Here is a 72089-nt window from a genome sequence, read left to right on the forward strand (position 1 = left end):
CCTTCCTTACTACTAGATTTCTCTCCATACGAAGTCATAAGAAACTAAGAAAAGCATGGTTGTCATTTAGCAGCTAAAACGAACATACAGGCTTGTAAATCTAATCACCAAAGATTATTTTATAGTACAAATGCTAATTGAAATAAGCCAAAGTAATCCCCATCTCACTGGTGCTTGTTTTATGATAAACATCAATGAATATACCCATTATGCAGTGACCAACTTTAATCTGCAAATGTGTAAAGTATGAAGGTTTTTATTCTTCCTCCCACAAGAGCTGGAGTAAATGGTTTAATAATATTATTCCATAGTACTCAAAACTTGGAAACGTGGAGAATATAGCAAATATCTGATTAACGTCTTATTTGCTGTCAGTTGTGAATGCTACAATGTAGGTTCTCGACCACTTAAGTTCTAGGATAGTTTAGTAGTACAGAGGTACATGTTTTTTGCTCCAAAATGAGTAAACACAGAATTGCATAACCAAAATAAAAGTTATAGGTCTTCTGTATTATATCCTAAGTTCTTTCGATTTACCTCAAATGCTGTAGATGTGAAGTTCTGTGAAATTCTGCCTAAAACCAGGAAGCCCAATAGGAACTTAATACCTACTTTAATTTTTTTAAGCCTCCATTTTGCCTCAAGAAATAATTTTATAAATCAGGTACAACCAAAGGTTTTTGGTTAAGGGTCACTGTCAAGTTAAAACAATTTTATGCCACCAGAATTTTCTGATTTTTAAAAAAATAGTATCTGAGCAATTAAGTATTGACTTTGTCAGAACTTTTCTAACTTTGTGATGCCACTTTCTACTTTGGTAGTGAAATCTTTAATCTTCAGATTAAATCGCCTTGTATTTGAGAATTTTCTTAATTTTGTTTCACTTACAAGGAGTTCTTTTTTTTAAAGGGGGGGGACTAAAAATCAGTCCATTGACTGCCAGATCTGTTCTTGATCTTAATGTTCCTATTCATGTATATATTCCTTACCTCCGATTTTTACAGACCAGTTTATAGCCGGGAAATGAACATACTCATTTATATTCAAAATGTTTTGGCAATTAGTCTGGGAACAACCAAATGCCAAACAATGTAACTGTAGAAGCTCAGATTCTGTGATATACAGAGACTCAGAAACAGATGTGATGTGACCTTTTCTTCCCAATTAAAAGATCGGTGTGTGCAACTTTTGCAAATCCTTTGTGCGTCTCTTAGAATGTACAAATGTTTTATTTAGTCCAGTACCTAATTTAGATGTTTGAAGGATTATATGCTGGAAAAAGAACATTAGTGTAGATGTTATTGTCTAATTTTAAAATGAAGAATGCTTGAGTTCAACAATTAAGAAAGGAAAGGCCTAACAGCATGTTTTGGGCATCTTAAAATACTGCAGAAAGAGAGCTTTACTTAATATCTAATGATATGCAGAGACTACTTCAGGATAGGAAAAATCATCTTTTAAGCAATTGGAATTCCCAGCAGCAACTGTATTGTAACCAATATGGTACCATTCTCCAGAGGGGTTTTTTGATTATAATAAAACTGGACATTTTAATTACTGAATCGGGACTGTGTTTTACAACTTAAAGAGATCATGGGGTTTTCTTTTTTTCAAACAAAGAGTGACAAGAAAAATCCTGGACCTTCCTCAGTTTTCATCCTGGGACAGGGGAAGAACTAGACCCAATAAATAAATGTAAAGGGTCAAAATGAAATTGTAGACAAAAATAGAATTGCTTTATGATTACATTCTATGAGTTATCCTAACTGGTATATATACACACATATATACACAATTCACATATTACCATCTTATTATTTTTGGACCTGTACATATGTGCTAAAATATGTAAATATGCCTGGGAACAATAAACATCCAAATTGTAGTTATCTCTGGAGAAAGGAGAAGAGAAACAGAGTCAGAAAGAGGAATACAGGGCTTAGATTGAATAAATGACGTATTATTTTCCATACTTTTTGAAATGCCCCCCAAATTTTATTATAAAAACAATCACATTATTAGTCTATATAAATAGTATGCACACCACTTAACATTTTCATGACAGGCTTTGATAATTTGGACACACTACCCACCACCCCCTGGGATTTCACTCAGGTCTCTATTTTCAATTTCCTCTAAGCCTTCAGGCCTATTTGTCTTGTTGGTCTCATTGACTGTCAAGAGGTACTAGCCTCTGAGCTCTGCTTGTTCTCATTATACAAAAAAAAAAAAAGTGAACAAATGGCTTTTTCCTGCCTACAGGTATGTGAGTAGACCTCTAAAATAAATGAATAAACTTCCATCCTAGAAGCAGCATATAGCCAAGGGTAAAGTTCAGGGTCAAGCTGAATTTCTCACTTAGAGTAAACATGTCTAAGATGAAACAAAGGGAGGATGACTGGGAAACTTATGCTCTCACTTCCCCACAAATAGGGGAAAGTCCAAAGTGATTTCAGTCTTCACAGAGTTCCATGGGTCACATCCAAATCTTACTGATTCTAACGAGTTAGTGACTCATAATATGACAGCTGCTCACAGCAAGATCAGCTATAATAGGCCAAATGACCCAAGGCATCTGGTTCTTGGTTAAACAAAGACCAACAATTAACACAATTTTGTGATCAGATTTCAGTATTTTGAACTGTAAACATTTTCATAACAACTGAACATAAGCTGAAAAAATCTAACAGTTTCTATCTCTTTGGGATACTCTAAAGGTAGAATTATTACATTATTTGTTCTAGCTAATTTAATAGTGAAATACCCAAATAATGTTATGTGGCATAGAACATAATTAATCATCCCATTCTTTAGCCTTCCAATAGAGGATGAATATTGAATTCAATTAAGATGTTTAGTTTTACCCATGAGAAACCTGTAACAAGTGTTCAAATGAAGAAGCCCAGACATGCCAAAAGTTCTTAAGGTATCAAAAGTGTTTTTAATTTCAAATTTTTAAATTAACCCATGCCTCTTATTACTTCAAGTATTGACACTTCAACGGATGTATAATTTATAGATGCTCCAAGTAGAAATGAAAATAAAATGGTAACAGTTAACAATGCAATTCCATCTCTAATTCTAATTAGGAAGCTTGGAACTTAAGAAATTTAAAAATAAATCTTACTGCATCTTGTCATTCAAGGAAACTATTGCCTATGCACAGATGAATCTTGACTGTATTTTAAGAGCTGTCCTTACATAGAAAAGTTATTTCAATAAACTTTAGTCTGAAGTAGAATGACCCACTTCATTAGTATGCAACATTCTCAAAATGGTGCCATGTCTATGATCCATTAACACAAAGAAAGGTTAAGGCATTAAAATGAGAAGCAGTAAGTAGAATTTTGGTACAGGGTACACTCTTGAGCAAGGCTACCATTTATCCTTTTCCTATGACTGTAGTCAAACCCTTTCCTACAGTACATATTTAAAAACAAAAAAGAGCCGTAAGCATTTAGAAATAGTGAGTTTGGCCTGATTTTCAGTTAGACCTAAAGATAGTTCCCTAGAGTAAATTACATAGACCCTAATAAATATGAAGTTCTGCCCAGTACTTAAGACATATGAGCTTTTCATCAGATGCCCCATGAAATGAAGGCACATGAATTTCTTTATGGAAAGGTCACATTTCTCTTTGCTTGACTCTTACCCAGAAAATCATTAAGAAAATCATTTGACTTAACCTATTAAATGCTATATTGGCCATAGTTTTTCAGATTAATTTTTTAAATAAAGGAAAATTCATGGTTGTTTATTCTGCAATGAGCGAATGACAGTGTTTCACATCTACCTCTCTTGGAACTAATATTTATTATTCCTGAAAACTATGTCACATGTTTTCGGTATTAGGATGTGGGGCCTTTGTGAGGAGATTAAGTCATGAAGGCGGAGCCCTTGTGAATGAGATTAGTGCCCTTATAACCTCGGACCAGAAAACTCTCTTGCCCCTTTCACTGTGTGAGGTTACAGTAGAAAGATGGCCACCAGGAAGGACGTGGGGCCCTCACCAGACACTGATTCTGTCAGCACCATGATCTTGCACAGCCTAGCCTCCAGGACTGTGAGAAGTAAATTTCTGTTGTTTGTAAGTCACCTAACCTCTGATATTTTGTTATAGTAGCCCAAATAGACTAAGACAGATGCCTATTCCAACCATTTAAATGTCGACCTCTACATTTTCTGTTACCCACCTTATTTTATCACCACCTGACAGAGAACTGTTATTTGTTTTTTGTCTGTCTCCCATCACAGGGTCTGTTTCCTATTCCCTGCTTTATCTTTAGCACTTGCATAGGACCTGACAGTAGATACTCAAAAATCTCTATGTTCAAGAAATATTTGTTAAGAAATGAATGCGTACACGACTAGGCACTGTGACAGATTTGGAGAATACCTTAGGGAATTCATAATCTAATAGGAAAAACAGACATGTTAAAACTGTAACATAGCATGATAAATGTGATATCAGAATAATACAGGGTATAACAATGACCTAAATAAAAGGTAGTATATTCAGGATGGTTTCACAGAGGAAGAGTTACTTCAGCTGAGTCTTGAAGGATGAATAGGAGTTTATCAGGTGGTTAAATGGAATGAGAGAAGCCCAGAAAGAGGAAACAGCATTTGCAAAGAAAGGAGACAAAATACCTCATGGCCTTAAATAGTTCAACACAACTGGCACAAAGACAGTGTAAGGGAGGAAGCCCTGAACCACAAGATAATCGGCAGCACTGTTTTCAGAGTGACTAAAATCACACCAGCGCCTGATGCCCTCTTATTTCTCTAAAGGGAATTTACTCCATTCTCCAACAGCCTACTTCAGTGCAGCTGTCTAAGTGCAAGAGCAATGAGATATTAGCTTATAGGTTGGTTACCTGTAAAGATAAAACCAAGGAAAATCTCAACAGTATAAAACAGTAACCCTGGAATGAGAGAATACCATCTTATTATTTGCTTGAGGAGGCAGCAGCCTTTGGCAGTTATCAGTGCCTCGGCTTCCTTATTGACAAAGTTGAGGCAAAAAGGGGAGCTGGCATCCACAAGTCTTTGTCCAGGCTTGGGAAGCCTGTGCTAGAGCTGAATTTGAAGCCGGGTGTCTGGGTCAGCTTTCTTTTCAGAAGATGTGAGTACCCCTCTATAGCGAACTGACCTTTTTTTTTGTTGTTGTTATTCCTAAGGCTGATTCTGTAGATATGAGAGAAAAGCGTGCTCCTGTTAACCATGACAAGACAAAATACAGAGGTGGAGGTAGAAGGTTTTTTGTCTGTGCCAGAAACTAGCAACACATTAAGACAAAACCAAGGGAAGGAATCAAACCACATTCCTATAAAGGAGCAGGTAAAGAAAATAGAGAACATAGCATCAAAGGTTTGGACATGCTTTTTTTAGTTAAACAATATTACAAGCCACATAATTCACCTTTACCTGTAAAAACTGTTGAAACTATGATCTGAAAACTTAGAAAAGATTTGAAAAGTTTGTTTCTTTATTGGGGACTTATATGGGTTAATTTAATAGGCTTAAAATCAAGATGAGATTTGAGTAAGGGATGAGGAACTAAAGTCTGGGGGGTGGGGGACGGAATTAGGAATATCATGAATTGCCCAGATTTTACGTTTGTTAGGGAGACCCAAACCCAGCTCTGGCCTCCTGAGTTTTTCCACTTTCTCAGCCACATAAGCAGGTATAGGTTTTATCACTAACCAGAAAAATACTTGTAAATTCACCAGTCAATAGCTTTCCTTGTGAGGATAAAAAAATATATATTCCGAGAGTACTTTTCTGCCTTCCTTAAAAATCCAAGTTGCCCTCTTACTTTCCATCTTTAGGTCAAATCTTCATTCATTCAGAACAACTGGGGATTAAACTTTGCTTAAGTAGCACATTCCCTAAAACTTAATTTTTTGGTTCTTAGGCTAGGAGACCCAAAATGTGATGATATTCGAAGGAAGGAAACAGTAAGAAACAGCTGTTGACCAAATGAGCAAGAGCAGTGACGATATGAAAACAATAATGATGATATTACCTTGTATTTCAAAAGCATGTTTCTCCAAAAAGTTTCACCATATTGATGGATATGTATATTTTATATTTTATCCTTGGTGATTGAAAAAAATAGGTTCACTCATATTAATGTATATTTCCACAGTCATCCACAAATATTTTGGCTGTTTCTATTTGCTGCGTCTCTAACTGCAACTAATTTCCTCATTGCAAAATATCTGGAAATTACATTGACTTTTCACTTTCTTTATTGCATAGGCTCCTATTTTCTGTATCTTCTTCAACTTGGGCAGTTTTGCTGTTTGTAGCTTCATGTTTCACTTGTCTGAATTCATGTTAGCATGTTCATTTTGCTCTTTTAACCATTACAACTTGCCTACAAATTCTCTCCTATAGTTTCATTCATCACCATCAAACTTCATCTTCTTGCTATCATAACCTATGTAAATCTCTTTCCTATGTGATTATTTTAATAAAAAGCATTCCATTTTTTTTTTTGCTATGTAATTATTTTTTAAAACTTCTTGATAGTGGGCACACATCAACGAGGTAGTCCTGATTTTTCTCTTCATTCTATATAATGTAACTTATAACCTGTCCTTTCTCTTACCTTCCTGAACTTTACAGTGTCATTTCACCAGTTTCACCAAAAGTCTGAGCTGCCTTCCCCACCCAGGTAGCTCTATATATTCTCTTTGGATATCTCCTTAAATTCTCTTTCCTTACCCAGCAGAAACCTTTCTCTACCAACTCATTTTATTGTAAAGTGGTTTTATCTGATGAGTGTTAGTTTGAATCAATGATCTTAGAAGTGAAAAGGGGACCTCCCACCAACAGAATTTTTGATCTACCCCTTTTCCCTGTAGGAACACACATACTATTCTCACTTAACAGACAGTGCAACCAAAGCCCAGAGAAGTGACTTGTGTAAGGTCACACCTCTGTTAAGTTAGGAAGCAGTAGCTGGCCTCCACCTTCCTAAAAGAGTTGTAGTGGGAAATTGGAGAAGGAAGCTGGCACCGGAGAAAGTCTCTGAGTAAGAGAACTAAGTGATTAGTACTTGTGTGGAGAAGTTATTGGTGCTTGGACTCAAATCTACAATACATAAAGAATATTAATAAAGACCATTGAAAAGCTACGTAGTAATGAGAATTATAGAAGAACAAACTGTGCTCACATACTAATGTTCCAGTCACTTAATGCTGCATAATAAACCATCCCCAATCTTAGGGGCTTAAAACAAGAATATTGTGCTCACAAATCTGCAATCTGGGCAGAGTTCTGTCGGGACAGCTGGTTGACTGCTTAAAGTCTGAGAGCTAGAATCATCTGAAGGCTCATTCAACTCAGACACTTGGAGGACAGAACATCTGGGGCTGCTGGGGCTCCTTGGACATCACTCTCTGTCTCTACATGGACTCTTCGGCATGGCAGCTGCAGATTAGCCAAACTTGTCACATATCAGCTCATTGCTCCCATGGACGTGGCTCAAGAAAGAGAGTAAGATAGAAACTGTACCACCTTCTATGACTTAGCTCTGGAACTCAAACGCACCACTTCTGCCACATTCCCTTGGTGGAGGCAGTTACAAAGGTCTTCCTGTATTGTAAGAGCACTGAGATGAGGTCTACATCAGAGCAGCTATCTTTGGAAAAGATATCTGCCACAACTAACAACCACTGGATTACCAAAACGCTGAAACACAGAGTTGAAATAGACCTTGAAAAGACCATTTGTCATTAACGAAACTCATTCTGTAGGACACAGCTCACAGGTTTCTTCCTTTTGGAATCCCTCTTTGAAGTCCACCAGCTACAATAGCCCTCTGTAAATATGCCTACTCTCTCACTCAGTATATTCTACTGTAATTATTTTTAAAACATGATTGCAGTCAGGCAGGTACCATCGACCTGTCAATTAGCCAGGCATTTTCTTCTAATCAATCAATACGGCATAGGAAACACCACAAAGAAAAGGCTTCAGACTGATAGGAAAAACACATTTCTAGGGGAGCCAGAAGTGACACTTTGCACAGAAAGCAGAGCAGGAAGAAAAGCATCAGCGATTAAGAAGAGAAAAACTGACATCATACACACAGAAATATATAGTATATATTTTTGCCCTATATTAAAGATTGAAGGCACAAGCAGTAAATGTCATAATAACCTAGAAAGACAAGCGGCTGAGATGGAAGCATTGCTGAAAGCAGTGGTTCTCCAACCTCACCTCTTTCAGACTCACCTGAAGAGTCTGTTGAACCACTCCCAGAGTTTTTGATTCAGCAGGTCTTGGTGGGCCTGAAAATCTGCATTTCTCACGAATTCTCAGCCGACTCTGTTGCTGGTGGTCCGATCCTAGGCTTTAAGAACCACCAGCCTAAAGGTTTTTAGATCTGGAAGTAGTGGCCACAGCTGAAGCCCTGGCAAAGATAAAGGGACCAGAAGGCTGGAGAAGATGACCCAAGAGACGAAGTGGCCTGATTTTAACAGGGTCCATTTTTCTGTGGGCCCCCCCTACTGGCCAGGGGATACTCAAGAGTTTATGCTCGGGTGGCCAGGAGGCAGACACCGCCGCGTCCTCTCAGGCATGGTAACGAGGCGCCCCCTCCCGACGGTCCCCGGGCAGTGTTCGCCGGAACCGCACACAAGAGTAGCGGGTCGAGGTGGGCGGGGCTAAACCGGACCCACTGGGAAAACAAGCCGCAGTGACGCGAGTCCCCGCCCCTTAGAGCGGGGGTGGGGCGCCGGATCGTAATTGGTCAGCGTTGCCCGTGCGCAGTGACGTTATGCTTAGGCGGAACGCTTCTAAGAGGAGCGCGGGAGCTGAGAAGTGGAGGGTCGGTTAAGTCCCCGAGAGGCCTAGAAGATTTGTTACGCTCTCAGGTTCTCGTTGGGAGAGCGGGAGCTGCTTCCCCACGAGCTTCCTGTCCTAACCGTCTGCTACCTCGCAGTGCCTCCCTGCCTCCCACGTGCCCAGGTGAGCATCCGAGTGGGGCCTCTGTGTGTGTGTGTGTGTGTGTGTGTGCGCGCGCGTGCGGTATTAGCGCGTGTGTGTGTGTGTGTGTGTGTGTGTTAGGGAGGGAACAGCTACTCTGCTCGTGGCACAAGAGAGGAGAGAAGCGAGAGGAATATGTTCTCAGTTTTCTTGAGGCTCCGGGAATCTTCCTTCTTACGCCTTAGGGATCACTGACTGGTCTGATGTTGCTGAGTCTTGCGATTCTACGAAATTAGGCATCGATTAGTTTTCCAAACAATTTTAAGTGCCTGCTATGAGTTAAGCACTGTGCTATGCTCAGGGACTACACAGGTAATTATGTTACAGGTACTTAGAAGTGGCAGGCACAGAGCAGATGAGTGATTCATATTTGAACTGAAGTGAACAAAGGCCCCGAGGAGAGGACTTCAATCCGGAAGACAAATAATTATTACATGGTGGTGTGATAGGTGCTCAATTTAAGGTGTACGTGGAAACGTAAGGGGTGAGCTCTTTGATTAATTGATACCTGATCTCAGGGTTCAAGGAAGAGGCAAAGAATTGAAAAATCAAGCCTCAAATATAAGGGGCTAGGGGAGGGTGAAGTAGGTAAAGGGGATCGGATATATGGTAACTGAAAGAAACTGGACTTTGGGTGGTAATCACACAATAGAATATATAAATGTCAAATTATAATGTACAACTGAAAATTATATAATTGTATTAACCAATGTTAACCCAATAAACTTAATTTTAAAAAAAGAATCAAGCCTGTGAATTCTCTAGCCACTGCCAGTGAGCCTCTACAACCCAGTTGCAGATGCAGACACTTGGTTCCCTATTCTTGCCAAGAAATGGAAAACACATTGAAGGATATGGATTCTTTTATTCTCAATAGGCTCCTAATTTCAGAGAAGATGACAGAGGAACTGGATCTCATGGGACACGACTCCGATGGGGGTAGTGAGGAAGTGGTCCTAACTCCTGCAGAGCTCATTGAAAGGCTGGAGCAGGTAAGCATCTCAAATAGAATCCAATCTTAGTCTTTTTATTTAGTCGAACTGTGCAAATGTCAGGAATCAGGAAATGAAGAAATGAGATTCAAGGCTTATTTCATGAGAAGAGGGAGTGGATCTTACCATCTACACAGAAATAGGAAGTAGCAGGGACAGCCTCTGTTAGAAACCTCATCTTAAACACAAAGCCCTCAAATGGGGCCAGGCAGGGACAGCTTTGAGTACATTTAATAGAACAGTTCACAGAGCAAGGATTTGCTACTTGATATTTTCAGGGACTACGGAGGTGTTGTGTGGAAACGTGGAAGTTTTATACCTTAGTCTCTTAAACATCTCTGTTTCCCTGTAGAATACTTGGGTTAGCAAGAAAGGGCTGAAACATCTTTTTTAGGAGAAAACGTCTTATTCCTTTTTCTCCCATGTACTTCTGTCAGCTGTTCTCTATGTTTTCAATCCTTATCTAAAATTATTTCTAGGCTATCTCTCTTTTTAGTCATAATAGCTATGATTTGAGCATTTCCTATGTGCCAGTAACTATTTTATTTATAATTACTATCTCGTGAAGCTCTGATAGATAGGAATTCAGACTATCTGTATTTAAATCCCTTCATGCCGCTAGTCTATTATGTGACCTTAGGCAGGTTATATAGCTTGTCTCAAATATTTCCTTGACTGCAAAATGGAGTTAATAATAGTGGCTACCTCACAAAGTTTTTGAGTAGATTAAATGAGATAATATCTATAAAGCACTTAGCATATTGTCTGACTCCTGATAAACACTGAATGTTAGCTGTGAGTAGTAATAATCCTTACAACAACACAGCGAGGTAGATATTATTGTTATCTCTATTTTACAGTTGAGGAAACTGGAGCTTAAAGATGTAAAGTAATTTGCCTATGGTCGCACAATGACAGCAGAGCCAGGATATAAACCAGGTCTCTGACTCCAAAACACATGCTCTTAATCCAGTACACCTGCTGCCTTATTCTTCTCCTTTTAACTGCCCCATTCCAGAACTTTCTCACAGTAATTACGTTAGTGTTCTTCATTCTTTCCTACCATACATGCCATCTTGAGTAACAAAATCAAGGGAACATAATTTTAAAATTATACTTATATGATAATCCTTACTATATAACAGTGATTCTTAATTTGTTTTTATATCACAGACTTTTTTGAAAATCTGGTGAAAACTCTGGCCCTTCTTCAGCAAATAATAATACCACCCATGCAGAATTTTTCATATAATTTACCCTGAAACCTGCCTACCTAGTAGTCTGGGGGCCCCAGTTTAAGAGCCCCTGCTTTTATTAGAAAGGGATTCATTAAATGGAAGTTTAAAAAACCACAAAGCATAAAGGACCAAACTGATACATTCAACTACATTAAAATTAAGAACTCTTTTTACACCTTCATGAGAGTGAAAAGACATGCCACAAAACTGGGAGAAAATATTCGCAAACTATGTAACTGACAAAAGTTATGTAGTATCCATAATACACAAATAAACTTCACAAACAGACCAGTAGAAAAATGAAGTCTTAATAGGCTTCTCCCAGAAGTGGAAACCAGGATGGCCAAGAATCATATCAAACAGATGTTCAACCTTTTTAGTAATCAGGAAAATGAAAATTTAAATCCAAATGAGATATCACTTCGTACCCATCAGATTGGCGGAAACGAAAAAGGTGAACATTATAAAGTATTGGCAAGAATGTAGAACAGTTTGGACACCTGTATACTGTAGTGGCCGTGTAAATTGGTACAGTCATTTTGGAAAATAATTTGTTATTATCTGGTCAAGTTAAAGGCACACATATCTTGTGGCTCAATCATTCTACTTCCTGGTACATACCCTAGAGAAAATGTGCACATGTACTCCAGAAGACATGCACAGAATATTCACAGCATTGCTTGCGGTAGTTAAAAACTGCAAATACCCAGATATCCTTCCACAATAGACTATGTAAAAAATTATGGCATATACATACAATAGGAAAAACAAACAGCAATAAAATGAGTAGAAGATAACTCCTGAAACAGCATGGATAACTAACTCTCAAGAACGTAACACAGAACAACAAAAATTAAGTTGTTGGAAAATCATTTATGTAAAGTTCAAACACTTGTAAAACTATTATTTAAGGCAGAGCTTGCCAGCTTGGGTGATATGGCACACACTGGTGTGCTGCATATGCCTCCGTGATTCATTTTACCCTCCACCATCTGGGGCAACCAGAGCATCCAGGCTGATTGCCTCTTGTGGGTGACATCAGGAAGGCAGTCTAAGGATAGTAGGGTCTGACAGCACAGCCTCAGCTTGGCAGTGGGTGACCATGAGTTACATCTCGGGCCTAATGCTCTCTTGCAATGCAGCCAAGGAGTTGGTCTGCCACCTGGACAGCTACTGCAGCAGGACACAGACTCAGGCTGCATGGCATTGATTACCTAAGGAGGACCTGCCAAGGTCCACTGTGTTCCATTTCAAAGATGGAACACAGCTCCAAAAGCACATATAGGATAGTCTTCAATGCTTATGAAAAATGATTTAAAAGTTATTACCTACAGTGCAAAGTTTCTCATTTTAATGATTATATTAGTTTGCTAAGGCTACATATCAGACTGAGTGGCTTAAAGAACAAATTTATTTTCTCAACTCTGGAGGCTAGAAGTCTGAAATCAAGGTACTGACACAGTTTGGTTTCTTCCTAGGCTTTTTTTGGGCTTGTAGATGAACGTCTTCTCCCTATGTCTTCACATGGTCTTCCCTCTGTGTGTCTGCATTCAGATTTCCTCTTAAAATGACACCAGTCATATTGGATTAGGGCCCACCTAATGATCTCATTTTAACTTAATCTCCTTTTTAAAAACCCTGTCTCCAAATACAGTCACATTCTGAGGTACTAGGAATTCGAACTTCAACTTATGAATTGGGGATAGGAGGGGAGGGCACAGTTTAGCCCATAATGTGATCAACAGATTATCATTAAAAATTTTGATCAGGACCCAGATGTAGCCATTTCAAACATGGAACCTGATTATCTAAAAAAGACCATGGATTTAAATACAAGCAAGTTTCTCACTAAAAATTTTGAAAAGATTTTATTTGAAAGTTTTATATTAATATAAATTTTCCCCTAATGTTTTATATTGTATCATAGTTTCATAATATAAATGAGATTTCCCTCCGCCAAAATCTACTCTATTTTATCCCAATGTACTAAATAAACACTATCATTTTCTTTGAATGCCCTGTCATTAAAAGATTAGGAAGCACTGTATAGAGACACAAACAAATGTACTGAAACTGTACAGAAAATTAAACACTAAATTCAAGCTAATGATTACATCTGAGGAGAGAAGAACACAGGGACTTTTAAACTAATGATGATATTTGTTAATGAAGTTAAATATACACAGGCATTAATATCACTGTTCTTCATGTTAATATGTATTTTATAAATATTTTTGTACCTATTAATATTTAATAAAATAAGTTAAAAAGAAAAACTTTATAAGTTCTCTATGAGAATTTCATCTTTTCTCACTTATGCTACTTGAAAATACAGGTTGTCTTTCTGGTTAACTTCTGTAACACTAGTACAGAAGCTTGAGCACTTGAAAAAATTCAAGTAGAAGTACACAGTATTTAATAATGTGGCTTGTTGATGGTGATAATTGGAGAAGCAGAGACTCAAGGACATCAAAAAGAATAAATTGAGCCTGACTGGCATGTAATTCTGAGCTATGTTAAAACTAAATTTCCTATAACTGAAAGATAAGTGTAGTTTTCCTCAGTCACGTGTAGATATTTCAATTTTCTAAATCTTGATAGTTTCTGAAATGTACCAAGCATTTGGGCCTGAGTCATATATTAGGAATTTAACCTCTTATTTCAAAACTGTTTAATAGATAAATATCCACTTCTATTGTGATCTTTTATATTCTAGGGCAGTTAGCAAATAATTTAATATGTTTTTTCATCAATGCAATGAGGATAACTATATCCATTTTCCCTCAAATGTTACAATGATGAATGAAAATATTTGTAAAGTACTCTGAGCTTCAGGAATGAAGAGATGTATAGATTGATGTAGTGTTACTTCGACTCTCAAAATTGAAAGATGCTGGTATCCCCTGGTGGGAAATAGCAGGTGAACAAGTAGAAATGTGTTAATGCTACTTGGTAAAAAGTACTGTTTCAATACTAGATGGTGTTACTCTCAGCAACAGGTATCATAACTGACATATTTTTGAAGTGAACAGTGATTTTTTTATAATGTTCGTCAAATATGTTTGTAAACACAGCTTTACTACTAAAAGAAATAGAAAAGCCACTATTAAATATAACTTGTATTTCCAACTGGTAGACAGTTTTCTTTGACTGAAACAGCTGTAATTTTCATGGGGTATGTACGGACTTATACGGTTATTTTCCTCCATTGTGAGTGATATATATATATACATATTTTTAGGCCTGGATGAATGAAAAGTTTGCCCCTGACCTGCTGGAAAGCAAGCCTGAAATTGTAGAGTGTGTGATGGAACAGCTAGATCACATGGTAAGGGTTGCTTATCCCAAGGTTACCAAGGAAGAGAACATTATAGGGGTTTATCAGTATAGTGAGAGGTCTGATAGCAAACATGTTTCATTTGGCCCAGTCTAGTTTCGTTTTGTTTCTTTTTAGTATTGAATTAGTTATCCACATTGATAAAGCATGAGATTTCCTGTGATATCGGAATATCACTTCCGATAAACAGTCTAAAAACCTGTCATCACCAGCTCCATATTTTTACATGATAACAGCTGACCAGAGCAGGGTAAAGGGCATCCCCTTTCAATGTACTTTCCAGTTCCCTACAGTCCCTAACTACCCACCTTTCTCATGTATCTTACCTGCTTGGCCCCTATAGACATTTGAGTTTTGGGGCCCTGTCTTAGATGAGCTGGGTCTTAGTCATTATCAGCCTCAGAGTAGCTTTAAAACATTGATATTTGACAGTTTCTCAACTGGTGATTTAATACTACTTTTTAAACCCTTTAGACATTTCTGTCTGCTGTATTATCTCCTTTATAATTGGGTTGGAGTTCTTCTAGGCCCTTCTGACCAATCATATTCAGATTCTGTTTAAATGGTCATTTTCTAAAAGTACAGGCATACTTCCTTTTATTACGCTTTAATTTATTGTGCTTCACAGATGTTGCGTTTTTTTTAGAAATTGAAGGCAAGACCCTCCACCACCAAAAAGGTTACTATTCTCTTACTTGTGGTGGTCTGGAACAAAACCCGCAACATATTTGAGGTATGCCTATAAATGAGTTTTGTTTGAACTTTTTATAATGAGACTGTAGTCATATATTTGTGTAATTATGAAATTAAAGGAAAACGAGAACTCATATAATGAGTATTTTGTTCTCCTTTGACGTAAATGTAGTGTTTGCGTCCTGAGAATTGCCAGTGATGATGGTCTTTTTTGGCTATGTACAGATTACGCAAAAAAAGGTTCTTAGTCTTTGAATATCATGCTTTTTATAAACTTCATTTTCTCTTTTAATAGGAAGAAAATCTCAGGAGAGCAAAGAAGGGGGACCTGAAGGTCAGTATCCATCGAATGGAGATGGAGAGGATCCGCTATGTCCTGAGCAGCTACTTGCGGTGTCGGCTCATGAAGGTTTGACATGGCATTAAGGCAGTGCAGTCTGTAATATAATACGAGCGTCTTGGGGAGAAACTGGGCTGGGGCCTGGGAGGGTCCAGGGCCTGAAGATGCTACTAAGGCCCAGTATCAGGGTAGCTAAAGAGTAAGGAGGGCGAGAGATTGTTCTGGAGAAGCATAGATGGAACGTGTGTTGCACACCTCTGGGAACACATTTTTTGTCTATTTATTTGCTACTTGAATGGTGCCCCCTGGAGTTATAGCATGGCAGTGCTGACTTGACATTCAGCTGTAGCTCTGTGGCCATCTATCTAACTTATAAAAATGAAATTGCAAGCATTCTTATTTTGTATGATATCTCTTTTAACCCCAGAAAGTTCTTACTTCCTTGAAGTTTCCTCTCATTTGACTCCACTTGTCCCCTTAGTTATTACAAAACAAATATAATCTTCTATGTGAATTCTCATATCTGAATATCTGAAGACAGCTCATGAATCTCATTGAAGTCCTCTCAGCTAAACATTTCAACCATTTATTTCCATTTACTCTCCTGGTCTCCTCCCTACAAAGATTCTGGTTTATCAGTATCCTTCTTTAATTATACCACCTCAACCCAGTACAATATTCCAGTTGTGGTCTGGTCATGTTTGTGAATAACAGGACAATCACCTCTCTTATTCTAGATATTAAAATAGTAGTAATGCCACCTAGTATCACATTAGTGTATCTGACAGAGACCTCACACTAACTCATTCTGCCCTCACTGTTAATCTAACTTTATCTGAAGTATTTAAGTTACCATTACCCCATCCTCTCACCATCCTGTATATATATGGCTGGGTTTTAGCCCCTATGTGTAGGACCTGATACTTACCCCTCTTAAACTTCATTTTATTAAACTGAGCTGTTTCCCTGGTCTCTGGCTCCTGATCTTGTCATCTAACATATTAGCTATCTCCTAACACTTTATGTCATCAGCAAGTTTGACAAGTATGTCATCATCAAAAGTCTTATCTGACTTGTTAATAAGACTAGGCCAAAAATTGAATATTCTACCAGAAACTTCCCTACGGATTGACATCTGTCCATCAAATCAGTATTCTTTTTTCAACTGTTTATGAGTCACCCAGTCTATATTATCACCCAACTCCAGGTTTACGGTTTGACCACAAAGGTGTTATAAAGACACTATCAATATTTTGGAAAACATATTGTATTGAAACAAACAATATGCCTTTCAACCCACCCTCGACTATTAGGCCACACACTTTTTTGTTGTTGTTTGGGTAAATTCTCTTCATATTAACCATTTACTTTTCTTTGAGTTCACAAACCATCTTTTAAATTATCTTAACACTATTCAGTGTTAAGAATACTAATCTGTATAGAATTTCCCACTTTGTATATTTTTGAAAATTGGGAAATTTGCCTATCCCTAATCTTTCACACCTCTTTTTAGCTAATTTTTCTGAGATTATGAAACTACATATATTTTTAGTACACTAAATGATATAGTAGTAGTAGTAGTAGCAGCAATTTACATATAGCGGGAGAAAGTGCTTCATACACTTAAACTCCATACAAATGTTAATTTAATTTAATTTATCTGGAACATTATTGATCCAAGCCAGAAGACAAACTCCTTTAAATAGTTGAGTGTTCCTTTATCTTGGCCTTCAGTTCCTTCTTACTATTGTCATTTCCCTGCTTACAAGGAGCATTTCCTTGACAGAGATAACCGTAGCCCTTGGCTTCAAACAACAGAGCGATCCCTTCCAGGTACTTGACCACGTGCCTTTTTGTCGCTTTTTTCCCCCCTGATAATTCTTAGCATTTCTCTAAGCCTCATCTCATTGTGGACTTTATCTTTGCTAGTTACATTCATATAATTAAATGTCACTATTCTGTCTGCTTCTGTATTCTGTGTGCATCTTTTCAGCTTTTTTATGTTTCATCTCATAGAAAAGCACTCTGTACAGTTACATAAATGTATTAAATAATAGTCCCTTCTCTTCCTCTTAAATATCATTTACAATTGTATTTTTAGATTATTTTTTATGAATGCCTCATCCTTTTTAAACTGACTTCCTTTTTAGAGCCCTTATCCTTCCCCTGAATTCTTTGAAACTTGCCTTCTTGAAGAAGGTTATTATTAAAAATAGTCTTGACCACGAAGACTTGCCATTTTTGAAGTCAATTGCTATATTAACCTCAACCTCAATAGTTTTCAGAAAACTATTATGTTTGACATTTGAATCTTGACAGATGATTTCATTGTGATTTTTATATATCCTCACAGATAGAGAAGTTTTTCCCTCATATCCTTGAAAAGGAGAAAACACGCCATGAGGGGGAGCCTTCTAGCCTTTCTCCAGAAGAGTTTGCCTTTGCCAAAGAGTGAGTAAGCAGTAAGTGTGGGAACTGCCTTCCATTCCCTGGCTCAGGAGCATGAGCTTTGGTGGTTCATGAAGCCGGTCTCAGAGCCAGTGTTGTCTGTGTGATAATCCTGATGGCCCCTACCAGCCATGTTGTTACAGTGATTTGAATTTGGATATTTCAGGTACATGGCTAACACAGAGACCTATCTAAAGAATGTTGCCTTAAGGCATATGCCTCCTAATTTACAGAAGGTGGACCTCTTGAGATCAGGTAAGCATTCTTTTTTTAAACATCCCAAAGGGCTGTAGTTTACATCCAACATTCTTCAGATGATTTAGAAAAGATCTTTTTCTTTACTCGTTTCCTCTCAAACATGGAAATATAAGCATGTAGATAAGCAGAAAGGAAAAGAGAGGAATTAAAAACAAAAAATTATTGAAAGCAGGTACAAAGATAGCCATGGATTCTTCAGGTCTGGCTGAAATTCTTGTGACTGCCATTGTATATTAGACTTATTCCTGTATTCAGTCGTTCATTCTTTCAGCTGCTATCTACGGGGCATCTGCACAGTGCCAGGCTCCTCTCGCTAGTCTCTGCGCTCAAGGAGCCAGCAGTCTTTTCTTCACAGATTCCAGACTGAGCAGGGACTATCTAGCTACCAAGAAGGACTTGAATAGGAGGCTATGGAAACCTTCAGTGATTCCTCGTAACAAATAATAATGGCTCCTCACCTTTTTGTTGTGAGACGTTTCTCTCATTATGGAAAAGGGGGAGCAGGACTGAGAGTATTTGGGGTTGAAAGAGAAGGCGGGTAAGAGAAGAGAAGCATGGCCAGTCCTTCTACCTCTCACCCTCCTCCCAGAGTCCCCTTATAATTCTGCTGAGCTGAGAGGAGAGAAGAGTTATGGTAGTAACTCCTAACCTTGGATCCACTAACTTGGGACCCCTAGCATGTAAGTTAAAGTCCATATGCCTCAATCTTTCATAGCTTGCCATATCTAAGCAGGACCTTATCAGGCAGAATTGCCAGACCAATTCCAACAATGCTCCAGGGACTGGAATCCACCTTGTTCACAAGCTAAGCTTAGTGTGCTGAAGTCACAAGTTAAAGTACAACTGAACCCTGAGAGTTCATTTTTTCCCACAGCCTGTGCTAGTGTCTACACTGTGACCCATGTGACAGGTGGAAGAACTAGAACAGGATGGCGGAGGCATGGTTCACCAGGGGTCTTAGTCAGCTCAGGCTGCCCTAACAAACTACTATATGCTAGGGGGCTCAAACGACAGACATTTGTTTTTCCACAGATCTGGAGGACAGAAGTCTGTGATCAAGGTGCTGGCAGGGTTGGTTTCCTCCAGGGCCTCTCCTTGGCTTGCAGATGGCTACTCTCTTGCTGCCTTTTCACATGGTCGTCCCTCTGCACACAAGCCCCTCAGTATCTTTTCTTATAAGGACACCAGTCAGATTAGATTAACCCCTACCTTAATAACCTCATTTTAACTTAGTTACCTTTGTAAAGGTCCTGTTTCCAAATACATTCTGAAATAGTAGGAGTTAGGGCTTCAGCATATGAATCTAGGGGACGGGGGGTAGGACACAGTGAAGCCTATAACACCAGGAGCAAGCCAGACCCATACCAGATTTGTGGAACTCTGAATTAGTCATCTTGGTGAACCTTCCTGATGGAAACAGAAGGCCCAATCCATGTCCAGTTCTGCCAGTTTCGTCTGTATCTTAGGAGCGGAGCAAGGACCATATGCCTAATCATTGTCCACTGCTATTGCATCCAGTTGATTAAAGCACTCACAGAACCACTGATGGGCATGCATCCAAATTCCTGAAACTAGATCTAAGCCATTGTTCCAGAGTTCCTAAACATTGGTGGATACCTCCTAAAACACTCACATATCTCTTGTCCTGGATCCCTTTCAAGGACTAGATCCAGGCTCCTGGAATTGGAAGCTGCTGGGGGAGGAATGTTTTGAGGAGGGGAAGATGAGCCCGCCCTGGAGAAATCTGAGTCTTGCTTAGTCCAAATGTGTGAATACCCTTCTGACCTCTGCAGCCCTGTAGACCCAATGGCAGGGTCGGGGAGGCATGTTGAAATCTAAGCTGAGTTTCCTGGGATCAGTACCTGCCCAGTGGAGTCAACTGACCCTGAAGTTAGAGTCTCTTTGAGAGGCTCAAAACCCTGGAGCAACCTAGGGACCCTCCTTAGACCTTCGGAACCAGTTATCCAGAACCCGCTCCTACAGATGAGGGAATCAAGGGCAAAATGAAATCTGAGCTGGGCTCTTAGAACTGAGAGTTATCCAGTAGGTTCTTTGGACCCTGCAGTTGATAGAGTCCTCCAGGTACAAGTGGAGCGCCAGGAAGTGAAGAGCTATCGAGGAGCAGCCCAGCTTAGAGCACTCACTTGAAGTGTTGGCCGGTGGTAGAAGAGGAGGGATGGCAGTAGCTATTTAATCTGGGGCTGATGAGTGAGGGACTTACAGGTAAAACCTGTTTTCCTTAGTCCAACACTCAAGACTATTACCATAGGATCCAATCTTTCTAATACAGCAGGTCCTTGAATAACATGGTTTTGTTCAGCATTTTTTCATTATAACATTGATGAGCTGCCAAAGGACCTTAACTCTTGTTTACATCAATTAGCGTATGTTAAAATTGGTTTAGTTATACACCATTTCACTTAAAATCGCAGCATTTATCAACAACATTAAGTGAGAACTTACTGTACTTTCTTCTCCTACTCCTTTATATAAAAATATTTAACCAGATTTATATACTCTGTCCTCCCAAAATGTCATGCATATTTTATGTGGCCTTTGCCATTACCTCCCAGGTTCACTCTTTTCTCTTTAAGTCCTACCCTTTTCTTTAAAGCTTACATCGACTTCTTTCTCCCCACATAATTGAATGAATGTGCCGCTCAGGTAAGGCTTTGTCAAATGCCGTTGTTACCAGAGACCATGTGTTCTGTTTGTATCCTCCACAGTGTGTAGCAGAATTCCCCGCATGTCTGAAATACCCATCATTTGTTGAAAGAGTGGTTGCTGTGTGAAACCTTGGGTAGGAAGCATGCTGTTTCTAGGAGGAGCCAGATCTCTCCTCAAATCACCCTACTCCCAAAATGCTTTTACATCAGGTCCCTCAATACTCAGTATCATTAATTATAGTGACCTTTCCCATATCGATCTCATTAACTGAGCATTTTCTGATTATATTATTGTTTTTCTGGCAGTTCCCAAACCGGATCTAGATTCATATGTGTTTCTAAGAGTGAAAGAACGACAAGAAAACATAATGGTAGAACCAGAAACAGACGAACAGAGGTGAGTGACGTATGTGTCTTTGACAGTGAGAAATAATTCCTCTGGATAGAGCACCAGCTAAGCTCTGCAGATATGTTTTCTTCTTCCTTTTCAGGGACTATGTGATTGACTTAGAGGAAGGCTCACAGCACTTGATCCGATATAAAACCATTGCACCCCTGGTTGCTTCTGGAGCAGTACAGCTAATTTAAAACCAAAAATAAATAAGCAAGAACGAAGACATGGAACGTTAGAGAAAATATTTATACACTCCTCATATCACTTTGTGCCTAAAGACAGACTTTTCTCAACAGTGCTGTGGATCACTTGGGCACTGAGAGAGGTGCTCATGGCAGGATCCCTGACTTGCTGCATATCTGAACTTTTTTGCCATTTTAGCCAGAATCAGCAGAGGGGGCCATTGCTCTGTTGATTCTGCACACTGGGCAAGTTCATGGAGACTCTCACTTTGTGCACCTTTTCCCTTCGTGGTATGTTTTTGACTAAGGAAAATGAGGCAAAGATAGTTTCTAAAAAGGCATCACTATTAGGAGACCATAGTTAGCCCTGACCTGATACTGGTAGGAGAATCCATTTAACCTTCCTAGTAGGAAGAGTGTAAATAGATTAAAGAAAACAACTGTGGTCGTCTTCTGATATGTCACTAAAATTGTGTAAACTGACTTTTTGGAACCTCTAACGTGGAATTTAAGACCAGTTTCTGTCATTCTTAACTAAGAGTCACAACCAAACCAATATCCATTATTAAGTTTTGGTTTTGTGGAAAAAGAAACGTCGGACAGTTCTCAGTTTGTAGTCTAATGCAGTATGTTCTCCCTGCTGCTGACCTGCAGCCTCCCTGTGTCTCAGGCAGCTTCGCCAAGCCAGCCTGCAGACCATCTGGCCATCCTTGGCCAAGGCTCTGTTAGCAGAGCAACATTAATATCTTATATTATGACCTTAGTGGCAGCTTTTCTTTTTTAAGCTCTTCACATTTCTCAAGGAAAATGGATGAAATTAAACTAATGTGAATGGAGACTATCACCATGATATATGAAGGAGGGATGCGAACAATGAATGAATCGTCTTTCTTTGAAACATAATAAAAAACAGCCTTTGTTCCAGTCTTTTCTTATTTAATGAAAAGGAGATTTTCATTTACATGATATAGGCTCTTAGAGTAATCGCTGTAACATTGCTGTCATTTCTAGGAGAAATCACTAGGTAAAAGCAAGGAAGGTTATACGCATTTTATATTTCATATAGTACCTTATTTTTTCCAGAGTGTTTTTACCTTCTTTAGCTATTCATTTAACAGATGTGTACTGAGCATTCAGTGACAGAGACAGTTCAAGGCACTGAAGCTCCAGCCTAGGATAATATAGTAACTGTCCCTGCTCACATGCTGATAAGTGCCATGAAGAGAATTCACACAAGGTGACTCACTGGAGAGTAACTAGATTGGGTAGTCTGAGAGGTTCTCACTGAGTACAATGAATCTCACAGTATTAGGCTGAGATCTGAATAATCAGAAGGAGCCAGACACAGAACTTAAAGGAAGAGCATTCCATGCAGAAAAGGCAGCTCGCACAAAGCCCTGCAGTAGAAACAAGCTCTGCCTGCTGTCAGTGTGGCTAGAATGCAATGTGCAACATGGAAAATGGTGCAGAATAAGGTCTGACAGGCCGGGCCCAGCTCACTTATGGCTTTGTTAGGAAGCATCCCTTTCGGTCCTCACAGCAGTCCTGAGAAGTAGGCAGGTCTGGTAGTATGAAATAGGTGGGAAACAAAGTGGATGTTCAGTGATAAGTCTGAGACTAGAACCTAAGTCTTCTTTCTCCTAGTCACAAGCGTCATGCTCACTCACCATTGCTTTCATTGTTGTACTAAGCAGCCAGTAGAGGGACATGGGCTATCATGTTACACTATTATAAGTGCTTCCTAAGCCTTAATATGCACACCAATTGCCTGGAGATCTTGTTCAGATGTAGATTCTGATTCAAGAGTTCTGGGGTGGGGTCCAGGAGTCAGGAGATCCTCGGCTGTGCAGTTGCTGCTGACCCAGGGACCACATTTTGTGTGGCAGGGCTCTTATATCTTCCTGTCACCAGCTTCTGTCCTGTGCATGCGAGGCCACCTGGAGGAGTTTAAGGTCTCTACTAAAGCCACAGAGTAAATTGTTCCATTTGCTAGTCACCTCTTCAAAGGAAGACTGATTTAAATACGTGTTTTTAACATAAAGGGGAAGTTGAATTTCAAAACCAAGTAGAAAGGGAAATAATATGACTTAGTGTGATGTTGACTTTAACTTTTTTAGTTTGTGGTATTTTGCTTTATTGTTAAAAACAATACTGGAAGCATGACAGAACATTTTCTTCAAATAATTGCATCATAGTTTATCATAAGCTTGTCACCAGCAAATGGCTATTCCTGAGAAATGCTTGCAAGTGGTTTTCCCCACTGTAGCAATCATGTATCAGCTGTGACTTTGCACCAAGATGCCTGCCAAGGTTTACTTTGTGCTCACTAAAACAGGCAATGAGGCTTTAGTGCCATCTTTGTATGCATTGACTTTCTTCTGTTATGTACACAAAGCTTTCAGAGTCAGTTGTTAAGCAAGTGTGTTACCAATTCTTCATAAGATGTTCTTTAATTTATCATGGGAGGCTAAACATTCCAAACATTTGGAATTCTTCAGGAATTTCTTTTCCTTTTTTTTTTTGTGTCGTGGTAAAATACATGTGACATAACAATGGCCATCTTAACCATGTTTAAGTGTACAATTCAATGGTATTAAATACATTGACAGTTATGCAACCACTATCCATCCCCATAACTCTTTTCATCTTGTAAATCTGAAACTTTACCTATTAAACAATTCTCCATTCCCTCTGCCCCCATCCCCTGGAAACCACCCTTCTACTTTCTGTCTTTATGATTTTGACTACTCCAAATACCTCATATAATTGGAATCATACAATATTTCTCTTTTTGTGACTAGTTTATTTCCCTTAGCACAATGCCTTCAGGGTTCATTCATATTGTAGCATGTGTCAGAATTTCCTTTTTAAAGCTCAATAATATTCCATTGTATGTATATGCCACATTTTGTGTATCCATTCATCCATTGATGGAAACTTGGTTTGCATCCGCATTTTGGCTATTGTGAATAATGCTACCATACACATGGTGCACAACTGTCTCTTCAAGACTGTTTTCAGTTCTTTTAAATCTATCCCCAGAAGTGGAATTGCTGGATCATTTGGTAATTCTATTTTTAATTTTTTCAGGAACCACCATATTGTTTTCCACAACAACTGTATCATTTTACATTCTCACTTTTTGAGGATCCTTTGTATGTAATGATTCTTTTCTCATTTTCTCTTTCAAGATTCTCTGTCTGGCTTTTGGAAGTGTGATTATAATGTATCTAAATGTGGATCTCTTTGAATTCATCTTAGTTGGATGAATCTCCAAGGATCCACCTCATAATAAGGGTGCTGGGTAAAGATCTGTTCTGCTCTTCACAAGAAGTTTGATACTGGTCTCTGCTAGCCTTTCATTAGCCTTGTTTAGTTTATTTGCCAGTGATTTTCTAACTTTTAATTCCTCTAGGTAGAGTTGCTTATATTTTTCCAATTTTAGCTTATTAGAATCTCCTTGAGAAGTTTCCATTTGGAGAGTTCAAGCTCTAGATCTTTAATTCTGAGTTCCACTTGACTTCTGATTGAAGCATTATTTTTGTCTCTTAACTGCTCTGTTTTCTTGAGATGCTGCTTGTGCCTTAAGCAAATAAAAAGGATACATTTTTAAAATAATTATAACCTGAATAATTTAAAATTTTTTTCAATTACAGTTGACATGTATTTTATATTAGTTTCAGGTATACGGCATAGTGCTTAGACATTTAGATAATTTACAGAGTAATCTCCCCTGATTAGTACCCACCTGGCACTATACATAGTTATTACAATATTATTGACTATATTCCCTATGCTGTACTTCACATCCCCGTGATTATTTTGTAACTACCAGTTTGTACTTATAAATAAATGCCTTTAACGTTTTTGCCCAGCACCCCAACCCCATTCCCATCTGGCAACCATCAGTTTGTTCTCTGTTATCTATGAGTCTGTTTTGTTTATTTCGTTCTTAAGATTTCACATATTAGTGATCATATGGTATTTTCTTTCTCTGTCTTACTTCCCTTAGCATAATACCCTCTAGGTCCATCAATGTTGCCACAAATGGTAAGATTTTATTATTTTTTTTAATGGCCGAGTAATAGTTCATTGTATATAAATGCCACATTTTCTTTATCCAATTGTCCACTGATGGAAACTTAGGTTGCTTCCATATCTTGGCAATTGTCAGTAGCGCTACAGTGAATATAGGAGTGCATATATCTTTCAAATTAGTATTTTGGATTTTTTGGATAAATACCTAGCAGTGGAATTGCTGGGTCCTAAGGTAGTTCTATTTTTAACTTTTTGTGGACCCTCCAAACTGTTTTCCATAGTGGCTGCTCTAATTTGTAATCCAACCAACAGTGCACAAGGGTTCCCTTTTCTCCACATCCTTGCCAGCACTTGTTTTTGACTTATTGATGATAGCCATTCTGACAGGTGTGAGGTAATGTCTTATTGTGGTTGTAATTTGCATTTTTCTGATGATTAGTGACTTTGAGCATCTTTTCATATGTCTCTGGAGAAATGTCTGTTCAGGTCCTCTGCCCATTTTTTAATTGGATTTTTTTTTTTTGATGTTGAGTTATATGAGTTCTTAATAAATTTTGGGTATTAAACCCTTATCATGGGTATCATTGGCAAATATATTCTCCCATTTAGTAGATTGCTTTTCATTTTGTTAATAGTTTCCTTTGCTGTATAGTTCCATTTGTTTATTTTTTCTTTTGTTTCCCTTACTTGAGAAAATATATCAGAAAAAATATTACTAGAGCAATATCAGAGAGTTTACTGCCTATCTTTTCTTCTAGAATATATATGGTTTCAGGTCTTAAATTTAAGTCCTTAATCCATTTTGAGTTTATTCTTGTATATAGTATAAGACAGAATTTTTGTTTGTTTCTTATTAGGTTTTCTATATCTTTATTGATGTTGCTATTTTGTTCTCACATCATTTTCTTGACTTTTTTCACATCTTTCTTTAGTTCTTTGAGCACCTTTAATAAAGTTTTAAAGTTTTTGTCTGGTATACCTACCATTAGGTCTTTTTCAGGGACAGTTTCTATTGATTTTTTTTCCTTCAAATGGGTTGCACTTTGCTGTTTCTTTGTATGCCCTGTGATTTTGTGTTGAACATTGGGCATTTGAATCTAATAATATGGTAACTCTGGAAATCAGATTCTCCCCCTTGTCCAGGATTTGCTATTTTTCTGTTTATTGTTTTTGAGGGATGATGATGATGATGATGATGATGATGATGATGATTATAAACTGTCTTAGTCCAAAGGTCAGCTTTAGGTGTAAACTTAAATCGTCTCAGGTCTTTTCTGAGCCTTTCTCTGGACATACGCAATCACTTTCTAATTTTTTTCTGTATATGAAGTTATTTTTGAATGTCCTAGTCTTTCCGTCTGGCTCCTGAATGGGGAAAAAGTGAAAAATACAGAGGAAAAGAAAGGGCACCAGCCTTTAAATCACTTGAAAGTCACTTCAACCAGAGGGGAAAGGGCTTGCAATACTTGGGGGAGGCACAACAATAATGGCTGCTACCTCTGTGATCAAAAGCAGTCAGCGATCAGAGCACAGATAGTTCCCCAATATTTGGAGGACAGGGTTCTTTTTGCCTACCATGGCTCCCACAAGCTGTGTGCAAGCTGTGCCAGGAACCCTTGCCATATGATAGGGCTGGTGGATTGGTAGCTGCTCCTGTTCTTAAGAGCTAAAATTGACCAAAATTAGCTGCAATTGGCCATCTAGATCTTCCCTTGGAAGTTGTAAGCCTTCAACAGACTCCAGAGTTCAAACAGTTATGTCTGACAGATTCTGCCAGTGTAATTGTTGTATAGGTAGAGAGGCAGATTCCTGGTGCTTGCTATTCTGACATCTTCCCAGAATCCTCTAAGAGTTATTTTTTAAAATGTATCTAGTCAACTAACTCTGAAAGTGCTCTCATCTTGTCAAAAAACTTCATTTTTTATTTTTATTTATATTTTTAGGTGAGGCAACCCTTGGTTGACCTCACAGATTGCAAGGACCTTATCAGTTTACAGTCCCTTCTTTTTTATTTTTATTTTTTATGCCTACAACACCTGGTCTTCCTAGGTGGTCTCCCATCCAAGTACTAACCAGGCCTGACCCTGCTTATCTTCCAAGATCAAACGGGATTGGGCTTGTTCAGGGTGGCATGGCCATACACTAAAAACCTTCATTTTTTAAAAAGCAAAATCAGCATTCCTTATTTAACAAATTTGATTTCAAATAACTTACCTATTTAAAAATTGAATATCCCTTTCATGGCTGAAAAACAACTACTGAAGATATTCAAAGGAATGTACTATAGATTCTGAAGGCATAATAATGTCTAATATTTACTGAGTATTTTACTATGAATCCAACTGTTCTATATTTTAAGTAGATAAATTTGTAAATCTTCACAACAACCCGATGCAAGGAAAAATGAAAGGCCTGGAATGAGTGAAGAAGATTATTGTCCTTTCAATGAGATGTTTCATCCTTATAGAGTATGCACGTGTGTCTTTGAATAGGCTATTTTACAACTCTTTAGAGGTAGAAATTAATTGATAGAAAACTGATAATAATGAGAATGTTTCCTGACTGTTGCTGTGTAAATAATTCCTATCCATGGCAATGAAAATGAATTTTGTCCTGCAGAGAATAAAGCCAAATTTTCATTTGAGCTACTTTTAATTTTCCTGGTTCTTTCATTAAACAGTAAGTTAAATAAAATCTTTGGTACATGTTCATTTTATGTCTGTATGAGAGTTAACAGTTCCAACCATATAGGTGTTTACAAATCAATTTTTAATTTTTTTATGTAATTATAATATAGATTATATTAACATCCTCATTTTATAGATGAGAAAACAGACTAATCTACTGAAGGTCACATAGCTACTAGGTAGAGGAGGTATGGGGTTCAAAACCCAGTGATCCCAGAGCTCCAGAGTCCCTCCTCTTGATTACCTGGCAGTACTCTGCAAGTAAGTACCACAAAAGGAAAAAAAGATCCAGAAATGTTTTGAGTAATGATAGCTTCACTGGAGTTAAGTTCAGTCTTCCAAAAAGACTCCTTAGAGGAAGTAACCACTGCTACTATCTTAGAGCTACTACTTTAGAGGAGGTGGCATTTTCCTTAACATAGGAGTATTTTCTGCTTTAAGCAGATCATGTTCTACATACCTCAGTGCTTACAAATGCTACCTAACTTGTGCAGACAAGGAAAACCATTCAAAATGAATTCAGCACACATTTACCTAAGCCTTCCTTCTTGTCCAGTTCTATTAGGTTCTATGAGAATAAGAGCAAAAGTAAAACTACTTCTGCACCCAAGGAATTTACAGTGAATCCTAAGAAGACTCCCTAAGAATAAATCTAAAAATATGAAATTGTTTGGCTCAGGAAAAAGTTTTCTTTGAACAGTAAGGACTAAGAAGGAAATTATTTTCTTGGTTTCAAACCTTTGTGTATGAGAGAATGTTTTAAGAATCTTCAGTGGGGTACTCCTTGGGACCCAAAGTTGTTCCAGCTCAAACGCAAAGTATTTAAAACTTCAAATTGTTGCTTCTGTTATCTCTGAACCTATAATTTTCTTCAAGTTTATTTCCAACCATTTCATTGCCTCTCTTAAGCTTCAGTGGCCATCCATTGTCTACAGAAAAGGAAGGGGTAAAAGAGATTAATATTCATTGAGCATCTGTCCTGGACAATGGTCAAATTGCTCTCCATGAATTACCATGTTTAATCCTCATAACAACCCTAGGAGGTAAGCACTGGTTTCACCATTTACCATTTCCTGGCCAAATTGTTTTTCCTCTTTCTCTAAATGGTTTCTAATCTCCTTTTTATACTTATAGATTTACTCTTTTATCTTTACTAAAATCCCACCAAAATTCATTGGGAAAGTAAAGTCTACATAATTTTATATTTGTAACACTGGAGCAAACGATGATTTGGGTATGCCTACAATCTAACTTCCAAAGTAGATCATGAAAATAACAGTGAAAAACGGCATATGCCTCATCTATATTTGTTAACGAACACAGCATTTTTGATGCCCACTCTGCTATGTTGGCAGTCATGGCTCCCCTGAACCTCCAGACAAGTTGGTTGGCCTTCAGTCTAAGTCAAACTGTAGTTCACATCCTTCATTTTTATAATAGATTATCAATTTTGCCATCTTGTGGTATGTAAAGCTTTCTAATCTCCAGACAACATCATATATCTACACTTTAGTGAACTTAGTCATATAGGCTTCTAATCACAACAAGTTACCAGTTTAGTAAATGAAATGAGAGAAACTAAGAGTGTTCATTTCTCTTATTTCCCCAAGTTTTACTTCTGTATCAAACTTGATACCAGAAGGCAGTATCCCTGGACTAATATATTAGTTCCTTCCTTTTAGCAAAAACACAGCCAGGTGAATAACATCTCTATGTCTTCCAAAAATTACAGTTGAAGACATTATCAATTAAATTACTAGTCATTTTCTTTATAAGGATCCATGTAATAAACCCTTCTTAGAATTTAGTGCAAGTAAAAGTTTGTCTCTTTTGACTATTATGATTCATTTTCTCAGGTAGATGAGGACTGTTGGTTCCCTTTTATAGCTTCTATGAGGGAGCTCTGAGCCAATTACTATGTTTACTGCCTCACCCCAGCCTCCTATAACTTTGCCCTGGGTCTTTCCTTAAATAGTCTCTGATCTCTTTTTTATCCAACAAGTTTACTATTTTATTTTATCTTAATTTAAAAAATCGCCCCAAATTTGGGGAAGAATTAAGTAAAGGATACATAAGTACATAGTAGTAACGTGGGCATATATTAATAATCTGGAGTTCCCAGTTTTTAAAACATTTTTGGGAATGAGCCATTTCATAGAATACAGATTTCTAAGTGAGACACATAAGCAAAAGTGGAAATGATGGCAAGAGTTGCAGCACTTAAGAAAGAATGAATAGGTCAAGTAAATGACACAATAACAATAGTAGTGGGAACACAGTTTAGATTACTATCCAAATCTGTGACTCCTGGGCAGCAACTCCTTTTGCTCAAATGAATGCTTTTTATTCTTTATATAAAAAAAATAGTAGCATGCCAAGTATAACTCCACTCAATTTGGTAAACATGGGTCAGAAATTGTGGTATGTGCTGTGCATTCAGAGGAAGAAAGTCCCTGACTTGAAGCAGTGTATGGTTTACTGAAAGAAACGAACAAGATCACAAATCACAGAATAATATGCTTTTATAAAAGTAAGAATGGGCATGGGGTATTATGAAAGAACCTAGGAAGGACTCCAAAGACAAAGAAATCACAAAAGCTACTCAGAAGTGGGTGGTGCCTGAGCTGAGACTTGAAACACTAGAGTTTACCAGGCCAGGGAGAGAAGTAGAGATGGCTGTTTGGGGCAGAAGTACTGTGTGCAAAGGCACAGAGGCTATACCTCACATACAACATTATGGACACTCCAAGATGTTGGGCAAGGCAGGAGCATAGGATGAGAGTTGGGGTATGGGACAGCCGCTTCTCATCTTTTACGAATTTTCTCTAAGTCTTATAGGAGACTTATAAGACATATGAAGAAATCCAAAACACTAATTTGAAAAGGTATATGCACTTCTATGTTCACTGCTGCACTATTTACAATAGCCAAGATATGGAAGCAAATTAAGTGCCCATCAATAGACAATTGGATAAAGAAGATATGGTACATATAGATAATGGAATGTACTTGGCCATAAAAAAAATTAAATAAAATCTTGCCATTTCCGACATTGTGAATGGACCTAGAGGGTATTATGCTAAATGAAATAAGCCAGAGAAAGACAAATACCATATGATCTCACTTATTGTGTAATTTAAAGAACAAAATAAAACGGAAACAGACTCATAGATAACGGAGAACAAACTGGTGGTTGCCAGATGGGAATGGAGTTGGGTGCTGAGTGAAAAAGGTGAGGGGATAAAGAACTAAAAATTGGTAGTTACAAAAGAGTTACAGGGATGTGAAGTACAGCATAGGGAATACAGTCGATGATATTGTAATAACTATGTATAGTGCCAGGTGGGTACTAGACTAATCAGGGGATCACATCATAAATTATGTAAATTTCTAACCACTATTTCATACATCTCATATAAAATAATATTGAATGTCAACTATAATTAAAAACAAAAATTACAAAAAAAGGAATACAAAAAAAAAAAAGATATTACATATAAGTCTTAAGAGTCAGGTTTACTAAAGGATTTGGATTTTGCCCTAAAACATTTGAGAGCCTCCGAATGACTAAGCTAAGATCTAATAAGGTCAGATTTACATTTTAGAAATCTGGTTTGCATCTAGAAAAATCCCTCCAGTGACTGGAGAATGGAGGTCAGACTAGAGGGTCAGAAACTAGTGGCTATTCAGGCAATCTAGGTGAAAAAAAAATAATGACCTTGTGTACATAAAGGCAGAGATTAAATGGAGCTGGCAGGCACCTCTGCTTCCTGTCTACTCACACTGGAGACAGTTAAAAAATTGGATGAAATGTAAAAAGCATTTTTCTAAAAACATCAAAGAGCCGACAAGCTACTGAGGAACTGTGGCACGAAAATCTAGGAGAAGACAGAGATAAAGAAAGGAGAATCCAACATTTGCCCAGGCAAAGTGGTAGCTGAGACTGAGCAGCACCTCCAACAGCTAAATCCAGCAACCCTAAATCTAGATTCACAGACCGTTCAATTCAGGGTGTTTGTGAACTTGGTTAAGAAAAAAGTTACATCTTTTCACTAACCTCTAAATGAAGCTTAGACTTACCTTCTATTATGAATCTAGGCCAGAAGCCATAGTAATATTAGCAGTACTACTTGTGACTTTTCGTCACTGACAGAAATCAGATATTTTCTTACCACATTTACAGTTGCAGATATCTCAAAATGTCATTTACATTCATCACTTTCTAAATTGCAGTCAATATTGGACCTGCTGCTAGAACTCTATTTAATGCATTAATAAAGAAGCACAGAAATTACCATATCACAAAATTTTTTTAAATGTTTCGATCATTGTATTTCAATATAATACATTTTCTTTATAAAGCCCATATATTTTAGTTTGTGCTTTTAAAAACAATGTTCTGAAAAGAAGTCCATAGCTTCATCAGATTGCCAAAGAGACTTGTGGAATAAAAACAGTTAAGCACCACTGGCCTGGTGGGACCAGTGGGACAAAAGTTGAGAGTTCAGTGCCCTTGAAGGGTGAGCATTCTGGTAAATAACCTGCATTTAGGATTGGGGCTCTAGTAGTAAAAGTGAATTAGAAGTAAACCAATCCCTCACACACAGATTTTATTTAGGCCAGCTTCGAATCATGTGGACATTCCTAAAAATCTCAAACTTATAAGTTGGATTAGAATAATCAGATTGCCTGAGCCTCCAGGCACCTGGCAGAACTAAAATCATCTCTGAGGAAAGATAACATCCTAGACCTCAAATTATTTCTATACATAATTTTTAAATACAATTCTTAGCATAAAGATAACTAGGCACATAAGAATACAAGATAATATGAATGAGAACCAATAGAAGCAACAGATAACAGTAACACAGGTACTCCAGATGGTGGATTTAACAGACAACCACACTGATGGGGATAAAAGGTGAACTCAAAAATTTCAGTGAGGAACTAGGAGCAATACAAAATAACATTGCAGATTTTAAAAAGAATGTTAGCAATGAGCATGTCTGAGAGAAGGGATGACCATTTAGATTGCAGGTGGGTAGGAATTAGAGTAAAAGACCAAGAAGTCTAGAATGACATCTGATCCAGATAATTGTGAAAAAGATAATTACATTAACTGGTCCAAGAGATGTAGAAAATTTTTGTTAGGTGGAAGTGGAGTGAAGAGGATGTCATGGACATACTGAGTTTGATGTATTCATGGAACACGATGGTGAAAATTCCTATAGGAAGCTCGAATGTCTGAAACTCAGGAAGAAGATCTTGTCTGGAATATAGCATGGAATTCATCAGGCTTCTATAACTGAAAACGGCACTACCCTCCAATGACCAGCTAGGTCCACAGATTCCAGCACTACTTTGAGAGGTGTGTGTGTGGCCCACTCTCTCCTTTTTCTTCTCTGTGTCCTTGGCCTTATTCTCTCCTACAGATGGGGTTTCTCCTAGTGGCAGGAAATAGAGCTGCAGGAAGCTTCGTAGTTACCCAACTCCAGCTTAGCATAGAATGATAGCATCTTGGTCCCAGCTTTGTGTTTTAAAACCTCAGTGACTGGGCCATGTGTCTACCCCTTGAACCAAACACTTCGATTAAGATTGGTCCAACCAGGGTAGGGAATACAATCTGTAATCAGAGATGCAAATGGGAAAGGGCTGGGCAGATAGAGACAATAGCCACTACAGCTCTAAGGAGTACTGCTTGCATTTTTTATAAAGTTAAATCCAATGGGAGTGGTTGTTATCATCATCCATTTCCTTCAGTGACACAAGAGCTTGACAGACTCCGTTTCCCCCCACTCTACTACCATTTATGGGAACGGGGGACGAGAATTCTCAAGCAGTCCTACCATCCTTGAACAACTCCTAAGCCTTATGGGGAATCACCTTTTGCCCACTTCCTGCACCATTTGATTATCATTGCTGGGCTATATCACTCTCACAGGACTTCATTAAGTGACTTCTTAATTCTTTGTGCAGTGGAGAAAATCTATTATTCATAACAACCTATTTCATCTTTACTTATAAAATATTTCAAATACATAGGAAAGCACAGAAAACATAACAGATAGCTTTTTTTTTTTTTTAACCTAACAAATGCACCTTGGAGATTTTTCCATTTCAGTACATAAATAAGATTCTGGATCTCTTTTTCAGCCACATAGAATCTTGTTGCATGGATATACCATGGTTTACTTAACCAGTCCCCTAGAAATGATTACTTAGATTGTTTCCAATTTTTACTACTACCAAAACTACTACATTGAATAGCCTTATATCCATGTCATTTCATATACAAGGATATCATAAAATAAGTAGTATTGTAGTAATAGCTCCTATATTGTATATATTAATCTTTTGTTAGCTATATATATTACAAATATCTTCCAGTCTATGCTGTGACTTTTGGCTTTTCTTATTGTGTCCTTTATCATGAGAAGTAAATGTCGTCAGCTTTCTTTATGGTTTGTGCTTCTACTGCATTACTTAAGAGTCTTTTCTTATCCCAAAGACGTAAATATGTTTTCCAGTATTTTCTTCTAAAACTTTAAAGTTTTGCATTTCATATTTAGATAGTTAATCCACCTAAAATTAATTTGATGATATGGTGTAATGTAGGAAGTGAAACCTTTCCCCATGTGGATAGCCAATTGTCCCAGTATTGTTTATTGAATAGGACTGGACCACAAAATCTCTAAGGTGTCTTTTCAGTTTTCAGTCTGCTTACAGCCCAGAAGTCTTCTGCAGATTGATGCACAGTCCCAGAAAATTAACACTAGTTTCTTACATTTGCAAAGTGCTTTTTGTTTTTCAAAATGTTTTCACGAGAAGCGGGGTACCATGAAATAATCTGGAATTTAGAGTCAGAAAACTAGGTTCAAATCCTGAATCTGTGTTTTTATTAACTCAGGAACCTTGGAGAAATTAATTCCTTTTCCGTGAAACAGGGATACTAACAATACCAACATAACAGGGTTGTTGTTAGGAAAAAGTGAGATGAGGTATGAAAATGTTTTTGTGAATTCTAAAATATTTTGCATATTTAAATCATTTATTCATTATTTTCTTATTCCACAATACTCTGGTATAAACAGAGTATATCGTACAACTCTGATGTACCACTATCCCATCTGCAGATGTATCATGGCTTCTTCATAATCACCGGTAAGTGATTTGACCAAGATTGGAACCTAGCACTTCTAACTCAGAAAATAGATTTTCTGTCCCCGACCCCACACTGCTTGTCAAGCAGAAATATGTTCTGGCCTTGCACTCTTCAGATGGCATCTACGCAGGTTATGCCCGCCCAACTGCCCGACTTCCAACTGTGTTAAGTGGTAGGTTGCTTAATCTGTAGGAGATCTTTTCCAGTTCTAACTTTGGTTGAATATGTTCTTCCCACTCAGGGTCTCTTTGTGGGTGAAAAGTTCTTAGAATCTTTGAAACTTTTGCATACGTATACATGCATATATATGTTTTTGTATTTAACAGGTTTGGGAGTTTAGATGTGCAGGATAAATGCACACAATCCTGATTAAAAGAAGTCTAAATAATTGCCTGAGAAATTGGTCTTTTCAGTCTACATTAGTCTTGATATTAGTGCCAGTATCACGCTGAACTAGATGCTTGGCATTAGCCAATACGAATAGAGAGAACAAACTCTTACACAATGTAGGCCAATTGAAAACCTAGAGCTAATTGAAAGTACCAAGAACAAAAGAAAAAGGAGAAATCTAGAAAAACACAATCCAGCTACTTTCTGTTTTCCCCAAATGACTTCACACTTAAAATAATAGAAAAGTGGATAATAGAGAAATAGACACAAATATAATAAATATTAACAAAGCAAAATATGGGTATCAATAGAATTATCAACATAGACTTCTAGGCAAAAAGATTAAATAGAATACAGAAGTTTACCATCCGTTACTATAAAATGAAATCACCAGGAAGATAGAACTGTTCTCAGCCTTCACACACCAAAAATAAGACAGTGTCACAATAATATAAAGCATAAACTGTTAGAGAAGATACAAACTTGAGAAAAACACAATCATAGGAGACTTGAATACTTTCTTAGGATATGAAGGTCAAGTGAGAGAATTTCAACAAACCGAGAAAATGCTTCCTTTTTAAAGAAAATTTGTTTACATCCTAGCCAACAAAGAAAATCTCAATAAATTCCTTTAAATAGAAGCAATAAAGATCACATTTTCTAAATGCTAGAAATTAAACCCCGTATGGTCAGCAACCTTGCTAGTTTTATGCACCTCTGCCCAACTGAGCACTTAACTTGCTAGTTTTATGCACCTCTGCCCAACTCAGCACATAGTAGGGATTCATAAGTATTTGTTATATAAGGAAGGAGGATTACCCATGAAAATTACATCCTTCTCACAATATAATTCCTTATAATTTTCAATTACACTTTTAAAAATAATTCTTGTGTCAAAGAGAAAACTGAAATGGAAACGAGAATATATTTAGAAATAAATGGCAAAGGAGCACTATGTATTAAAATGTACAGGTTTTCTTTGTGGAAAATTTATGATCTTAAATGCATTTCTTGCAAAACACAAAAGATTTAAAATAAATGAAATACAGCATTCCACGGTAGAAATAGAAAGAAAAATGAAAAGCAGGCAGCAGAAAATCAAAGCAGAAAATAATGAATCGGACAATAATAAAATCAGTATACCTAACATATTAAAAAAGAAAACCTCAAGTCTGACCATGAAAAAAATAGAAAACACAAAAATAAAGAATACTAGGAATAATAAAATAACTGCAGATAACATGGAGCTTTTTAAAAATTAAGAAAAACTATGCTTAACTCTGTATCATTAAATTTAAAGTTTAGAGGAAATGGCTGATTTTTTTTTTTTTTAAGAAAGTACAAAGCATCAAAACGGACTCAAGAAGTAACATCACCTTGGTTGCTCAAATATTTACAAACATACTTCCCAGTCTTTTATTTGTTGATATTGTTTACGGTGTCTTTAGCCATACGAAATTTCTCCCACCCTGAAATCATACATATATTATCTTATAATTCTTCCTTATGATTTATAGGTTTTTTTTAAATTAAATTCTTCAGTTATTTTTGGTGTCAGGTAGGGGTCTACCTTTATTTTCTTTCAGATAGATAGCCCACTGTGCCAGCATGATTTATTAACCTAAGAGCTCCTACTGCTTCATTAAAAAATGACAATAGCTTACTTTAAAAATTGGCAAAAAGTTTGAATATGCATTTTATTGAGAAAGAAGTGGAAATGGCCAATAAATATATTTTTAAAATTACATACTATTTTTGTTAAAAAATATAATGAAAACAATCATGAGATACTGTTTTTCACCTGTCTTATTGACAGCTAATTTCAAGTTTGATCATTTGTAGTGATAGTAGTGAAGGGATGGAAAAAAGGCGACTCTTAAAAGTTATTGGCGAAATTATAAATTTGTATGGCCTTTCTGGGGACCATTTGGCAGTAGAGTTGTTTGCCCTTATCCACAGTGGAGGCCTAAAACCACAGATAGTGCTGAATCCTATATACATCCTATGTTTTTTCCTATACATACATACATTTTCACTTAAAGGAAACACTTCACAGCTTCTCTTTGACATATTCAAAGTGCCAACATCACTATTCTTGCACTTTGGGGCCATTATTAAGGAACTAAGGGTTACCTGAACACAAGCACTGTGATACCACAGTGGATCTGATAAACAAGACAGCTACCAAGTTACTAATGGGCAGCGAACATACAGAGCATGGATATGCTGGACTGAGGGAGAGGTCGCGTCCTGGGAGGGATGGAGCAGAATGGGACAGCAGGAGATTTCGTCACGTGGCACAGAATAGCATGAAATTTAAAACTTATTATTTCCGAAATTTTCTATTTAATATTTTTGGACCTTGATTGACCATGAGTAACTGAAACAGTGGAAAGCAAAACCATGGATAACGGGGGGACTACTATATATGAGAATACCTACAATACCTGTGGGCTGGCGTCACGTATCTGATGCACAAACTCAAAGATGAATGAATCACAAAAAAGTGGTGGATGGGACGTAGCATGGAATACCACTCAAATTGGGCCTGAGTTCCAGCCATGTGATCTTGGGAAAGTCACTGCTCCTCTTGGCCTCATTTTTAGGTCTGCACCTTTAAGGAGTTGAAATGAAAGGAAATTCAGATATTTTCATCCACTGGCATAAAACCTTCCAGTGGCCTACTATTATACCTAGAATCAGACCCAAGGGCATCATGTCAGTCTATGTGATGGGCAGCCTTCACAATGGTTCCCAGTGGTCCCTGCTTCCTGGTGTGCACATTCTTGTGTAGCCACTACATAGTTAATAACTGGCTTCTGAATAACAGAATACAGCCAAGTGTTGGGCTATCACACCAAAGTTTTAATTAACAAAAGCCTGTCACTTTCATCTTACTCACTTTGTGTTCGCTTTCCTATTCCCCATCTGTTTTTTCCCTCTACTTCCCTTCCTTTTTCTTCTCCCTCTCTCCCCCATATTGCTGAAACTGGGAGAGCAGGTGCTGATATTTTGAGCTGTCCTATGTAGAGGCACTGTAGGAGAGCACGGAGGGAGTTCCCATCCAACAGACAGAAAAGAACGCAGATTCTGAGTCCAAACTGAAGTGAAGTCTTTAGAGAGCGAATATAATAGTTAAAGGCATAAAATATGGAGCTCACAGCTGACGTTCAAATTACATCTCAACCACTTCCTAGATATTTCACCTTGGGCAAGTTATTTCCCTTTCCAGTATCTCAATTTTTCCATCTGTCAATTGACAATAATAATAAGCATACCTACTTTGTAAGGTTATGGAGATATTAATGTTTGAAAAATGCTTGGAACACTTGGCATATCACAGGTGCTATATCCATATATTACAAATAAAATTTTAAAATTCTTCTGACACTGTTAGCTTCAAAGTGTGGGTAACTAGTTCCCGAATGTATATAGAAAACATTTCACAAGATAGAATAGGCGAATGAACATTGTTGAATGCATAACGAGTGTCACATGTGTCATGTTACAGGCTTTCTCAAGCACAGTCACACGCAAACATACCTTCTCTGTCCTACATCCTCCTCTTCAATGCTATCTAGGAATCACTGGGGCTTCATGGACCATGGTAGCTGTGCACACTAAAGATTCTTGTCTCTTTGTCAGCAAACCCCAGTCCTGTGCTAATTCCTGAAGACCACAGGGTCTGCACCCCAATTTTTCTTTACTTGAGGGAGAGGTGTCGCCCCCAGAGCTGGACACACACAGAGCACGAGCCTTGGGGAAAATGTTTTCCTGGCCAGTGGCAGGTAGAAGAGTGCCCTGGCAAAGTGGGATTTGGGAAGATTCTCCAGGTGTCATCAGAAGGGGTGGAGCCAGGGGATTTGTCAGCAAAGACTAGTCTGATTGATGGGTCTTGATAGATAAATAGTAGGAGGGGCCAGCAGGTTTCAGAGATCATAGCATAAAGCAATCAGTATGATGATACTGTTATTGGGATCGGCCTAATAAGGTCCAAATTAATATCATCTGTATCCTGACTGACTCACTAATCCATAATAATGTAATAATAATGTTTAGTAATAATGATATTCGTGTTCTATCATCTCCTTTGCATTTATTGGCTAGAGTAATTATTCTTTACATATTTTATATATTTTTACAAAGTAAAGATAAAGTAATTTTTAAAATGACCTTTCCTGAAAAAGTTTTCCAAACATATTGAATGTTTAACAGAAACTAAGGAGAGGGGAATTCACAAAAAAATCTTGACCCTTAGTCTCTAGTTTTGGCTCTTCCTACTTGGTAAATCATCTTGACTTCTGACTTCTCTCTTGATATCAGTCTAGTTAAGACAATGTACAAGTGCAACCTCATGACATTTGAGAAATATTGATGGGACTCTGGGATGATCTTAGTATGTATGGTTTTGCTAGAGTGTGGTGGGGGAAAAGGGGGAGAGGAGACATTGGAGGGGGAGAGCACGAGTGTTTACTTCATCTTGTGGTGGGGGTCAGGGAAGACTCTTTGCCTTGGGAAAAATTTTTCCTGACCACTATCTGTGGGCTCTATTTTCATTTGGCCTGACCAGCACTGTCCAATAGTAGCATTAAGCACTCTATGTTATAGAATTTAATTTTTTAATTTTCTATGTTATAGAATTTAATGTAGACACATTAAATAAAGTAAAAACAAACAGGCGAAAGTAATTTTAATTGTATATTTTAACCCATTACAACCAAGTTATTATCATTTTTGAATATGGTCAATGTAAAAATTAATGAGTTATTTTACATTCTTTTTTTTTTGTACTGAGTTCCAGAAATTCAGTTTGTACTTTCCACTTACAACTCACTCTCACTTTGTAAGTTGAATATTATCAAATATATCTGATCAGTATTTGGATTTTATAATATTCACAACTGTAAAATAATTGTCAAATAAATAAGTTGTCCAAATATATTTAAAAGTCTTCCTCTTAAAGATCATGTGAGATGAACAATGAAAAGTTCCTGTTGGGTTTAGCAACAAAGAAGTCATTGTGACCTTACCCTAGAATGACGAAGGCAGATGGAAGTGTGGGATGGTCTGAGGAGGCGGTTGGAGGTGAGGACCGGAGACACATGATATAGATAACCTTTTTCAATGGTTCATGACTAAGGGGAGGGAGTAGAAAGAGCAGTGTTGAGGAGGAGTCCGTCCAGGAAGGGCAGGTGAGGGAGTTCTGTTAGGAAAGACTTGTGAATGCATAAATGCTAAAGGAAGGATTCAGTTCACAAAGAGAGTTTGAAAATACAGGGCAATGTGAGAATATTGGGGTAATTACCTTAATAAGAAAGAAAAATGAGGTCAAGATCACCATTAGAAGGTAAAATAATTTTTAAAAAACAATTAGAGGAAATTGGGAATCGATGGAAGCTTTTCAGAGAAATTTGCAGATTTGGCAACTACAGCAGTAAAATTTCAATCTAGAAGAATTTCACAATTTTTCTGACATATCAGCAAAATTAAGGGGTATTGAATATATATGAAAGAAAAAGAAAGTAGAGAAAATTTGAAACAGGCTTTGGGAAAAATCAAGGAGTAAACATGTCAACACATAAAAAGAAGGGAAATTTTCCAGGCAGTATAGATACTTCCCAGTGGATGCAGATGATTTTGTGTTTACAGTGGTACCAAAATATCATGTAGTTATCATAAGACCAGCAGTGGTTATGGCATGGCAAATAATCAGGATTGTTTGTTTTGAAGTTTTACAAGGCAGATATGATGAATGCTAAGGAATTTTGGATTATTCCAGGGAATTATTGAGATCATAGTCCATAGAATCTAGAATTTACAGGAATGTGTGCATTATGTGCTATTGAGTCATCTCCTGGCAACCCTGTGAATGAGTAATATCCATAAAGGCCTGTCCTCAACAGCCCTGCTCGGCTACTATAGACAGGAGCCTATGGCTTCTTTTATGGAGTCAGTTATCTCATATTTGGCCTTCCTCTTTTCCTGCTGCCTTCTATTTTTCCCAGAATGACTATCTTTTCCAAAGAACCTTGCCTTCTCATTGATAGAACTAAGAGGGGAGAAATTAAGATAAGAATATGGTGATCTGGCATAACTTGTAATCTTGAGGAACAGGTATCTAATATATGAGTGTTTAGGGAAAAATGTCAAAAATCAGAAATTTGTAGTGGGTGAATATATTTTCTGAATTATTTATTTTGAACATAACCATTTGAGTTGATGTAAACTTCTGGGAATTTGGAGTGAGTCACTAAGAGTGGGTCAGTTGATAATATCACTGTTGATTTAAGCTCTAAAGAAGCTATAAAAACCAAATGGTCAGTGGGTTAACCACATAACACAGAAGAATGGTAGGATTTGGGATTTAGAAAAAGACTGGGGACTGTGCGTCATGAGAGAGTACCAAGACTTGTACAATTAAGAGTGACAAGGACAAAAAGAGAATAAAATCATATTCTAAAGGAGAAGGTCTTACAAAATTTTGGAGGAAAAATTATCCGGAGTGGGTTCTGTGTTTTGATCTTGAGCTTTCTGTTATTGACCTAAATTGGCTTGATGATATCCCAGGATTCAGGTCAGGTCTAGCCCCAGAGAAACAGAGAGGGTGGAAGTACAAGACAGTCAAGGTAATTGTCCTAAGAAGGCAGGCTTTATTTATCATTTGGATTCAATTTCATGATTTATTTTTATAGAGTAAAAGTAAAAGAATGGTCAAGACTCCACAGAGGAAGCATCATGATTGGGTAAATCCATCTAAACCAAAGCTGGGTTTAAGCATCTCCATCCCTTTGAGGATGTCCAGTTACATATTCAAGAGACCAGTTACTAGAATCACATCCCACCCTGGCAATGAGGTCAGATGCTATCACTGGGAGGAAACTTTGGACAAGCCCCAACAGGTGTGCTGGCAGAAGAGACTGCAAGGACTCCAGGCCTGCAGTAGCACAGGACAACTGTTAAGTCCTTTCGATCTTGCCAAAGCCTTGCAAAAACTTGTGCCTAGTTGCACAGGTGAATCCCTGCCAGGTGTTTTCACAGGTGGCTCCATGCCCACCCCTGCTGGGTCCTCACAACTGGCAGAGATGATTCCAGGAGCTGGTCTGGGTATCCCACAGCTCCTCTGCAAACAATTTCTGGTGACTGAGAAAGATATCAGGAAACAGGAAAAGAAAATGAAGATGGCAAGAGAGAGACTGGCCATTGCATTGATTGCAGACAAACTTGCTAGTGAGGCAGAGAAAGTGAGGGGCCAAGAAGGACATCCTGAAAAACACTAGGGAATAAAGAGAAGATGGTGCAGATGAAATGGTACGTTGTACTTTGTCAGTGTCTCTCTGTGGTGTCCATAATATTTTCTTGATTTGAGCTCTTGAAACTTGAAAATATACCAATGCTTTTCTTCATTAAACTTCTTTGCATGACAGAATATACAGACAGTGATCTTTTTGAGGTGAGAAATTTGGTTTTAGGTGAGGAGATCTTTCCTCTTCATGTTGAACTCGCACTTTCCTTTATATGTATGTTATTTGTTTGTATTTTAAAGTCAACAGAGAGTCATCAAAGTCATGGAATTATTTAGTGTTTTACCTCACAGTCACAGAATCAGACCTACCTAGTTAAAATGGATTATTCTTCTTGTGTAATATTCCAGTAGTCCCTAAAGTAATATTTTATTAAATAGCTTTTATATCTATATTCTCAAATAAGACATATACTTCTAGGCCTTTTATTTTCTGTTCTTTGTTGCATGTTAATTCAGAGTTGCATATAATGAAATGCCATACTTTCCTTCATTTTTTTAGATCTATATGTGTTTTGAAATATGACTCATGAAGGTTCACATGCCATTCAGAGGATCATGATATCAAGACAGACCATTTTCAGCATCATCTATTTAACAATAAGTTACTGCTTGTTGGAATTGATTTGCCTATTTGCCTGATCGAGCGTGTCGTATTATCAAATCCTCTTTGTTTTTACTTACTTTTGTCTAGCATATCTATCAGTTTCTGAGAACGAAGCATTAAACAATAACACAGTATCTATGGTATTTATATCTTACCTAAAAAAGAGTTGTTTTTAATTGGATCTTTTGTGTTCTCCCATGTGATAATCATGTGAAATTTTAGTCAGAATGTATTTTCTTGTCTTGCTTTAAAACTAATACTAATTTAGATACACTATTTTTTTCTTCCTGTTGTGTTTTTCTGATTTCATATTTCTTCTTCCTGATATTTATTCTTTACTGGTCCTTTACTGGGAGGTAAACTTTGAGTCTGTCTTTCTGTCTAAAGATGTCTTTAACTCTTTCTTCGACAATAGTTAGGTATTTAATGTAGGTTCTTAGTAATTTTTTTCCTTCCTCATTAAGTTATTTAATACTTCTGAGCCTCTATATCTTTAGTTATAAAATATGAATAAAGCACTCAAGGATAGTGCATATAACTGAGATAATGCATGCAGAGCTTGCCAATCATGTTGCTTAGCAGATATTAAGTAGTCAATTATGGTAGCTATTGTTATCATTCTTACAGTCTTTAGAGAGTATATTTTTGGAGAATGCTTAAGACTGAGGATGTGAAGCTCACACCAAAAATGTTTGAATGGGAAGCATTAGCATAATTTTAGTTCTTAGCCCTTTGATATCTTCATCTGTGGTCATTTGCAAAATGTATAGAAATCATACAATTTATTCCCTCAAACCCAAAGCAGAACAGTACACCAGTCTCATGCCTGAGATGCTTTGGGCTACTTGTTGGAGAGCCTCTGCTAGAACTGTCTAGTAGGATTTAGTGCAGAGAAAGGTGAAAAAAAGACTGAACTGTTTTTCCCTCAGATATTTTTCCCTGAGTTTTATTCATCTTTATATCCAAAAGAGACATTGTATTTATAGCATTGGTATTACTTGGGGATTCAGGCTTCCTTCTCCTACTCTGCAATGGAAGTTAGAAAGACCATGTCTGGAATTCAAGAGATTCTTTACTACCACATTTCTTAATGTCACTATGCCCTGTGATTAATATCAAGGGAAAAGTACATGAAACCAATCCAGGCAGGATGACTAATGGCTCAGACCCATTTGGGGTCCCCCTTGTTCTTACAGGATGTTTCCAACGGATGATGTTCAAAATGCAGGTGGTAACCCTTTAGCTCCTAATCATGGGGCGGGTATAAGCTCAGAGATAAGCCTGGGGATAAGCTCAGAGCAGTGTCTGTTTTTCACCCAGACTGAAAACATTCAATATTTTAGTTGGTGAGGACTATGTCCATGCATGCTCAGATATGATCAGTCAGGTGCAAAGCACATACGGATTCACACGTTCCATTAAAGTAGTGTTTTGGGTTTCTTTGGATAAATACCCAGAAATAGAATTACTGGGTCTTTCTTTGCCTCTTGTTATAGCCTTTGTTTTAAAGTCTATTTCATCTGATTTAAGTATTGTTAACTTAGTTTTTTATGTTTATTTGTTTTCAATTTTGTGAAATATCTTTCTGTTCCTTTACTTTCAGTCTGTGTGTGTCTTTCAATCTGAAGTGAGTCTCTTGTAGTCAGCATATGTAAGGGTCTTGTTTGCTTATCCATTCAGCTACCCTATCTTTTGATTGGAGCATTTAATCCATTTACGTTTAAAGTAATTGTTGATAGATATGTAGTTATTTACATTATTCATATTTTTGATATATTTTTTTCTTCTTCTGAAAGAAGTCCCTCTAACATTTCCTGTAATACTGGCTTGGTAATGATAAACTCCTTTAGCCTTTTCTTGTCTGAGAAGCTGTTTATCTGTCCTTTGATTCTAAATGATAGCTTAACTGGTTAGAATAATTTCGGCTGTAGGTCCTTGGTTTTCAGCACTTTGGCTATTTCCTGTCAATCCCTTCTGGCCAGCAAAGTTTCTGTAAAGAAATCAGCTGACAGTCTTATGGGAGCTCCCTTGTAGGTAACTAACTGCTTTTCTCTTGCTGCTTTTAAGATTCTCTCTTTGTCATTAACCTTTGGTGTTTTAATTACGATGTGTCTTGATGTGGGCCTCTATGGGTTCATCTTGCTTGGGATTCTCTGTGCTTCCTGGGCTTGTATGTCTGTTTTCTTCACCATAATAGGGAAGTTTTCTGTCATTATTTCTTCAAATAGGTTTTAAAGTCCTTGCTCTCTCTCTTCTCTTTCTGGTACACCTATGATGCGAATGTTGTTTGGCTCGATGTTGTCCTAGATGCCCCTTAAGCTATCCTAATTTTTTTTGGATTCTTTTTTCTTTTTGCTGTTCTGATTAGGTATTTTCTGCTACCTTATTTCTAAAACACTGATTTGATTCTCTGCTTCACATAATCTATTGTTGATTCCCTCTAATGTATTCTTCATTTCAATTATTGTATTCTTTATTTCTGACTGGTTCTTTTTTATGGTTTCTATCTCTTTGTTCTCACTGAATTCATCTATTCTTCCTCTAAGTTTATTGAGCATCCTTATAACCTGTGTTTTGAATTCTACATCTTGTAGATTGTTCATCTCCATTTTGTTGAGTTCCTTTTCTAGAGCTTTGTTCTGTTCTTTCATTTGGGACATGTTTTTTTGTCTCCCAGTTTTGACCACCTCCCTGTGTTTGTTTCTATGTATTAGATAGAACAGCTGTCACCTGGTCTTAGTAGAGTTTTCTTATTTAGTAAGTGTCCTGTGAGGCCCAGTGACACAATCTCCCCTGGTCACCTGAGCCGGGTGCTCCAAATGTGTCTCTTGTGTGAGTTGCATGTGCCCTCCTATTATAGTTGAGCCTTTGTTACTGTTTGCACATCAGTGGGAGGGATTTACCCATGGCTGATTGGTTGTGAGAACTGGTCAGTGAGGGGCTGACCTTATGGAGCAGAATTCTCTTTAGCAGGGCTCTGGCGTGTTGTCCTTGGATACAGCCCAGGTAGTACTTAAGCTCTCTCTGAAGCTAGCCACCAGGCATGCTGGCCCCAGTGCCCTCTGAAAAGGTCCCTGCCAAAGGCCAAGCTCAACTGCAGCCTGTGCCCTGTCTACCATCTGGCAAGAGTCAACAAATGATCTGCAGATGGCCACCACCCATTCTGGGATTAGAGGTGCCTTAAGAGGCCAAGCTGTGAACCAAGGCAAACTGCCACTAGTGCCAGGCTTGGGGCTTCTCAGAAAGAGATACAGAGCACGCCAAAGCCAGATGCTGCTTGTTTGGGTTTTGTGAATCTTTAAGAGATTTTAGGAAGGCCTGCAACATGAGCCAAAACAGGCCATTCATGTGGGAAAGGCACGGGAGGCACTTGGGATGGGACCACAAATTAGGTTGGGCAGGGTGTCCAGGAATTACCAGGGTAGGGCAACTAGTATTAGCCAGGCTGATGGAGATTCAGATATGGTGGCCACTTGCACCTACATGCAGAGAGGAGGGAGCGCTCAACAAAGAGACAGTGGATTCTGCCAGCACTTCTGTCTGGGAGAAAGCTATCTCTCTAGTCCTCACCCTGAAGCCAGACAATTCAGTTTCTCCCAGTATGTCCCTGGTGCTTTTCAAGCTGCTTGTCCAGCACTGGAGCTCAGAGGAAATGAGTCCATCAGCAAGCAAGTCCCGTCTTAGGCCCCTTAAGAGGAACATCTGCAACTCCAGCCATTCTTTGTCTCACTCAGCCACAATCTCTGCTGGTTTTCACAGCCAGAAGTTGTGGGACTCTTCTTCCTGGCACTTTAACCCTGGGCTGGGGAGCCCCTAATAGCGTGGAGGAATATGAGTGCCAGTTGTTGGACTAGCTAATTCTGGCAGCTTCTCACCCCACTAGAACAGCCCAGCAACACCCCTATTTCCCATGACCAGGGCCTGCCCCCACAAACTGCTCCCACCTTTCCATGTACCAACTATTACCCTCTTTCTGTCATTTGGGACAAGCTAGACTAGAATTTTTCAGAGAAATTTTAAGTGAGAAACTAACCAAACCATGCCCTTCCCTGTCTCTCTTCCCCTCCTTCCAGACCTCTTGCTTACCCACTGGTCTTTAGCGCTCAGCTTTTTTATTATTATTATTATTCTTTTCAGGAGCTCTTCCTGAAGGGAGCAGAAAGGAGGAGAAAAAATTGGGAATAATGTGAAGGGGGTTGAGTGCAAATACCTTTTATTTGAGATCCCGAAAGATCCAAATGGACTGGATGAGTGTTTTTACTAGATCCCCTGAGCCCTGAGATTTCCATGGAACTGGGGAGAGGGACTCTCATGTTGTTACCTGGATCCTTTATTCCCATTTCCACTAAGTAGATCTGCTTTGACCAGTCTGGTTTCCATTTGACAAAGAGTTCCATTGCTATCAAGGAAACACTTGAAAATCTCCAATTTGGCTCAACCCAGGATCTGACATTAAGGAAACTGATTCCTGCAGTGGAATCACTGGCCTAAGGTCCCAGGGAGGATCAGAGACCTATTCACCAGGTCAGTCCCAGTTCCCAGGGTCTCTTGCCTCCTAGGAGGTCTCACGTGACTAAGAGGACAATGCCAGTCCTATAGAGGGTTCCTGGTCTAGCTTGGTGCTCTGATATGGAGAGTCCTACCCACCTGAAAACTTGTCCCATGTCTTCACATGGTGAATTGAGGGGCTCCACACCTTTAATGGGTTGAAATCAGAGGAAATTCAGATATTATCATTCACTAGTGTAAAACCTTCCAAAGGTTTCCCACTATATATACCTATCAGAATTTTAACAGTCCTCATTCTAAATATCTGTCATGGAGAAATTCTCACATCAGTACACAAATATATTTATACAAGAATGTTAGTTGCACTATTTTACTAGCAAAAAAATTGAGAATCACCTAAATGCCTATACAGAATATAATCGACCCATATGATAGACTACTATGCACCATGATGAAAAATAAGCTATATCTATACTTACATAAAAAGATGTCCACTACATATTAAGTGAAAAATGCACGATATATTTTGTTTTCTGAAACCATTTTTATAAGAATAAAATATCCAAATCACTATATAATTCCCAATTTTACCCCCTTGCTACTCTTTGAAATAAGCTTTTGATTGATGTAAAATATACATACGGAAAATTACATAGGGAACACACTCATGTTACCACCACCAAGATCAAGAAATAGAAACAATATCTAGGAGTCTGGAGGGCAAGAGAAAAGTCTAGGCTACAGATACAGACTTGAAAGTTAGCATATGAAAGTAAGTAAATAATTGTCAACATTGGATAAGGGTATCCAAGGAAAAAGTATAAAGTGAAAAATGCAGAGGGCTGAGGGCTGGGGTGCCTTAAGATTTAAAGGATAGAATACTAGATCTGGGTCTGCACAGGAGACCGAGAAGGATGCCAGAAGTAAGAGCACCATGAAAGTTGTCCACTTCCTGAGACAATCCGATCATGTCCAGCACAGGCTACCGAGCCGTGGGGTGCATCCAGGTACTCATACCAGACAGGATTCCTTATGGATGGACTTTGTATCCTGTGACCCTGTCATTTTGGCCACAACTGATTGAACCAGAGAGCCATACCCAAGGACCTATGGGAGCTCCTATATTGGTCAGTGAGTGCCATACCCAATGACCACTTTTGATCATCACACACACACACACACACACACACACACACACACACACACACACACGGATACTGAGTAATAATACAGAGACAGAAACAGAGAGAAGGCAGTAACAGAAGTCTTAGAAGAACCCACGAGGTGGAGATAAGAAGACAGAAAGTGGGCAGCATGTAATAGTATAAGGAAAAGCAGCAAAGCAGATTCCTTCACAAGACAAGCAGAGAAAGATATTCTGAGAATCTCTGGGGAAACTACCCGCAGTGTGTTGGGAAACTTCTCATTCCTTGAAGACAGTCTGTTTCACAGCTGATAGGATTTTCCATTTCATCATTGTTCTTCTCCTTATCATAGATCCGCACCACAGGTAACCCAGGAGTGATCCCTGAAGATACCTGGCCAAGGGTAGAGAGCTGGTGGCCTGGGGCAAAGCATCTGAGTCACACTTCCTGTCATATCTTTTCCATTTCCCCAACCAAGTGTTTAAGATATGAAAGTTCCTCCAGCTGCTGGACCTCTGGGGGTCAGGAGCATATAAATAATTCCTGTTCGGGACTTTGGTCTCAGCCAAGAGGAGCTGACTACTCTGCCACACACTGCTGCCTGGACCTGAGTGGGGCAGTGCTCCTGTCTCCAGGAGTTGACAGCTCTCCCTTGGCGCCCAACCCACTGTGACTTCTTGCCTGTGCTTTCTTTAGACACCTGTAAGCAGGGGACCCCAGGGGAGGGGAAGTACAGTGAGGTGGCAGGCTGCGGTTGGGAATCCTGCTCTTTTTACCCTGTCGTCAGAACTTCCTTCCCTTTTGTCAAAGGTCCCAGTGCTGTCAGCATATCTCCTGTGCACCACCCCATGCACCTCCACCTCATCCACAGCTCATCCCTGTGGCAGCTCCTGCAGTCTGGCCCAGGGGAGCTGTGGCATGACCTCCTGAACCCCAGAGACCCAAGAAGCAAGTGGTGTTCACAGATAGGAAGGGGCTTGCATTGACATCTGTGCACAGGTTTGAAGATGCTGTGGGCAAAGATTCTGTCCCATGTTCAGCTTCCCAGGCTCAACACCACCCGACTGACCAGAGCCAACCACCTACCCCCTGGGCTTCTCTACACCCCAAGGGGACTCCAAGCTTGTGCCTGGAGCAGTGTGCTGTGCAGGTGGTCTTCTTGCAAGGCATGATGCAGACACGGGCTGGGAGTCTAGAAGACAGTGCACATGCACACCACATTTGACGTCTGGGGCTCCTTCCAAGAAGTGTGTTCTCATACCAGGTCCTTGCGGAGGTGAGACTGACTGCTTCGCCTTCCAGGGGTGTTGCCTTTCCAGGGGTGTTGCCAGGCCCAGCGGGCACCATCCAATTCTGTTCTCTCTAGAGTGTGCTCAGCAGCTTTTGGGGGACAATAATTAAAGACAAAACTATTGCTTGGTACACAGTTCACAGTCCTGCTCATCAGAGTGAAACTGAACTCTATAAGGGTCTAGATAGAGCGAACTCTCTGGGGTTACTCTTTGTGCATAGGCAAGCGCTTGAATTTCTTGTCCAGAGTGTACGTATTTTTTCCTCCCTCCTAGAACTTTGTTCAGACTCTTCTTGCTCCTGAATTCATCATGGGAAGACAGGATTGAGGCAACTCCTAGCCCTACGGAAGGCCTTGAATGCCTTGCTTTCTCCTTGCACATGGGCAGGCTCACTTCTTTACTTTAGAAATGGCACCCTTATCGTTTACAGGGAAGCCTGTGGAGCATGGAAACAGAAGAAAGGTAAAAAAAAGCTTTTATGTGTGATTATTTAAAAGGCCTGTCAGAGTGTCAACAAGGACTATGTGGGCGTGTGGGAGAGGTCCAGAGGGCTTCTTTACATTTAAAATAGGAGAGAGGCAGCCTAGAAATGTGCTCTTTTACTTTCCTCTCTATCTGGAAAGAGCTAGTCTTCTTGTTACTTGCGTCTTCAACTTTGACCCAAAGAAATGTTTGTTAAAACATCTTCAACAATTCATGTTGCAAACACTTGACTTTTTCCCTTCTTCTTCAGATAAGAGTCTGGAAAAACTCTGTCTACAGGTACATTTTTGTTTTTGCGTAATTTACCTAGACCCAGAAGCCAGACCTTTGTTCCTATGACCCCACACTTTCCCTGTTGTATTTATCATCCTGTATTGAAACTGCATATTGAAGTTTGCCTCCCTCGGGCCTGGGAAGGCTGGGACAAAGACTTGACATGTATGCTGCTGGCCCCTAGGCTGGTCACCCTTGGGATCTACAGAACCTGTGGGTTGGAATAATAACATGAGTGTTTGTGCCAAGTATGCCTCTATCTTTTTGCAATGTTCTGAGACCTTTAATCTTTGGAAAATTTTAACCTCTTTTCCTAGATTGTTCAGAATCTCAATAATAATAAGAGATTATTATTTATGGGTGATAAATTTTAAATGAAAGTGTTGCTTAAAATTGTCTTTTCAAATCTCTTCGCATTCTTTTCTTAAAAATTTATTGTTATTATTATTATTATTATTATTATTATTATTATTATTATTTTAACATTTTATTTTTTTATTTTTTCCCCTCCCCTCTGGTAACCACTAGTCCATCGTCCATGTCTATGAGTCTCTGTTTGTTCTGTTCATTTGTTGCTTTTAAGTTTATATTCCACATATAAGTGATATCATGTGATTTTCAACCTTTTCTGTCTGGTATCTTCGGATTCTCAACTTCTTGGGTTACATTTGTTTGTGCCAGTGGCAGTCTATGTAAATGCAATCACAGTGGATAAACAAGCAACATTGCTTTATTTCATTTTTCCCTAAAGGGACTGTCCCAGCTAACTCCCTCTGTGTTGCCAGATGGTTAATGGGGTAAAGACAGAAGGAGCCAAACACGCCTGCTTCCAAGGACAACGTGAGCACAGGGCGGCTTCCTCATCTGAAAAGGATGCTATTGAAACCACTCCTGTTTCCTCTCCAGCCGTGTCCCACATTCTAGTCCTGACCCCATCAAGAGATGATCATGAACAGGGTGGGCGGTCCCCACAGGATATGCTGTCAGGATTTGGGGTCACTCTCTAAAGTTAAAGCTGATAAAAATCAACAGAAAACATGAGTCATCAGCTGTAAAGATGACTTACCCCTAGAGTGAGTCGTAATGCAGTTCTAATGAAACTAGGGTTTCTAAAATCTCGATGAGCCTCTGAAAAAAAATGCAACTCAGGTCAGGGCCTACCCCTGGAAAGGGGAAGTCCTGGAAGACCACATGGGTCAGGTCTCACAAAGACTGAAATCTAAACTTTGGATATTATCTCCAGTGATGAAGTTTACATGTACAACCACAGAGATAGCTAACAGGATTGAAAAAAGATGCTGTTCATTAGTCATCTTTGAATTTCACACTTATGTCTCATTGTCAGACCACATTATCTGTAGTGCACTTTGAAGTAATAGTTTATATTTTTATAAAACTTATCTTGTAAATAGCACAACAGTGTTTATTGCCTCTTTTTCTGTTAAAATTGTTAATTTTGGAAATACACACGTGTACTATATGCCACAGTTGTAATCCTGTAACTTTTTTTATAGTGATAATCTCAAAAAGACAAAAGTGGCCCAAGACTCCCTTGACCTCTGAAACATCAGACTAATATAAACTGGTCTAATTTATGACATTTTCCTTATCTAGATAATGTTTTCATTCAGTGACCTCTGATACCAATTTTGCTGTTAAGAACCTCTTTTACTATTTTTCTCACATACCCCATGTATTGTCTACTAAATTTCATACTAATTAAGTACTAGTTCATTTCATGATTTTATTAAATACATACATAATTTGTCAGGTTTCTGGTAGTCATCTGTAGGTTTCATTCATCGACAAAGATTTTTTGAGCAATCACTATGTGACAGACATTATGATAACTATTATTGGGGATAGAAAGATGAATAAAACAAAGCTCACAGTCCAGTGAAGGGAGCCAAACATATAAATAGGTAATCCATAAAAATAATGTTAGAGTCCCCCAGAGAGTGTTAGGGAAACATGAAGAATGAGCCCCTAAGGGGAAATCAGAGAAGACTTCCTGGTAGAATTAAACCCTGAAGTGAGTTTCTAAAAGATGAGTGCATGTTTGCCAAAAATTACAGTTTATAAGTCAGATGGGTAAAGACAAATATTGTATGATTTCACTCATATGTGCAATTTTTTTTTTAAAAGAACAAACAAAACAAACAAAAACAAACTCATAGATGCAGACAACAGACTGATGGTTACCAGAGGAGAAGAGAATAGGGGGAGGGCAAAATGGGTAAAGGAGGTCAATTGTATGGTGACAGGTGGAAACTAGACCTTAGGTGGTGAGCACACTGTAGTGGATACAAATGTCGAATTGTAATGTTGTACATCTGAAATTTATGTGATAAACCAATGTTACCTCAACATAAAAAAAGAATAAAATTACATTTTAGTTAGTTTAAGTGGCCTTTTCATATCTGTAATTTCCACTAGAGATTTTGAATTATTATTAAAGTAACTGGAAGTCCCCCATTTCTTTCCTTGAGAATCCCAGGAAGGCAACCATTGTTTTAAGAGAGGTGATAATGGTAGGTAGGAATGAATTTTAGAAAATGGAGAGCTGGGCAAAGAGAATTAGTTTACCATATTAATCCAAGAGGGTGTGCTGCTCAGCTGAGTGTTTTCTGACTGCTAGGTAGGCAGAATCCTGTACAAGTAGAACTTTGGGGGTATATCAGATTGCCAGAGTCCTTACAGTCGTACATTTCTTTTTTCTTTTTTTGAAAACTTTATAGTCAACAAACAAGTTATTGATGTTGATTTAGTTTCCCAAGTAGACTTTTCCATTGCTAAGGGTATGAGCTGACCTATGGATTCTATTATTCCTGTTAATTTTGCATTTTCCATTATCCTCTTAAATGATCAATTGAGCCCTCTCTTTTCATTGGTCTCCTGTAGGTTTGATTACCTAAAATCAGTCCCAGCATCAGATCATCCTGCTGTGAACTGGCAAAATAGAGTTGTATTCTTTCAAACTGAGAACCACAGTGTGGATACAGACTGAAAAACTTATCTCCTCCATTTTGCTCTTAACTGCAAAGTCTCTTCTTAAGTCTAAATGTTCTTATATTAATCTGATCCAACATGTGTATCATCCATATTCTGATGACTCTCAATTTTATATCACTACCCCAGATCTCTCCTCCTAACTCATATATCAAAGAATAGCATCTCAAAAGGCAGTTCTCCAAAATATTAAAAATAGAATTACCATATGATCCAACAATCTCACTTTGAGATACATATCCAAAAGAATTGAAAGCAGGATCTCAGATATTTGTACATTCACATCCATAGCAGCATTATTCACAATAACCAAAAGGTGGAAGCAACTCAAATGCCCATCGGTGGATGAATGGGTAAAAAAAAATGTGGTATATGTATACAATGGAATATTTTCAGCCTTGAAAAGGAAGGAAATTCTGACACATGCTATGACACGGATAAACCTGAAGGACATTATGTTAAGTAAAATAAGCTAGTCACAGAAAGACAAATATGGTATGATTTTACTTATATAAGATATGAATATGAGGTCATAGTAGTCAAAATCATAGAAACAAAAAGTAGAATTGTGGTTGCCTGGTGTGGGGGAAGGAGGAATGGGGAATTTCTGCTAAGTGGGCGTAGAGTTTTCACTTTTCAGGATGAAATAGTTTTAGAGATTGGTTGCACAACAATTTGAATATACTTAACCCAACTGAACTGTACACCTAGAAATGGTTTAGATGGTAAATTTTATGTGTATTTTACCACAATTAATTTATTTAAAAAAGAACACACCTTTGCTTTGCTTAATTTAGTTTTTTCTTCTTGGTGCTTGGAAATGAGCATTGGTGTTGCCAGTTGTGTAGTAAATAGTTGTGGATTCATCTCTTTATGAATGTCAAAGGCTTTGTGTATGTAAAAGGTGATGTATGGAAGGGAAAGAAGTTATACAGCATACTTGTGGTATTCTATTGGGGAAAGGAGTAGATTTAAAGGAATCTCTTTCCAGGTTCATGGCGCTGTGTGCCACATACACAGCAAACACAATGATTGCAGAGGCACATTTTGGGAAATGAGCTCAAAGTTAGGATGAGATGGGGTTTTTAAACCTTTTACTGAGGCCTTAAACACTGTGATCCCCTTCTCTATAGGGACCATCCTTCATTGGGCTTTAAAAATTATTCACATAGTTTTTGTAGTACAAGAATATTTTTATTCCAGAATGTGAAAATACCTTCAACAATAATCTAAAGACAGTCCAAGCTCACAGTGACAAGAATTTGGTGTAGGTTGTAAGCCTCATTATGCTATAGGCAGTAGGCCTTCTTTATAGATAAACCTACTTTGTGTCTAACTTATTTTCTCTCCTATTTAAATTATTCGTGCCTTTGAAGGAATATGACAGAGATCGCCCAGATCATTGATCTTTGCAAATAAAACTCGGGAGTCTAAAGGAACTATATTAACCCAGTTCTCATTGGCTTACTCTTCAGAGGGAAGTTTGCCTTCCTGTACTAAAGTTTAGACGCCAGAACAATATATGTGTGTGTGTGTGTGTGTGTGTGTGTGTGTGTGTGGTGTGTGTGTGTGTGTGTTCCCCACAACTGAGCATACTATTTGGTTGGGCAAAGAACCCACATTATTTTTGCTGAGTTTCTAATACATGTGAAATAATTATTAATTTCAAAATTATTATATCCAAAGAACTGTAATCTATGCTAAAAATTGTGAAAAAAAATGTAAACATGAATATACAAGGACAAAAGAGCAGATGATGAACTACTACTAAGTTTCCACTGGTTATGGAGCAGGAAAAAAAAGACCAGATTTAAGAACCCAAAGAACATTTAAGATGGTGGTAGCCAGTTTAAAAACCATCCCTATACAAAAATATATGATGTCCAATTTCTACATTTATGGAATTTAATCTAGATCAAGATTAGACCTACCCATACACTCATTATTCAACTTTGTGTCATTGAGACCTTGGTAGAAACTAGCCACACATTAAAGGCTTGAAGGTTTGTTAAACTGATGGATAAATGGAATTCATGTACATGTGGTTAAGTCCCAAATAGGTGTGGTAACATTTAGCGTGGAGTGAGTGGTCCAGTGTTTTGGAGTACAGCCATCATTCTTACAGTCAGATTTTGAGATCTAAGAATGTAGGCTTTACCCTCAAAATTTATCAGATTATTTAACATGGAATGGCAATCTCACAACAGTATGTAAATAAACTAGGGGGATAGGGCTTGGTACTGGTGACAAAAAATGTCCTTTAGGAACAAGAAGAAGGGCTGATTTTGCTTCAAAGAAGTACCTATAAGCTTGGGATAGGCGTTTGAAGTTGGAAGAGATGGTGAGAAATTCACATGGAAACTCCAGCAAGCACCAGAGAGAGTTTAGTGGAGAGATTGGTTCCAAATTGAGGAAGATGTTGTAAAGCTGCAGCTTCGAGGGAACACAGAGATTGTGTAAACCAACTCTTTGGACTCGGATCATGGTGGTGGTGGATGAGTTTACATGCAGAATTGCATCTCAGTGCACAGTCACAACAGCCCCAAGATGACAGGTAATTTAGTGACTTAAGCCTCTTCTCGCTATTAAGGGCTGATTTCACGCTCTCCAGAACCTATGGGGAGTAGCCAGTATTCGGGCCCTGGTACAGCTCAGAAACGTAGAGACTCCTCCTTAGGAAGAGCTCCCTTTAGCAAAGCAGGAATCCCAGGGCCACGTGCCACGAGGAAGAGGCAACTAGGGCCAAAGATGCGCAGTTCCAGTCTCTGCAACGCCAGGCTTACCGAGGGGCGACACGGCGGTTCCCCGCGCGCCCAGCCGCGGCAGCTGCCGCTACGCTGCCTCCCCACTCCGCCTCGCCCCTCGGGGCTCGCGCCCAGCCCGGCGCGCGCCCGGAGCGAGAGTGCGGGGCCTGAGATTACACGGCGGGAGGGGTGGGGATGGGACGCGAGGGGTCACGTCAAAGCGGCGTAGACAAAGGGCGGGCGCGCGCACGTCCTTACGCACGCCTCGGCTGGAGGCGGCGGGCCAGGACGGGAGGGACCAGCACCGGAGGGATTTGGAGCCCTGGAGTTTCGCGGTCGGTGAGTATGCCCGAGTCGACCCCTTCCTGAAGGTTACAGGCCTCAAGAGAGCCGGGAGCGGGGCGCGGGGTCGGGGCCAGACGCCCAGCGAAAGGCCTGCGGTCCGGGGACGCCCTCCCTACGCCGTGCCGGCGTCAGGAGACACCATTGCTGCTTCCTGGGGTTGCCCGGCCGTTCCGCCCCCTCGGCCGCAGTGGAACAGTCCTCGCCCCTCCCGCCGCCGCAGTGCCGGGAGCCTGGTACCCCAGCGCGGCGCCCGTCTCCGTCCCCGCTTCCCGGCTCTGGCCGGCCCCTCTAGAGATGGACTCCTCGATCTTCCCAAATCCTAGGGTCTCTGCAGCCCTCCCGTCTCTAGAGCCAAGGAATGCAGCTCATGAGGGCTGAAGGGGTATTAGACATCACGAGGAAGCGCCTTCATCTCTAATTTCTTTTCTTATGTCTTTTGGTTTTCCTGGGATGCATTTTCTCTTCTCGTTCTCCAAAGGAGCCTCATTCTTTTCTTTCTCTAGGATTTCTTCTCTCCCGAAATTCCGTGCCTTTCCTATTGATTTCACGCTCTGCGAGGCATCCTCTTACTAGAGTCTTGTTTATTTCCTCGCTTTCCGTTTCACATAGGGCTTTAACTGCTGGAATTGAAAAGTTAAGGAAAACATGCCGTAGGAAACAGCATAGCTCAGTGGAAGTAGTTCCATGCTGTTCTAGATGTCAGTGCCTGTCACTTCTCATTATCGCCCCGCACTCCTTCCCCCCTCCCCCCTCCGGCCGTATGGATCATCTTAATGATATGGATCATCTTAATGATAACCTTCAGATCAGTTGAAGAATTTCCTTTCTGGTTCATTTTCCTTAATTTAGGCCGAACTTTGAGTAGCTCTGCTTAGTTTCATGTCTTGTAGATTCTATCTCAACCCAAGGGAAATGGTGTGAAAAGCAATTATTCTTATGCCAAGGGCTGTGTAGAAAAGAGCCCTGAAATAATGCCAATTCTGTATTCTTTTCTCACTTTGACAGTGAAGTTTTGGTTTTTTTTTTCAACTTTGGTTATGGAGAATTTCAGACATACAAAGTAGAATAGTGAACCAGCAGATATCCATCATCCCTCCTCAACAGTTCACCTTATGGCTAAGCCTGTCCCATCCACATCCCATCCATTACCCAATCCCCTATATCTCTGGGATAAATCTTTGATGTTAAAAGTAGCTTGAGATTCAAAATAAAAATCCTACTATTGAATAAAGTCATCATGAACTTTTTTGGGGACACAGTATACTATTGTAAATCCTTCAACTAAGAAACACATAATAATGTTGGAGAAGGACCAGAAAAGGGTGTCTGAAATGATCAAGCTGCTGGAGAACAGTTAAAACATTCAGATCTCATTCAGATCTGAATGAGAACTTCCAGAACACCTTGTCTAACTTTTTCATTTTTAATGAGCCCTCAGAGTTCATTGAGATTCAGTGACTTGTTCAGGTCTACAAGGAATAAGAGGCTGAACAGAGACTAGGGAGAAGTCGTCCAACTTCAAGTCCAGTCTTTCTCCTGTACGTTACTGCTTGCCTTTAGGTCAGGGGTCTCCAACCCCCAGGCAGTGGACTGGTGCTGGTCTGTGGCCTGTCAGGAACGAGGCGGCACAGCAAGAGTTGAGTGAGTGACAGGCAAGTGAGAGAATCATCTTCTGTATTTGCAGCCCCTCTCCAGTGCCTCAGCTCCACCTCAGATCAGCAGGCATTAGATACTTATAGGAGCACTGGTCCTTGGTGCCCAAAAGGTTGGGGACCGTTGTTTTAGGTCATCTTCAGGAAAAAAAAATGTGTGGATGGGCTATTACTGAAAACTCTTAAATGAAGGGTTTGGATGAACTTTTCCACCAAATTCTGGAATACAGCTAGAGAATATGCCTTAAATTATTCCTTAAACTACATTTGGGACAAATCTCTAATCATAGCTTTTAGGAAGCATGGGGAAATTGCGACCCCAGAAGTAGAATACCAGACTAAGATTAAGAACAAGCTTTTAAAAGATTTAGATCACATTGACAGCTATTTAGTAGTTACTAAAGAAAACTGGAATAATTTGGAGTACACCCCTGAAGTTTTGTTCCTGATAGCAGGAAGAACAATTGCATTCTCCCATAAAACATTTTCTCATCATTAACAGATAAGAATCCTGGGCTGGATGAATTGTGGGCTGGGCCTTTTTTTTTTTTAATACAAAATTGTGGAATGCATTTCCTAACACATTTTATGCTATTAAATTTTCCTATCTCAAAAAAGACCGGTCAATTCTGTACCTGTGCCTCAGTTTTCTTACCCTTAAAATGGTGATAGTCTGCTTCCAAGGAATGCTGTAATCAAGAGAATCTTTGTATATAGAGTTGAGTTTACTTATATAAGTTCACTTTATATCACATGACATAGTTGTTTATAAATTTACTTTCAGGATGGACTTTTGTGAGTTTATGACCTAAATACAGTAGTTGTAATGCACATCTAGATTATAGAAGTACCACTGAAATAACAGCATGTGTATGTTTTGTTTCGGTAAATCACCCTTGAAGGCGTGTGTTTTATGTGGTGGTTTTTGTGGTGTCAGAAAGAGTTTTATAGTTAGTCTCAGGATTCTAGCCTAACTTATTAATTAATTTCTGCTAAAGAGTAAACCACTTTTCTGATCCGTGTGCACGTACGTCACAGAAGGTTACCTTTTTAAAAAATCTCTTACTTTCTGGAGATAGAAGCTAGGTCGTGGTTAAGTTGAACTGAACTGTGGAATTATTCAAATAAAGAACCTCATGGCATATCATTTACTTACTATGTCATGCTGATGGAGGGGACTTGAACAAACATTATGTATCACTAAGCTACAACATAATGCTTACTATAGCATGATGAATGCTTTTTAAGAGCACAGAATTTTAGAGTTAGGAAGGTTACGTTCTTGGACTTAACCTTCAGGGTGCTTTTTCTCCTTTAAAACACATGCATACAACATGCACATGCCACACAATCACAGGGGCTTAGTCTCTTTGGGGCTCTTTTTATTTTGTCTTGTATAATGGTTGTTAGTATTTTCGGATTGCACCACCTATTAAACCAGAAGCTCAAGCTCTGTAATACTGGAATAATGTTTTGTAAAAAGTAGGAGGATAATCCATTTTTGTTGACTTTTTGAATTAAAAAACAAAAAACTGGTGAGGAAACTCAAATCCAGGGAAGCCGAATTAATAGACCAGATAGTAACAGAGCTGTGGCTCAAACTTAAGACAACTCCTGAGTTCCAAGTGTAAGCCCCTTCCATTGTACCATTTTTTCACACCTCAGAGGAATAAGGAGGGAAAACGTTTATATATTTTTCCTTACTGGTTGGAAATATATTATTTTCAGGGTCTTGCTTTAAGTGTCTTTGATCAGTGCTATCCAATAGAAATATAAGCAACATATATAATTTTAAATTTTATAGTAACCACTTTTTAAAAAGGTGAAAAGGAACAGGTGAAAATAACTTTATATTTTATTTCATCCAAATTATCCAGAATATCACTTCAACATATAATCAGTATATACATTATTAATGAAATCTTTACATTCATTTTATCATCCTAAGTCTTTGAAATCCAATGTGTAGTTTATAGCACATTTTAGCTTGGACCAGCCACATTTCAAGGACTCTAAGAGTCACATGTGGTTGTGGCTGCTGCGTTGGACAGCACAGAAACTCTGTCAGCTGAACATAAAGATGAAGGAGCGTTTTATGTTGCTCAGCTCTGAGGTTAGAGTTTGTGGTTGTGGTCATTGATTTTTTTTTCTTTCATGTCTTAGTGATTTTTCTCTGCACAATTAGGATTATTTCAAGTTTCAAGTTGAACAAAGAAATCTGTTTCATAAATTTTGTGCTTTTATGATGAAATACGTTCTCATCCTTTTGTTTGTGGGATCAGTCTCTTTTTTAATCATCTTAACCATTTTTAAGTATATAGTTCAGTAGTAATGCCTTCTAATTTTAAATAAGACTGCTTAGTCATTGGGAAAAAAAACTTTATTTTATTTTTTAAATTTTTATTTATTTTTTAGACGGTTGACCTCACAGATTGCAAGGACCTTATCAGCTTACAATCCTTTATTTTTTAATTTTTTATACCTATAGCACCTGGTCTTCCTAGGTAGTCTCCTATCCAAGTACTAACCGGGCCTGACCCTGCTTAGCTTCCGAGCTCAGATGGGATCGGACTTGTTCAGGGTAGCATGGCCATAGACTAAAAAACTTGATTTTTAAAAAGTGGCTAGTAACAAAACGCAATAAGAAAATAACCTATTAAAAAATAGGCAAAAGATTTGAACACTCCACCAAGGAAGATATACAGATGGCAAATTAGCACATGAAAAGATGCTCAATATTATTGGTCATTAGGGAAATGTAAAATAAAACTATGAGATACCACCTCACATCCATTAGTATGTTTAAAATTAAAATACTGATCATGTCAAGTGTTGGTGAAGTTGTAGAGCAAATGGAACTTTCATACACTGCTGGCAAGAATGCAAAATGGTACAACCAGTTTAGAAAGCAGTTTGGCAATTTCATAAAAAGCTAAACATGTACCTACCTTAGACTCAGTCATTCCACTCCTAGATATTTACCCAAGAGAAATGAAAGCATTTGTCCATACAAAGCCTTGTTGATAGCTTTATTTGTAACAGTCTCAAACTGGAACAACCCAAATGTCCATCAGTAGTTGAATAGATAAAAATTGTAGTATTTCCACACAATAGAATACAGCTCCAGGATGAACTGTTGACATGTGTAGCAACTTGAATGATTCTCAGAAAAATTATGAGCGAAATAAACCAGACAAAAAGATTTTTAAAGAAAAAGGCCGGGAAGTTGCTTTTAATTACATATATAATACTCAAAATGTAAAAGCACAGATTTTAAAATTAAACTCAGAGCAGTGTTCAGGTTTGGTAATGAAATGTCTTGGATTTTACAGCTCCAGCAACTCAAATTGTCCTTCCTTAAACTGATGGCCGCAGAATATCAAAATATCCTATATCCTTTGTCTTTTTTTTTTTTTTTACTTTCCCAACTTGGAAGATTTATTTTGCTCTGGGCGAACTTGATACCATGTTACAATTATTACCTAGTTCTAACTCAGGTTAGGCCTTTCTAGGCAAGGGGAAAATACTTAAGGTCAAATGACCTTAGTTAAAACCAAAACTCTGAAACTAACATATTTCTGACTTCTTCCTAATGGATTGAGTCATCCTTTAGCCTACCATATCTGGGCTTTGTTTTGGACCATTTATTTTATCCAGTATTGATATCGGCTATATGTGTTTTCTTGGGTTTTCAGCACTTTAGCTTTACTTCAACCTAATAGCTCTGTATCTCCTTGGAAACATTTGTACACTTTTCCTCCTAAGCTACATCCTATTCAAGCAAATTTCTTATAATCCCCTACTCTGAAACACTTGACGTTAAATTCATCCCAGCACACATTTCTGTTGTGTTGTTTGTGCACATTTGTTTACCATCATATCAGGATTGGGACGTTTGGGGGGGTCTGTGTCCTGACAGAGTACACTAGGAAAAATGGATAGCTTTCCTCTGAAATATAACCTACCCCAAAGCAAATAAGAGATCTGCCTGGGAAGCAGAAAGACCACTAGACAGGGGAGCAGATCTGAGTTACAGTTCTGCCTCTGTTACTGGCCAATTTCGTAACCTCTCGCAGTTATTTAACTCTTCCAAGCAAAGTTCAGTTATTTGAGCCATGGAAAAAAAAAAGTTGGGCTAGAATTCTCAATGATTGACTACTAAAGTTGTAGTTTATCATTTTATTATTGCCTCTGCTTTGTAATGATGACTAATTAATAGTAACTTCAGTTTATTGAGCACTTTGTGTCAAGCACTAAAGGGATCGCTTGATATACATTGTATTCAGTCTTCACATCAGTACCACAGGATACATATTAGAAATATGTATCTGCAATATGCAAAAACAAACATGAAAGTTTATTTATTTTCCAGAGGTCACACAGCTAGAAAGTAATGGAGACTGGTTTTGAATGCAGTTTGTCTGATTCCCTATATGTTGAACCATCATGCTTCACTGCTTCGGACATTCTAAGTAAAGACATATAGGCAGATATCTTGGATTGGACATTTATTCTAACCTCCCTAAACAGTTTATTCTTGTTTGAACAACTCAGTCTTAGATTCTTTTTTTAAACAGCTTTATTGAGATAAAATTCATGTACTGCATATAATACACCCGTTTAAAGTGTACAATTCAATGGTTTTTATTATATTCACAGGTAATGTAACCGTCACCACAGTCAATTTTAGAATGTTTTTATCAACTCAAAAAGAAACCTCATACATACTCTTTTGTTATTACTTCCTTCCCTACCTCCCCCATTTTCCTCAGCCCTAAATAACCACTAATTTACTTACTTTCCATCCTTCAAGATTAAAATTTATATGGTGGAATCACGTGATATGTGGTCTTTTATAATTGACTTCTTTCATTTAGCATGATGTTTTCAAGGTTCATCCATATTGTAGCATGATAAATACTTCATTTTTATGGCCAAATAATATTCCATTTGTCAACATAAGAATGTCTAAACCTGTTGAAAATTTTTATAAAATTTGTTTGAGTCAAGCAGAGGATATACCTGGAAGCAAGATCTCAACAGACTGAGACAAATTCTTCAGAGAATAATAGTTTGCAATTTCTTTTATGCCTTTGAGGTTAAGGAGGGAACATGAAGATTGAATGATGGTCGGAGAAAACAAGGCAGGGATCTGATAACAGTAGTTAAGATTGTGTGCTTTCTTGAAGGTGGTCACGCTTTAGAGGAGGGATCTGAAAGGGGGCATTTAAGAAGGCTGTTAACCTAGATGCATAAATATAATGGACAGGGCTAAATAAAGCTTTTACTAAAGAAGGTATATGCCTGAGACGTGGATAATTTGTAATCAAAGATAGATAGTGGGTTGTCTTCTCAGGTTCCAGTTCTTTGCCGAGTTAACTGGTAAAAACCCTTATCCCAGTAGTTCACAACTCTGGCTACACATTAGAACCACTCATGCCTCTTAAAAACAAATGCACAGAGATTCTGGTTGATTTTACCAGAGCTAAGGCCTCGGGGAGCCAAATGTGCATCCTGGGTGGAGAATCAGTGCAACCAGTGCACTGGCCATGGGAATGGGCCTGGCTGGGTCTTCTGAGGGCCCACACTGCTCACATCCCAGCCTTCTGGTGTGCATATCAATTTTATTGACTCAAAATTACTGTAACAGTCTTAGTCTTTTTTGGAGCACTCACACAGGGTGCCATCTTTAAGCATCAAACATTTTTTCTGATTTCTGCAGAGGTCTTGTTTCCCCTCAGTGTGCTTTGCTGACGCTGGCTGTGGCTGTTTTGCCTCCCTGTCAAGAAGGGCACATGCAATTTCTGAATGGGATCAGCATGCTCTAGCCATTTTAGGGGATTATAAACGCTTTAGGCAGATAGTAGTTGAAAACAGATTTATCATTAGTGCAATGTTGTGACTTCTTGGGAAATACCTTCAGATGCCCCTCCTTATTCCTAGTAACAGGAAAAAGTAACAATAATAGTAAATATTTTTTGAGCATTTACCTTGCTCTAGGCACTGGAAAAGTGCTTTACATAACGTTTGTTATTTTGTAATCTTTTGAACATTACTTTTAGTAGGTATTGTTGAACATAAAGAGATTTACCTGGTGTTTCTTTTGATCTTGGAACCACATGACCATTACTTATTCAAAATAATAAATAGATTTTTAAAGATACCAAAAAATAAACATGACTTGCCTTTCCCTTTCACTCCTAGAGGCAGCTACTTAACCAGTCACATCTTCATCTTTCCAGACACATTTATCTTTTGGAGTACATAATGAACTATATACTTTTCCTTTTCCTCCCTCCTTCACAAGTGGTTGGTTATTGTGGACATTGTTCTACATCTAACTGGAAGATTGTTTCTTATATGTAGATGTGTCTCTTTTTTAACAGATGAATAGTGTTCCATTATATCCTCTGTTAATGGACATTGATATTTCTTTTGATACCACAAACAGTGCTGCAGTCAGTAACCTTGCACATACATCATTTTGCACATGCTTCAGTATAGGTTATCTCCTCCTCAGGACTTTGTCATTTGGGGCTGTATAATTCTTTGTTGTAGGAGCTGGCTTGTGCATTATAGGATGTTTAGCACATATCTGACTTCTTTGTAATAGATGCCGGCAGCACCCCCAGTCCAAGTTGTAACAACCAAAAGGTCTGTGGACATTACCAAATGTTCCTCTAGGGAGTAAAAAAATTGCCTCTGCTTGAGAACCACTTTTAATTTATCTTTAGAATGAATTTTTAGAGGTAGAATTACTGGATGTAAGGTTATGTGCATTTAGAATTGTGATGGTTATTGGTAAATTGTTCTCCGTAGAGGTTGTACCATTTTACACTCCAGCAGTAATGGAAGGTATTTTCTCATTTTCACCAGAATGGTGGTTTATAAAAATTATATTTTTGCCATCTTACCATAGTTTTAATTCATAGTTCTGTGCTTTACAACTATTCTTTATTATTGAGCACTTAGTGCTTGCGAGGCATGTAGTATTTTTTGGCTTTGAGTTTTTGTGACATACTTTGAAATGCCTTCCTCTCTATCTAGCCCTCTTAAAGTCTAGTAGCTAGAACTGTGGACGGTACTCTGAGTTTCTTCTGATCATAAAGAAATGACAACACATACCATTTATTGAGATTTCATATGTGATATACATTGTGCTGCTTGTGCTTTAAAAATCTATTATCCCCGTGTAACCTAAGCATTTATTTGTAATAAAATGCCGTATCTTATCCTTTTGAGTTGGTATATGGCATCTCTGGACATATTCGGGTAGTCATGGTCTCCTGAAGTAGGATGTGTCACAGAGAACTAGCTGAAAAAAGTATTTAATTCTGCAATTAGGAGTCATAATAGTTCCTGCCATGTGATTGGGTCAGAATTGGTTTAGCTGTCCCAATTTAAATTTGTAAGTTCCCTCTGTTATTTTCTCTTCCAGGACTCTCTTATTTTCTTTAATTATTTGACGTGTGAAATTATGACTTTGTGTATACTTTGCTTAATACTTGTCTCTAGGCATATTTGTTCACTAAATATCAAACACCTAACATAATGTGTGGTATACAATATGTGCCCAGTGATATTTGTTGAATGAATGAACTACTCTAAGAACTGAGGCACATTGGAAATTGGGTTATTTGGGGGCCTAAGAGCCCAGATCTGCCATTCAGAGGGTTGAAGAGTTTAGTTAGCTCAGCAATAGGTTCTGTCACATTCCTTGGATGAAGTCATCTTCTCTCATAAAAGGGTCAGAACTAATTGGTTTTTATGTTTTTCTCTGGACAGTTTGGGCTGCCGGTCCAGATGACTCTTCAGGAGTTTGGCTGAAACTTGTGGAAGAGAATGAGTAATATTCCTCTGAGTTAATGGCTTCCCCTGCTTCATGCTTAAGGAGTCATGGTTATGTTTACTTGAGGCAAAGTGATAGCCTCTCTTAAATGAGCAGGTATCTAGAAATTGTGGTGTAATTGAGTTATGACCTCAGCAATTTCCCAACATTTCCAGAGATCAGAGTCTGTGTTAAGGGAGCCTTAAGACGCAGTCGCCTCTGGCTTTAATGACTACTCTGTTCATCTAGCAGGATGTTTGGAACGCTGTTTGACAACCGCAGCTTGCTCACTTTTTCTCTACTTAGAATTTCTATGAGGATGATTGTTTAGTTTGGTCAGATAACTTGCTTTGCTAGTTTACTGTTCTCTGCCCTGGAGTCTGGCACTCAGAAACCAGAACAATAGGGTGGGGCGGGACAACAAGGAGAAGTTCACTGCCTATGAGGGGAAAAAGAGAAGCTGGGTCCGTAGTGTAGCAAACCCTGTCTTTTATAAAGGGTCAGGTAGTAAATATTTTAAGGTTTGTGGGGCATTGGTTTCTGTCACCTGTTATTCTTTGTTTTTCAAAGCTCTTCAAAGATGTAAAAGCCATTCCTAGGTCATGAGCCTTATAAAAACAGGCCATAGCCAGATTTGGCCCATAGATCATGATAGTTTGCCAACCCCTGAACTAGAAAAGAAATTAGTGTATTGCTAAATGTGTTTGCTTTAACGTTTTGGGGACATGAACCTGTAATAACCTCGGGAATTCTCAGTTAATTGTGATCCAAGGAAACTCTGGCATGGAAAGTCAAAGTAACCCCACTGTCAGTCACCTTGGGACTACAAGTAACCTTGGCCAGTGTGGCAGCAGCTGTCCTGTGGGACAGAGGGATCTTGCTGCCTTTTCCCATAGAAGTGCTGGCCAAAGGTGATGGGGACGGAAAAGTGGAATGGAGCTGTGGCCCTAGAATTAGGCTGGAATTAGACAGATTTAAGGAATACCGTGACTCAGCAAATTAAATTTATTAAATCTTAGAACTACATCTAATTTCCTGAACCTCTGTTGGGATATAGTTAGAAATCTGGCATATGCAATCAGTTTGGCCAGTTTATAAAAAATGAAAGAGCAGGTTTGTACCTTGAATTCTGAGAAAAACACCAATTCTGATACATGAGTCCAGATTTTCCCTGTGGTTTTTCTCTGGTCACAAGAAGTACTGTAGAGCAGAACTGGCGTGAAGGAAGTGTTAGTTTATTTCAAGGTAGTCTGGAAGATAGGAGGGCATAGTGGTGGTTAAAGAGCATGGGCTGCGAGAAGAATGTATTTGTCAAATTCCTACTCTACCACTTAATAGCTGTGTGATCCTGGGTAACTTACTTTATCCTCTGAGCCTCAGTTTCCTTACCTGTAAATAGCATTGAGGATGATAACTCCACCATAGGGTTGTTGTAGAATTAAGTGAGGATAGTACAGATAAAATGCTTCTTATATAACTCAATGTCAGTCATGTTAGCATTCAGTAAATGTTAGCAATAATCATGATAATGTGAAAGTGGAAGATATGAAAGATCAAATACAGGAACTAGTATTTGTGACTCAGTGCGACTGAACTATCATGTCTTAATCACTAGTCGTATGGGAATGTAAAAGGAGCATTAATGGGTTAGGAGTCAGAAGAACTGAGTCTGTGTCTACCTTGCTTGGTTTCCAAATTGGTCAGATGGAAATAAAATATGTTGACAGGTTGTGAGACCACATGTGAAGGGCTTCAAGTTCTATAAAGCATTGGACAAAATTTAAGGTAACGTCAGTAACCTGTTCATTTGTTCAGTTTCTTAAACTTCTGAGTGTATTAGAATAGAGCCAGAAGATGATTGGTGTGAAGCCAAAATGTTTGCCAGAAAGACTTGATAAGATGCTCCCAAGTTCACCAGTTGAACTGGAAACTTGTGGTTAGGAATGAGTAATAAAAAACTGGAATGCTTTTGTAAGATATTTGAAATAGTAGAATTTAAAAAATGAGTGGCCACATTAAGTGAAAAAAGCCAATCTAAAAAGGCTACATACTGTATGATTCCAGATATGACATTCTGGAAAGGAAAACTGTGGAAATAGTAAAAAGAGTGCCAGGGTTTGGGGGCAGGGGGAGAGGAATAATCGGAGCGCAGAGGATTTATAGGGCAGTGAAAATATTTTGTATGTTACAGTAATGGTGGTTACATGTCATTCTACATTTGTCCAAACCCATAGAATGTACAGCACCAAGAATGAATTGTAGTGAATTGGGGAGTCAAGGAGTATATGGGAAATCTCTGTACCTCCCTCTTTATTTTGCTGTGAACCGAAAACTGCTCTAAAAAAAAAATAGTCTTAAAAATTTTTTAAAAGAGTGGCCCATTTAGGGAGATAGGCTGGAGGAGTTTAATCTCTCTGTAGAAAATGCGACAATGTCTTATAAAGTTAAAACTGTATATTTCCTTTTCCCCTGCAATTCTCTTTCTAGGAATTTATCCTGAAAATATGTTTGCTTGTTCATTTTGTATGCTAAATCATGTATGTATATGGTTATTCATTATATTATTTCTAACAACAAAAAAGTGGAAAATACTGGTGTCCAACTTCAGGAAACCAGTTAACTAAATAAATCATGGTACATTCTTACAGTTGAAAACTATGCACCCGAAAAAGTGAGGGAGTATATATTGCTGATTGAACCCTCTTCCATGATATGTCAAGCTAAACAAAACCAAACCAAACCAAAAGCAAGGCGAAGAGCAGTGTTCCTGGTGTGCCAGGTTGGAGCGGGGCAGGAATCGTTAGAAAAGATCAATTATGATTTACATATATAAACATGGAATAGTGGGAAGAATATGAAGCTGATAATATGGTTGCACCTGTGGACAGGAACTAGATAGCTAGGGGATAAGTAGGAGGGAAATTTCCTTTTCACAGTATACTCTGTCTTTTGAAATAGATCTTATATTCTTTCATTTTCTGTTTAAAAAGTTGAGCTGCCACAGATCATATCATTGGAGTTGAAAACTATGAAAGATCTCTGTATTTTCCTCCCACATCTGTGTCTGCTACCTGTAGTTCTGCCTGGTCCCCTTGACCTTGATGACTTGTGAAGATGGCACTGACTCTAGACTTACCTTAAAACAGTCCCCCACCCCCAAAGCATATTAATGTCTCTTCTCTTAATTTGTGTGACTAATGGTGTTTCTGTTTCCACCCCCAGCTTTGGCAGCATGTAAGCAACTTCTTGCCAAGAACCCAGGTCACCACTGAGAAGAGTCCTTAGGGAGAAGAATATCCAGAGGAAACCAATGCCAGGAGTGTCTGGAATTATACTCACTGCAGGCAGCATGAGACATTCTGTGCCAGCATCTGTGTCCTATTGGCAAAGACTGTAATTCTCCAGGTAGGAGGGTCCTGGAAGCATCATGCACCAGGAGCCTCTCCAGAGGAAAAATGGGGCCAGATATGAACTCTCTACAATGAACACAATTTTCAGCTTATGAAGAAATTTTAAGTAAAACACTTATTTAATTCCTACATATTCAAGTTCAGTAGCCTTCTGAGTGAAGTGCCAGCAGTCACCCCACCCTCTACAGGAGTTATCAGCATTTTTCTGGCACCAAGTTGAACTCTTCTTGGTATTTTTGGCAATGACAGATAATCAGAACAGATTTATCTGCTAAATGCTCTTGGGCAGGAAAAAAAGTAAAACTTCTGGAAGCAGTGTAAGGGTAGCGGAGCAGAGATCCCTGCCTCACTGCTCACTGTCACGGAAACAGCCTGGACTCTGATGCTCATACTGAAGATTGACCCTGCCTCATTTACCTCCAAAGTCCATCTATTCCGGGGAGATCCGACGTTTTCGGGTTGCCTCCTGTGGCCCTTTTTATCATTTTACTCCCAGGCTTTCTGTTGAGGCTGTCGAATGATGTGAACTTTGGAATGGAGTTTATTTTCTGTTGGGAACTTGCCTCCTTTCTCAGGGGGGTGCTGTCTGAGAGGACCATCTGACGTCCGTGCTTTGTTCTTGGGGAGAGGAGGGCATTGGCCTTGCCTGGATCCTCCACCATGTTCCTGTTGCTGCCTTTTGATAGCCTGATTGTCAACCTTCTGGGCATCTCCCTAACTGTCCTCTTCACCCTCCTCCTTGTTTTCATCATAGTCCCTGCTATTTTTGGAGTTTCCTTTGGTATCCGAAAGCTCTACATGAAAACTTTGTTAAAAATCTTTGCGGTGAGTTGTTCTGTTTACAAAATGGTTGCTTCAGAGAGGAGAGAGAAGAGTCGTTCTTTGGTTGATTGTTATCTCTTTATTGGTATTTTGAGTACAAAGAATAACTAAATGTGTACTTGCGAAAGCCTTTAGCAATCTTTTTGAGCTAAGGTACTTGTGTGTCTGAGTATTCTCATCAAAGGAACCTATTATATGACTCCATACTTTGCCTGTTTATTTCAAAGAGAGGGGCTTAGAGTTGCAAAAAAGTCACTACAAGACCCTCCTTATTCTTGCATAACAGATATTGAAATACAAAGCTGCTGCTGAAATATTCCCTCACTGAGAAATATGGAAGAGTCTTTTATCTCTTTCAGACATTTATCTTAAATAGGTTCTTGAATTTTAGACAAAAAGAATGAACAGAAAAGGGCATTTGATGAATCGTTTTATTTTTTTAAAGATAGAGAAGGAGAATACATTTCTTAACATGCATTAGAACTTAACTGTTTTATACTGCTAAACAGAACTGGTTGTAATGTAAAGGCATGCGTGAGAAGTGATATTTCCTGGAAGTTGGTCCGTGCCCCAAAACCTAATATCTATTCAAAGATCGAGTAATTTATTAACAATATTTTTAGTTACCACCAAATCTTCAGGAATTCTTTTTCACAATTGAGACCATGTATAATTTGAGAAATGCATTCATAATAGTAAAAATAATACAGTATTATTTGTTCATATAGTATCTAATGGTTTTCAGAATCATTTCATTCATTTTTCTTTGGTTTGTTATAATTCTGAAGTGGACAGGGTATCTACATTTTATCAATGAAGAAATAGAGACTCAGAAAGATGGTGAG

The 72089-nt window shown here is 38.5% G+C and overlaps 3 protein-coding genes and 2 pseudogenes across 4 annotated transcripts in view; 3 read left to right on the forward strand and 2 right to left on the reverse strand.

Annotated features, from left to right (window-relative positions):
• The first annotated feature begins 8788 nt into the window (after window positions 1–8788).
• Window positions 8789–22475, forward strand: GINS4 (GINS complex subunit 4). The gene is made up of 8 exons (XM_039853538.1): window positions 8789–8982; window positions 9878–9992; window positions 14472–14558; window positions 15556–15669; window positions 17954–18051; window positions 18215–18303; window positions 21279–21369; window positions 21464–22475. Exons 2-8 carry the CDS (start codon window positions 9897–9899, stop codon window positions 21558–21560), a joined length of 672 nt encoding a protein of 223 aa, XP_039709472.1. The 5' UTR covers window positions 8789–8982; window positions 9878–9896; the 3' UTR covers window positions 21561–22475.
• Window positions 22476–27610: 5135 nt separating this feature from the next.
• On the reverse strand, window positions 27611–27729 carry LOC120595717 (uncharacterized; annotated as a pseudogene).
• Window positions 27730–42435: 14706 nt separating this feature from the next.
• Window positions 42436–43520, forward strand: MBD3L1 (methyl-CpG binding domain protein 3 like 1). Its single transcript, XM_039853539.1, has one exon. The coding sequence runs from the start codon at window positions 42533–42535 to the stop codon at window positions 43100–43102; it is 570 nt and encodes a 189-aa protein (XP_039709473.1). The 5' UTR covers window positions 42436–42532; the 3' UTR covers window positions 43103–43520.
• Window positions 43521–57383: 13863 nt separating this feature from the next.
• The window catches only part of GPAT4 (glycerol-3-phosphate acyltransferase 4), a 35870-nt gene continuing 21164 nt past the window's right edge, over window positions 57384–72089 (forward strand). Inside the window, exons 1-2 of one of the 2 annotated variants that reach the window (XM_039853992.1) lie at window positions 57384–57526; window positions 70235–71247. In XM_039853992.1, the coding sequence (XP_039709926.1) occupies window positions 71083–71247 (165 nt within the window). In that variant the 5' untranslated portion in view covers window positions 57384–57526; window positions 70235–71082. Of the gene's footprint in view, window positions 57527–70234; window positions 71248–72089 lie in introns of those variants that run through there. The other variant, XM_039853993.1, reaches the window with a different exon arrangement.
• On the reverse strand, window positions 61664–61782 carry LOC120595906 (uncharacterized; annotated as a pseudogene).

The sequence above is a fragment of the Pteropus medius genome, unplaced genomic scaffold (genome assembly GCF_902729225.1).
Source record: "Pteropus medius unplaced genomic scaffold, Ma_sr-lr_union100, whole genome shotgun sequence".
Taxonomy (NCBI): domain Eukaryota; kingdom Metazoa; phylum Chordata; class Mammalia; order Chiroptera; family Pteropodidae; genus Pteropus; species Pteropus medius.

Coding starts and splice junctions, on each gene's coding strand:
- MBD3L1 (XM_039853539.1), top strand. CDS start 42,533: ATGGTCAAGACTCCACAGAGGAAGCATCATGATTGGGTAAATCCATCT.
- GINS4 (XM_039853538.1), top strand. CDS start 9,897: ATGACAGAGGAACTGGATCTCATGGGACACGACTCCGATGGGGGTAGT. Junction 18,052..18,214: donor GAGTTTGCCTTTGCCAAAGA/GTGAGTAAGCAG, acceptor TGGATATTTCAG/GTACATGGCTAACACAGAGA. Junction 21,370..21,463: donor CCAGAAACAGACGAACAGAG/GTGAGTGACGTA, acceptor CTTCCTTTTCAG/GGACTATGTGATTGACTTAG.